The 72,089-nt window shown below is 38.4% G+C and overlaps 1 long non-coding RNA gene across 1 annotated transcript; it reads right to left on the reverse strand.

Moving 5' to 3' along the window:
- Positions 1 to 7,605: 7,605 nt before the first annotated feature.
- LOC119696021 lies at positions 7,606 to 46,018 on the reverse strand. The gene is made up of 4 exons (XR_005255482.1): positions 45,922 to 46,018; positions 45,087 to 45,158; positions 11,332 to 11,395; positions 7,606 to 7,738 (listed from the first exon to the last, which is right to left on the reverse strand). It is a non-coding gene; the product is annotated as an uncharacterized LOC119696021 (long non-coding RNA).
- Between the last annotated feature and the right edge of the window lie 26,071 nt (positions 46,019 to 72,089).

The following is a 72,089-nucleotide window of genomic DNA, read 5'->3' on the forward strand; positions in this document are numbered from 1 at the left end:
TTGTGGAGTAACTGATAGTGAAATATGCTCATGACTGGAAAGCTCAAAAATAGAAATTAACCACTCCCAAATTTTTTTGATTGCTTGCAGTGAACAGGACTCCTTTCTGTAATTGGATTGGGTTTACAGAAGCATATGAATAACTTTGAAGAATAACTTCAAAGACAATTGTGGAGCATTTTAGTGTGTCAAAAATGGTCAATGTGTATTTACAGATAAAACATCAATGCTCCAAAACCTTAAGAGAGAGATTTCAGGATTTGCATTGCTCTGAAAGTATGACGTTGATGGACCTTGACTTGAAGTCATGTAATTTAAGGGGATTTCTGAAGCATTGCTGCTGTATTCTGTAGTATTCCCTCTGCAGCCTTAGATGGATAGACATACTGAGACAAGTTTGCAAACATGAGTGAAGTGGATTGAAAACCAGACTGCCTCTTTGCTCTTTTTGCATAGTCTTTGGATTAGTTGATTTATGGTGTCTGGAGCTCTTCTCTCATGAACCTGCTTTATCAGCAGCAAGATGATTTCAGTAGGAAGTGTAGCAAATTTAGAGGTTAGGACAAGGCCTTTCATGCTCAGCTCTTAAAATGTTACTTTGTCAAGTGTAGGTCAGAATTCTGTTACTGTATAATTCTTTCAGGAAGCAATCACAAACAACAATCTCACAGAAAATTCCCTGTCGTTAACTGCTTTAGTGAATCAAGATCAGGTCAGGCACAGGGTCAAGTTGCATCTAACAGAGCTTCCTGAGCTTGACCCTGTTTGTCCTAAACACAGAAGTGGCTAGAAGCTGGAAATTAGTTGAAATCTTCCTACTTGGCTTTCCTGTGAAGACTGTGCTGTTTCTGAAAGATATTCTGACAGCACTTTATCCAAAATCTTTGTGTGTAAAACTTTACAGGAAAATTCTGTTAATATTTTAAAGCTGTGTGGTTTTGTCTAAATGGGTTGATAATTTGGCAAGCAGGTCAATACGAGTTAATGCCTGGGGGTTTTTTTATTCAGGTTTCATTTGTAAGTGAAAAGATATCTTGTATAATAATTGCTATGTTACATCCATTTCTTTTTGTGCTTCTGAAGAGCATTGGTAATTGTTCTCTTTCCACTGTTAGCACTAAAAACTCATTGAAGAAATGCTGTAGGTGTCAGATGTGATAACTGACTTCTTTGAGGCTGTCGTTGTAAAGTTTATCTATCACACTGCAGAAAATTAAGTTTGAAACTTTTGCCACTCCCTAACCTTTAGAAATTCAAAGGCATTGATCTACTCTTTAAATAGATAAGTCAAATAGAAGAGAAGCTTTTTGGATGAAGATTTTTTTTTTTGTTCTTTATTCTGTTGCTGTTCAGACCCTTTAAGCTGTTGGGAAACTTCTCTCTTTTGCCCTCCAGTGGGTCCTAGCCTACAGAGGAATCATCAGGGAACAGGAGAATCACTAATTTATTTTCAAACTTAAACAAAAGTGTTCTACACTAATAACAAGAGGAGAGAAGAAACAGCACTGAGAGGGCCATGCTTATAGTACATTGCATTTTGCAAGCAGTGTTTAGAGTGCAAGTTTGGCAGGGAGATCTACTATATATATAGACACTGTGACAGGGTAGCCAGCTTTGATTAATGGAGAGCTCTGAGCTTAAGCTTAAGATATACTTTAGTTGGGATTTTTCTTAATACAAATCTGTAGTCAGGTGATCATGAGAGAATTTAGGTTTGTTTGTGTAAGTGGTTCCAGCTATTGCTGTTACAAGACTTGAGAGCTCAAGCTATGTGCACTCCAAAAGTTCAGGATTAAAGTTCACTACATGACAGTGCTTAAATGTGCAATTGTTTTTTAAGTGAAATGGATTTCTGAATACTTGGAGTTGAATATATTGGGTGTTTCATAGAAATCTTGTTGATACATGTAGGCTCTATTCTTTAAAAGACTCTGTCTAATCCATATGATATAAACCACAACTGCCATTGAACACAAATGTCGCTGGGTATGTATTTAATTTCGCCTCCCAAAAGAAGGAAGTACAGCACAGAATAGCCAAGACTTTCAGCCTTTCTTCTCCACTGCTGTCCTGTGTACCACCTTAATTTGTCCCTGAGGCAATGAGGCTGGATGCAAGCCGTCTGTTATCTCCTGCATTGTGACTCTGCCAGTTCACCAGGAGCAAGTGCCACCCTTCCCTGAAGAGTGTGGAAAACCAGCTGCCTGCCATGCAGTCCCACTGGAGTGAGAGCACTGCTCAATATCAGTTGAAAGACAGCCTGTGAGAAGCACAACACTGGGTCACCAGGTCACTCCTTCCTTTGTATATGATTAGCACAGCACAAAGTCCAGATTAATATTTTCCCTTCTGTCTTCTCAAAGGCATATTGGCATTTCCAAGCAAGTGACTTTATTTTTAAATGCCAGCAGGACTGCTTATAAGGAACATACTTTTATTGAGTGCAGCTGGCACAGTGTGTCTTCCAGTGTTCTCTGGGAAGAGGTTGCAGTAGGAACAACAAGCAAGCACTGTCACCTGTAGTAAAACTTAAGTAAGGAGTCTTACCTGTCGTAAATACAAGAACTTATATAGAGAGTCTCTGGAGCAACATTAGAGATGTCCTTTGCACACCTTTGTTTTTTTAACCCTTGCATAACTTTGATTGAAGTTCAAGGTTATTTTATAGAGCAAACCACGCAGTCAAAAAAGATATTCTCTGAGTGCAAAAAGCCAGGGCACTGCTGTTTCTAGGTAATACACTTCCATCTAAAGAAAGATATGTTTCCTGGACACGGTGACATAGGGACCTAGCTGACTGTGGGCCTAGCCAGACCTAACTCAAGCTTGAGGCACACCATGGGAAGGCAAAATGTGCATATATACACTAAATCAAACCAAATTTTCTTAGAATCTCATTAGAGTGATGATCCTAATCACCACCCTGTTTGTCACATACAAATTCAATGAAGAGAATTATTTCCATGTAGTAATTAAGTGAGACATCCATGTTGAGAAAAGGGTCGAGGACACAGGGATACCCAACTGTGAGTGATGTATCCTGAGCCCTGGAGAAATAAAATGCTTCTCCTCTGTCCAGAACCTGGACAGAATATTCTTTATCTGAGCAAACTTGAAGTCCCCTCACCCTTACAATGTCCATCATGACATTCATTTTGAGATTCTGTCCAAGCTTTGCATGATTCACCATTACAGCAGGGAGTGGCTTTTCTGCAGGAGAATGAAGGGAGAAACCCACTAGGACATTGGCATTGAAAAGCACAACTTTCAGAAATGTTACATCGTGTTATATCAGAATCACACTACTTTATTTTGAAAGCATTTATATCTAAATGAAGGTACAGACATCAAATATTCATCCTTTTTACCAGGCTATCTGTGTAAATCTTTTGACAAAAGTCCCTGTGAGGCAGTGCAATGAAAAATACCTATACATCAATTATTTCAAATTAGATCACTGTTAAAGCACTATTTTAAAAAGAAATTTAATATGTCCATGAAGTCAACTCAATCTGGTAATTGTTTATCAGAAAACTTTGATTACAGTCCTTCTAAAACAAGTCTGTTATAGGATATTTTATGAGTCATAGTGGACTTTAGCCATTTCAGAATAGTGCACTAAAATGATCCCTGGTAGCAAAAGTAAAATGGTCTGGCTGGTGGTGGCAAGAGTTCTGTACACGGTGATTAACATTGCGAAATAAGGAGGAAACATAAGTCAAGTGAGTTCAAAAGAAGTAGGTAATTTTGGTGGCTGGGTGAAGTGTAAATATTATGCCATGTAGTCTGGGAGCAAGAGGAGATAAGATGACATGAAAGGGTGTTTAGAAAAAGGAGGAAGAGGTTATTTAAAAAAAAAAAAAATTCCATTTGAGCAGTCAAATAAGGATGTAGCTTAAATTAGCTGAGATTTTTGTGGTTCCAAAATGGCGTTTACTCTGATTTCATCTGTAATGCTGGGGTACATTCCTGATCACCATTGGGTATTCCTGAGTCCATATATGTTCAGGAGATCCTGTCACTCTTATTCAATGGGTGCAAAGATCAAATATGTGCTTAGCCTGCCTGTGCCTTAAAGTCTGCCAGAAGCACAGAGTCACCAGGAAGCAAGAGTCACTCTGAAAATAACTCAGGAGAGAAATGTGGGCATTTGAGTAATTTCACTCTTTTTTTGACCGGGTAGGTTTTTCTAAATGATCACAAAACCACGGGGTTTTCTTGCCAGCCCCTTACTCAAATACTTTTTCCTACTTAACACTGCATCCCTTGGTACAGTTAGTCCTTAATCTGTGCTGGGCAAGGGCTTCCTGCTTAAGATGTTATATGGGCTCAGCACAACTCATCCCATATTGTAACAGGGTGATTTCTTCTTCTTAAATAAAAAAAGAGATCCAAAGAGTGATTCATGGATGAAAAAAAGAGCATATAGGGTACAAGATATGATCCTCAATATGATAATTTCAACATAATGCTATTTGTCTGACAGTCAAATAGCCAGAGATACATCATATAGACCTTTTTCATTAGCCAGACATATATCTAGTTATCTCACAAGCAAAAAGTCCTGAGCAGCAGCAAGCCAGAAAACCAAGCAGAAGGCAGTCAGTCTGAAAGCAATGTGCTAATCATCAAAACACTGATTTATCAGCAGAGATTAAAATTTTCTTGCAAGAGCTGTTTGTGGGAAAAATCTCTGTTAGCCCTTGTGCCCCTGTGGTTGAAATCATGAAACAGAATGTTTCTGTGTTTTGCTATGAGACTGAAAAAAGGAGATTGATCATCATTAACATAAAAAACTTCTGTTGCTTTAGCACATGGTGTTCTTAAGTGAAACAAAAAAATTGTGTTTACTATGCCTAGGAAGAAAAAAATCTCTTGTGGTTGCAGTCCCAAGTGATTTTACTTCAATGGTTGGGAGATATCTCTTTCAAATGAAAACTCAGTTTGATTTTTATTTTGCCTTTTACTTTTTCTTTTGTAAAATCAGAAGAACGGACATTACCATTAGCTAATATGTTCTTAATAACAGTTACTGCCAAGAATTTCTTCCAGGGTACTTGAAACTGATGTTTCCAAAACAAAGAGAATTCAGATTGATAGTTGTAATGATAGAAAATAATGATTTCCTAGAACAAAACCTTCCATGACGCTTTTCTAGCAGAAACCTTTTTTGTTCATTTTGCATCTTGATAATTTTCATAACATCCTTGCTGTTAAGAAAGAAAATTAAAATAAGTATTAGCTTTCCTTCAAGTAGTTATCTGTTATCTCATTGCAGCTGATAGGCAGAATGTTTCTGCAACGCAGCCAGAAAGAACAATTGCCTTTCCCAGCTCTTAGAAACCTGATGTGGAGAGAAGCTCTTTCTTAGACCCAGGGGAGATGTGAAAATACAGGGGAATATTTTTTGTGTAATAGCCAAAGTATCAGATGACATATTGTTCATCTTTTCATATCACAGCAATATCCTTTCATCAGATATATTTCAAATTGCCACTCTTTACAAATAATTAAGTAACAGCACTAGATAATGTCTAGTTCTCATTGAGCTAGCTGAAGACATAGTACATAACTATCTTATTTTAATGTTTATGGTGTTTACATGGATTAAAATCCATAAACTGCATATTCCACATATAACATAATGATCAGATAAGTCAAACTTCTTCATTTTTTAGAATTGATCCTTAACATCTGCTAAGATACCTAATGAAAATGTTTTGCCTACGAACACCAGATAACTTCCAGATGAATTTGATTTGCTATGTTAAGCAAGATATAATAACTCATGCAGTGCAACACAGCTTAGTTATTCAGATCCACAGTTCAGGTTGACAGGTTTCTCATTATTGAGAAAAATACCACGCAAAGATAGCTGTGTACTGTCTTATCACAATTACACAGATGTGGGAAAACGTCAGCAGTAGGCTGAAGTTCAAAGTGCCCAATGATAATCTTTTCAATTAATAAATCATTACTCAAATAGAAAACTACACCTCCCCTTTTTGTTCTGAAATAGTTTTTTCTTTGATCTTTCATTTATTTATCCATGACATTAAAATTGATATGATAATGAAGAAATGGCCAGATCAGCTGGTCACAAAACCATTTTCCTCAAGGGCAGCTCAGTGACAAAGCATGAGGAGTCTAGCTTCTGACAGTAGAAAAGCTATACTTGAGCAGGGACTGACTTGTACTATAAAACGTTTTAGCAGGAATCTGTAAAACAAAGCAAAAAAAAAAATCTATGGTTTTTTGAGGATATCACTCAGGGAAAGAATGGAACTGTTACTGACAGAGCTATGGAAAATCAGGATAGGCTGAGATGAGAACTATACCACATTTGAAGAATACACATTTTCAGAACAAGGCAGCAAATTAAGTGGCTTACCAGCCTCTTAACAGTGTGTTTCCATCTCTAATGCATATACTTAGTCAGTGTTGGAACATTTCTTTCTTCTAGCTATGCACTTACCCAGCCTAATGTGAGTGCATAACCAGCACAGGAGATAAGTTGAAGTCATATTAATGCTTGTTTATAAAATGCTCTGAGATACTCAGAAGGGAAAAAAATTAGAAGAGCAAAGCATTTCTGTACATGAGGATGATTTATGAAGCATCATCTGCCTCCTTCTGCTTTGGTCTTGATACACTTCATGTTTGTAAATACCCACCTGCAAAATATTTGAACCTCAGAGATAAACATTTTTCAGAGCAGCTGATGCAGTGTTTATCAAGGTTGTACTTTGAAGATTAACAATGTCACATTATAAAATGTTAGCTTGTTAAGAGGAGCGCATGCCCTCTTCAAGGACTGGTCAGAGTCTTGGAAAGGAAGGGGATAAAAAATGAAGTGCTTTGCCTCCTGTGTTTGCAGCACCACACCACATCACTCTGTGTTGCAAATTAGCAGACCCTCCCTTGAAAGTAGGGACAATCAGCACCAGAGCAGTTTTGTTGTAGGAGACTGATGGCTGTTGCTTGCAACACATTGCTAGGAGGAAGAGTTTCCTGGCATCTTGACATTACAGTTGGAACTTGCCAGAATTTTCATATGAGACAAACACTACCTTAGTTAATGTGCTGCAGTAAAAGCCACATTGTCCTGATATGGTCCTACTAAGAAGATAACTGAATTTTTCTTTAATCTTATCCTACTCCCAGCAAATCTTCACCTGCCTGCTCATCTAAGAACAGGTCTTCAAAAAGGGTGATCATATGCACCAGTCAAAAATTATGTAGTTATTCTTTGTTTAATTTTCTTTTAAGGAAAAATAGAAAAAAAAGTTAATTTCTAAAATATTTAAGGCATTTTCCCCAGAGGTATGGTCTCATAATTGGTAGTTCCTTGAACCTACATGGTCTTTTCCACAACAATCCCATTCATCCAAAAGCTTCTATCAACAAACCAAACAAATATCAGACAAAACAACACACATATCAAAAAAACTGACAAACTAAGCAGAACCAAACCTCACCCCCTGCAAAACAACACACCCAACAAAAGCAACTGAACAACCAAAAAACATGAACATAAACCAACCAACCAAGCAAACAAACAAACAAACAAAAAAAAAACCAACCAAACAAATAAGGTAAGGTAATATCTTTTTATTTTTAAAGTTAAGCTTTCTTTCCTTGGTGTCCATGAGGATATCCATTTGGCTCCAATAGGATTTGGGGTTCCCCTAAGGTGAATCACCTGTCCTCTCAGCTTTTCCGAAGGTAATGCTCCAGGCTGCAGGAAGGAGGGGATACTTAGATTTGCTGTTTTCTTCGTTCATTCCCCCAACAGGAATGGGTTTTTCTCTCTCTGCAGATGCCTGCTGTTGCAGAGGAAGGCCAGGACAAAGATACAGTTCTGTCCCTAAGTCACTAACTAGCTCCCATTTAAACTAATTGTAATTCAGATTTTCTAACCAAAATTCTGGCTGGGGGATTGAAAGCATCAATTTAATATTGTCAACAATGACTCCACTGCAACAGAGTAAACTCACAAATCCTCACTGTTAAAACAACAGGCTTTATTTCTATGGCATTGATTTTTTTGGTCTAAAAACTCATCTGAGTTGCCTTGCACTTTAAGGAAGAAAATTGGGTGACCCTAATTTCTCCTGCCTGCTAAAAAAGGCCTTTGCAGACTTAAAAAAATTTCAGCAAAAAACATAGACCACTGTTTGTAGCAGTGAATTACTGAAAGTGTTTACAGGCCTAACAGTGGGTTTTGTACTAACAAATACTTAGTATCAATTACTTCTATCTAATCTATGATTATATCTATGCTACATCTAAAAATCATCTTTCTATGATGATATGGCCATGATAGCACAAGTTTTTCCAAGGTCTGCTTATGTGTATGCTCGCAAGTGGGCTCAGGAAAAGTCATGATACTGGGTTTAAAGAGAACCCAGCAAGCAGCTGGGTATTTGATTTTAAATTACAGTTTTAGCAGTTTGGTAGAGACATGAAGGATATTTTTATATGATGGAGAAGACTCCATTAACTGGACTCATTAAAGACACTGTTTGTTACCAATTGTACTTAGCTTTAAATTTAAGCTATTAATTTTTGACTTACCTTTTAGCATCATAACACTGTTTAAAGGATAACCTTCTACCACAGCAGGAAGGTGACTAGAGTGTTACTGTTCTCTCAAACCAAAGACTAGCTGACTACTAAGCACTGTCTTCTTTCTCCTCATCAGAGGAGAAACAGACAAACATCAGAGGACAAACTTTGGAGACATTGCATATTATTACCCCTGTTAATAGGTGGGGTAAACAGATATTTGGAGAAATGAAGCATCATGTACAAGGACAAATTGGCAAGATCTCTTTTCTGATACCTGACCTACAGTAAAGAGGGTGAACTGTGTCCTCTGTAAAAGCCCATACTCATGACTGTACAAAATCTGATACCTGTTCATAAATTTAGGGTATGCCTTGAGTTCTATGAGATGTCTCATGATTACAACGGTTTGAAGAATCACTTAAGGAGAGATCATTCCTTAAAAGATATTGCAATATTTTCAACAAATAGAACCTTTTGCACTTCGTATTTTTAGAGGCTCTGATTTAAAACAAATAATCATGGTGCCTTTTTTTTTCTTGCTCTTATTATTTGTTCTCCAAATCAAAGTGTCTGTTGGAGATATTTGTCATTTGTATCATCATATAATTCTCACAGAGTGAGAGAGAGCAAAGCTGTGAAAATAAGAGATATAGAGAGGTCACCTTTCTGTTCCAAGCCAGGATCAAATACTTCTAAACCATTCTTCACCTAGTCATAAAGCATCCTTGATTCTGTCCTATAGTTGTTGATAGAGATATTTGGCAAACTCCTGAGATAACACGTTCCCAGCTATCTTCACCATTACAAAATAAGTCTCAGGGTCTATATCAAATGTACCAGCTGGTGGTTTGTAACCATTATATTTTTTGCTCTATCCACGGTAGAAATTATTACCTCCCCTTTTGAAATATTCTTTTGCATTTTCAAAAGCTATTTCATGTCTCACCATAGTCTTTGTTCTTTTGTAAGAATAAACAAATACATTTCCTCACAGGTCATATTCTTTAGACTTCTGACCTGCTTGTAGCTCTTCTCTGCACTCTCCACTTGATCTATGTGTCTCCTGGGAAACAGCTGAGAACTTGCCTGCAGCCCATGAAGAGAAAGGATTATTCCCTCTGCCTCAAATATGAAACTTCATTTAGATATGGCAGTAAGTTTGGAAACTTTTTCTGCTTTGGGCAGAGTTTATGACCAGTGGTAAGAACAAATACCTTGTCTGAAAACCTGCAATCAATTTTTTATAGTGTACTACTACATAGTATTTTGTAACTTAAAAAATTCCATTTGTCAGGAACTGCTGTCAAATTTGAATCCTCAATACTCAAATAACAGAAACACTGGTTATTCCTAAATCCCGGACAGACCCTCTTGAAATACTACCTCATGCATAACTACACAGTGTGACAGTAAATCCATGATTAATACACTCCGGGCTTTCCAATTCAAACTAGCCTTTATCTAACAGATACTAAATCTAAATATTTTTACTAATGTAGGTGGTTCAGACAGATCCTCCCTGAGTTGGTGTATCTTTCCTTTTGTCAAAAACTGGGGTTTTTTGTTACAGATAAAAAACAAGATATTTTTGTTTGTTTGTTGTTGACAAATCTGCACTTTTTAAAATTTATTTCTGTTATCCTTGGGATGCTTATAATATATCAACTTTTTATTTTAGCATTTTCCAAAAAAATTATGCTAAGCTGGAAAGTCACCAGTGTCCTAGCTGCTCCCATTCCATTTTTCAAATTCATTTGCTCTTTTCAAATCATCTTGAACCTCACCCAGTCATAAATTGTGCCCTGGGATGATTTTACTCCCACCCAACCCAATTCAAACATGTAGTCCATATAAACAGCCTCTTGTTTTCCTGATCTAAGATGACTATTTCCCTCTTAGTCACTCATCTTAATGGCTTGAAAAAGTGTAGATTTAGATTGGATATCAGGAATGAATTCTTTACTGTGTGAGTGGTGAGGCACTGGAAAGGGGTCTCCAGAGAAATTGCAAATGACCCATCCCTGGACAAGCATTCAAGGCCAGATTACATGGAGCCCTGAGCAACATGATACAAGATTCCCTGCCCATGGCAGGGATGTTTGAATTAAATGATCTTTAAGGTCCCTTGCAGCCTAAACCATTCTGTGGTTCTGCAATTCTATATTCTTGTTTATGTCAGCTTTCTTAGTCTGACAGTCTTTGTGCTCAAAGCATGCGACACGCTCTCTTTCACTGTGTTCACTGCTGTTTTCTTTCTCGTCTGAATTTTTCCTTACCAAAAATGTGGTTGCAAAATTTCCTATGTGTTTAAATCTTTTGTGTTTGCTTTTTTCCCCTCATGTTTGAACTGTTTCTTGAAATACATCCTCTTTTTAAAAAACATACTCTGAAGTTAGGTATTTATCCTGAGCTTTAGTTAAAAAGATGTTGTCTTGTTATGCTTCCAATGTTTTCTCTGTGGTTGGTAGTTTGCATTTTCATTCTTAACTTTGTGAAAAAACACTGATCTCTCATTCATGTCTGGAGGTCTTGAGATGGAATCAGTTTAACTGTAATTAGTGTGCCTGCTGGTTCCTGCCTTGCTTCCCTCCTGCTGGATCTGACACCCCAATTCGGCAAAGTCATAGAAGGATTATTGGCTTTACCCTTCTCTCCCTTCACCTGCCCCCACCCCAATCTCTTGCCAGTCCAGAGTCTCTTCCATAATATTACCTCCCATCCTTCCTACAGTAGCAGATGTCAAGTCTTGAGCACACTTACCCTGTTCCTAGAGACTTGCTTGCACTCTTGCTTTATTTCTGCAATCCACCAGCACAGACTGATTCTGAAACCATAGGGATAAACAGTAATTCTTTTGGGAAAGGAGGATTGCTGTTCAACCTATTGTTCAAGAGCAAGGCCTACTTCAGTCATATCTGTCCATTTAGGGCTTTTACTATTTATTTTAACCTAAAGGAAGAGAGTTTCTGCAGCTTCTGTGGGCAGCTGGTACCAGCGCTGAACCACTCTTATTGTGAAATTCTTTTTTCCTTATGTCTGGTTGGAATTTCTTTTGTTGCCACTTGTGTCCATGGCCTCCTGTCCTTTGTACAAATGTGAGCAGAAAAGGTCTTATGAACTCTTGCTGTGTATTGAAGGTGTGCATGTGAAGCTGTAAGAATATGAGAAATCCAGGCCTGATCTGTGTGCACCTGGTAATGATCATCTCTTCCCACTCTGTACTTTTGACAATACTGCCCTAAATGGTGGGGTTTTCAACCCATCAATTGGGAAAAACGTAAAAAAGGGAGGAGGCATGATATGGTGATACTTCTGGCTAGTGCAAATACTGCCATGAAGGTGTGACATAGGAGAAAGGAAGTAGCCTTTCACTCTAACAGCAAACATACTCAATTTTTCAGCTAAAGGTTTCCACAAAATTTTAAGCACACATAGCAACAAAACATAGAGAAGTCTAGCAAAAACCAAATCAATCAACCGAACACAAACTACAACATAAAAAGTAAACAAACAAACATAGACAAACAAAAACCTAACCAAACTCATAAGCAGGTAACAAATTACACAGACTGTATAACTTCTCTGGATATCTTATTTCAAGTCTTTGACAAAGGACAAAGGTAGAACACGTGAGATTCAAACAGTAGAGCTAAAAAAAGAACTTGGCATGTGAGAAAGCAGTGAACTCACTCACCTTTTCCTACTATGAATTTTTCTCACTTTGAGAGTTTGTTCCTTTTTTTTTAATCTCCACATATGTTTGAACAGAAGTACGGATAATGAAGGCTGCTTTTGTTAGATGAGAGATGCTGAGCTTTAAAAAGGGGACTTCCTGACATTATGTCAGAACCAAGGTTAGGTTAAGTGGATAATCATGTTTTATACTGAGGGACTGTACTGAGAGATAGTAGGTAGCACCTGGAAGGACAATGAGGGTGAACCTAAGTGGCACTTCTCAGAAACATTTTCCTTCTTGTTCCTCCACTGAAGACTAAAAATGCCCTGCAGTAAAGTGATTCTGTGATTAATTTACTTGATGGTAGGTTAAAACACTTTATATAAATATTAATGACTATTGATGAGTAGATCCGAGAGACAGATTACACAGTATCATTTTCTTTCAGCAAAGCTGTCAGGTGCTGCAGGAAGATGCAAATAGGCTTCTGTAAGGAAGTCTTTTTGTGGAGAGTCTCTCGTTGGCTGAACACTGCCCCAGACATAAATTAGGATATTTCACAGATCCTTTGTTCTTCTGTTGTGACAACTCAAGGCTCTGCACCATTATACATGGCAGAACACACATGTGCTAGCAGATAAATACGTGTAACCACTGCCAAAGAGTGCTCACTGGGACACCCCTCATGGCTTATGAGCAGATTGAGTGTGACTTCTGTGCATTAGGAAGCCTTGAGCATCAGATTGCTCCCTCAGGGACTATCATGTAATCCAGAGCCCTTGCTGTGGGAAAAAAAAATAAGTGAGTAAGGGCTGTTAGAGTCCAGAGGTTTCCTTGGTTCCCATTTAGCCCCTGCTACAGTGGAACCTCCAGGAGGACTGTTATCCACATTCATCACTACCACTGCCTGGGTTTTTGGCTCCTCATGGTGTGTGCTGTATGTCCTGGAGCTCTTAGCTGTAAGGTGTTATGAAGCACATGCTGCCAGAAACTTATTTGGAGTAAATCCCTAGTAATATCTCTGTACCCTTGCATAGAATGCACTGGGTTTCAAGAAAATAAAGGGTAAAATAGCCACAGAACTTTGCTTAATTAAAGCCCATCATCCAAGCTGCTCTGTACTACAAGTTTTTGAAATGCAGGACTACTGAGTATCTATATGATGCTAATAGTCTGGTAAAAAATAGACAAAGCTTGGAATAGAAAATTCCCTACTGAGGCAAATGGGTATAAAACTAATATTTCCATGATTATATTACTTTCCTCTTTTTTTTTCTTTTAAATTGTGAAACTTACTGTTTGAGTAAGATCAAAGCACATGATTTTGATTTTACTACTATTACTGATTGTTCCAATTGCTCATTTGTACTGATTGTACTGATGGCTCATTTGGGTCACATTTATGGAAAATTCTACAAAAAACAAAAGCAATTTCATATTTTTAAATAAAATAGCATTTTATACACATATACACAACTTCAGTTAAATTAAAAATTGAAATAAGAAGAGCATATGGAGTTGTTTACTCATGCCATGGTCTTATTTTTAAAAGTCACCACAAAGGCTTGAGAGAATAATAAATTTGCTGAAGGATAGTTGTACCATCTATAATCCCTAACAAGTAAATAACAATCTAAAGAAATAAGTAATTAAAGGTTTTTACATCATATCAAAAACAGTCAACAAAGTAGATATTTCAGTACTCATCCTCTGCATAAAGGTATGTATAAGAAGTGTGTAAAATATAAAATGTTTCTGATCTTATCAAACTAAGTGTTATAGTTAAAGCATCTGTCTGATATAACAAAACCCAATCCTGGTCTGCCTGGTAATTTTTTGATGACCATATTAGAAATCAAGCTAAATAGTTAAAATGCTTTAACATTTCTGAGAATTGCTACCCTGACTACTGGTATGTCACTGAAGACAGGCATGTTTAAAAGTATGTGTGGACATGCACATCTGCAAACACGAAGAATTCTCATGGAAGTGTAGGACTTTGTTTAACATTATTCTCAAAACCAGGTTTTCTGCATCATTTCTACAAATCTGGTTACATAAGCTTTCAGCTCATTTTCTGTTTCAAATAACATTTTGCTTCTTTCCTGCTGGAAATGAAGAGAGCTAGTTAACTGCTTTGGAAAAGTGATTGTGTTCTTTCCTCATAAGTTGCATTTTCAACAGTGGCCATGACTCATGCTGTCCAAACATGCTGAAAAAGAGTTCTTAGTGTGTAGGTCTCTTCCTTATATTTTTTACACTCAGGTGTTACTTAATGGTTTCCATTGTCTGTGGCATGGATTCACCCCAAAATTTTTCTGCTTGTACTGAACAAGGTCAGGATAACTATGATATTCCTATTGCTGCTTCCATCTGCACTTTTCCCACAGAATTTCTGAGAAATTTAGATTGCTGTTCACTGATGTAATTCTCAAAGGATATCAGATAAGGAAATCAGCCTTTGCACTCTTAGAACTACCAATAATGCAAAAATCTACTGGAAATGGAAAAATTGGAAACTAGTTTTGTGGTTTTAGTTTGTAGGCTTTTGTCCATGCTTGCTTGTATTTTCATTAACACAGAAATTTACTCATAAATGTCTATCTAAGACAGACATTTGAGTGAGACATGAGACATGCTAAGAAGAAAAAATAATAGTATTAACAATTTCAAAATTGCTAAAGCCTTTTGGGGGATAGGGGAACCATGACATGTCTTGAGGAAAAAAAAAATAAAAGAGGAAAAACCTCAAAATGCAGAAGAAAATCATTGGGGAATAAAAAAAAAAGGAAAAGACATCATCTAGTACAGAAAATCAAAGAAAAAGGAAACTGCAAAGTTCAGGATGGATTAAAAGTAGGTGAAGACTCCTTCAGCAGAGTCGTATGTGCAGACAGGAGAGTCATGGAGAAGATCTACTTTGGACGAAGATGAATGCACGAAAGAAGGAAAGAAAATACCAAAATCTTTGCCAAAATGTTGCTCAACTTCTTGTAATTTGGGGACTTGTCTTGCAAAATATCATGTCAATTGAACAACTCTTTTTTTTCCTCCAAGAAATGTGTGAAGAAACCACAGCTGAAAGGAATGAACAGAGCTTAACTGTAGAGTCTGGATGCAAATCAGGATGTGGTGAGGTCTGTTTATCAGAGTGTCGGGTGTCTGATGTTCTCCTGTTACATTAAGGATATATTTGAAGTAGCTACCATGTAAGGATTGTGCAATGACTCAAACAAAGTGACCTTGGCCATCTCCGTTCCATTCCCCTAAGGCTTTGTCAAAAAATCCCTTCGTCCCATTTGGCACTTAGTGAAACCAGCCTGGGGTTGCATTTCACATGTCAATCAAGCCTCCTATGCTGTCAAATGTGAGCAAGTTGGTTTTGAGAAGGGCATTACCCAGAGCATAGATTGATACTTGCTCATTTTTCATGGACTTTTTGCAGGAGGTATAAGGAAGTAACTACTGTTGGGTGAAGAGATCAGAGGAAGTACTGGTGATGTAAAAATGATGATTCTTATTCTGAGCCTACTTATGCAGCAAAGAAGTTAGATGATTTTAAAAGCTTTTCTGTGGTTCGCTGTGTCTGTCCTTTTTGATCAAGATAATATCAGATTCAAGCACACTAAGTAAAAATAAAGGCTGTTTTCAGAGACCTGTGGGTGTTTTTTTTGAGAACACTACCTCCAGCTGAAAACCAAAGCTGTTATTTTTAACCTAATGAGCAGCACTGTTGACAGGGGGATATGTCTGGTTTGTGCAAGATACTACCTGCCTCTTTTGTTAGAAAATCTCAAAAAAAAAAAAAAAACAACAAACAGAATGCAAGTACAAAGAAAGATAGATAAAATATAGGTAAAATTGATGATATTTTATAAACTAGAGAGAATAAAGGAAGAGACACAATTTAGCAAAAATTTTCGACATTTTTGCTGCTTGGTTTATAAGACCATTTTTTTAGCAAACAAAAAGACATTTCTGCTCTTTACTTAAGACAAGAATCAGTTTACCTGGGGAGTTGTGTGGTTTCTATTGCAAAGTTTCTATCTAGATAATCTTACTGCTATGAGATCTGTAGTCTCAGAACTTCATCATGCTAATAAAATTATCCCCCAAAATAGACTTTGGCAGTAAATTATAGTATAGGCCTTGTTTTACACATGTCACAGATTACATGATATAGCCCAACTCATGCATCATGTCTGGAGGTTATCAAGAAGCAAATTCTGAGAGCCTTGCTGTCCCTCCTGAGCGTTTTGACATAAATCAGTCATTCTCCTCTTTCTCAGTGCAAAAGGTTTACTTAAAACGAACTGTAATAGCACACAGCACTCTTGAAAAAAATATACTAATATTTATGAAAGCCATAGAGTCAGCACTGAAACGTGAGGACCTGCAAATTTTTGCTGTATCTGATATGCAATGAGTTTCTTGCACTCGAGACTGATCCATGTGACATTTACATCTACCAGTTAATCTATGTAAGAGCAGACTGAAGTTTTATTATTTTACAAGTGAACAGTTTATTTTTTTTTTGGAAATTGGCAGCAGCCAGTCAGAATAGTAACAAATCAGCAACTGCAATATAGTTAATAAAAGTTGTTACTTGGAGGTCATCTATTTCTGGGTAGATTTTATATTATTGTCTCATAAGCAACAGAAAGGCCCTATGTAGGACTTGCAGAAAAAAATCCCAGAGCAAGGGGGACACTGGTGTCTTCCTGGGGAATAGCTGAAATTTGTGCAGCTCATTCTGGCTGTTCATGACTCCCCATTTCTCATGGGGGGAGAGGGGTGTTGCACAGACAGAAAGAGACAGAAATAGAACATATCTCTCCCTGCCTCTCAGGAATTCCCAGTCCTTCCTGTCTTTCTGAAACAAGAATTGAAACCTGATCTTCAAAGTGCCCAAGCAACACAGCATATTTATCTCTTTGGTGATTTTGCTGAGAATGTCATGGAAATCACGGGTTAAGAATTGTTCTCTACATTTGAATGAGAGAGAGACAGAGATGCTATTGCTTTTCTCACAGTTCATTATTCAGGATGTTCCTACCATTTTTGAGCCCTTTTTACCTGTCAAAAGGCAGAGGATTAATCCCTGGTGGATTAGGGCCACAATCTACATCAGCAACTTCCTAAGCACTGTAGAGGAAAAAGTCTTAAATTCCCATCAGGAAGAAAAAGTTCTGATTGCTGAAGGATTAAGAAAGAATCTACCCTGTGGGACTGACTGCACTGTCTCGGAAACCAAACCAATGTAACAATGTGGATACTATATACCAGAGATTTTATAATGTGTGTGTGACTTAAAGTACCACTTAAAATGCACTACCAGGAAAAGTTAACAATAAGGATCCAATTAGTTAGTCAACTGAGAGTCAAAAAAAAGTAAGAAATCACCACTGAGTGAGAGATGCTCCAAGTGTGTGTAAAGAGTCAGGTGTTAGTTCTAGCAGGATTTCAGACATACGCCAATGAGGTGGAAATATACATGGAAATCACAGAAAACAAACCATGATTTTTCAAGAGATCATCGCCCATCAGTGTGCTCATGCTGCTCCTTACATCTACTGCCCAGCCTGCTCTTAATATGGGCATCCTCCTCCCTTCAGCACATACTCAGATTCTGCTGAAAACAAGATTTGATGTTGCAGGAAGTTTGTGACACTTATCCTATCTAAAGCCGCTATGGAAAAAAAATTATTCCTCTCTTGCTGGCTTTTCTATATCTGAAGACTTGGTCCTCTGGTGTCTAGACTGAATACTCTTGACACTTTCAATTTCTCTGCAGAGGTAATATTTCTAGATATTTTTCTGTTCTAGTCTTTCTGTTTTTCTCTGAATTTTCTTCACTTGCTTCACAGTGATTTGAAAAGGGGAAGAATGAGAAGGAAGAAGGAAATTCCCTTGATTTCCCCAACACAAATAAAATATTTAACAATTTAATGTGGTTTTACTGAGGCCAAGTAAAATTGTTCCTGTTCATAGAGCCACTGTTTACCTTTTTCATAATCCATTATACCATTAATTCATATCTATTTTTGCACTTTTATTCCAGACCCTTTTTTTTCTAGACTGTTCCCTAGACTCTGACACTCCACCTTGAACTGGTACAGCTGGTTGTCCTTGACAAAGGAAATCTTATATTTGGGCTAAGCTCATTGTATCTGGCTTCTGTTTGGTCGGTATTTTGCCTCCCCCTGCCCCCAGGACATAGTGCTTTAATTTACCAAGATAATTTTGCATTCTTAGACTGTCCTCATATGCACTGGTAGTTCCTCGTGGCTGTATATATGGTCAGTGGGCTCTGGGCTTTACGAGATCTGGACAAGAACTGAATAATTTATAAGTAGACCACAGCATTAAATTCTTCGGGGTTTGTTTTTCTCAGCAATATGAATAAATAAAACACACTCAGGACTTTTGCCTATCATCAATGCCAACTACACAGACCCCACATCACTAAACTTCAGCACACAGAACCTACATCCAAATTATGTGTGTATTGCACCTAACTCTCTATTAGCTATAGATCATGGGCTCGTCTAAGATGGTAATCTTCATTCCACACAGATTTGTACCAGAATAGTTGAATTGTCTGGGTAGCAAGTCCCACTGCCTGGGGACTTGAAAAAGTCCCACTTTTCTGGTTCTCTGTTTAATTGGCTGAAGTTGATTTTGTTAGCTCTTAGGCAAATTAAGGTGTTACCCAGGCATGTGAAAACTGATGGCATGGTCCCTGCTATGGGCAGGTCCATAAGCACTGATACTCGTAGTTGAAGGGAGTTATCAAGACTCTCTTGGAGAGTTCCATTTTGACTCTGTAGAGGGGAAGTCTACCTGCCTGCTGATGTAAAGCAGTAAACTTCATTTCAGTTTTAATCTGAGCCTAAAGTTCTCCTGAGTTAGTGATTTAAAAATAGGCCAAAGTCTTGCTGAAAGATACAAGGAGAAAGACTACTCCTGCTGAATGCCTCACTGATCCCAAATACAGCACACATGCAGAGTAGCATCACACACAGAAAATGTTTCTGTTGTTCGAGAGTCTGTACCAAGAAAGGGCTGAACTCCCAAGCACAGTCAGAAAGAGTGGTTTCTGCTTTTGTGTAGCTGGCTGAATACATTGTTACTACTAGATGTACCACTTATTTCTGAAATATTATGTTAGCATTTGTCGGTTGAAGGGCAGCACAATGTTTCTTCTTTCCCTTGTGACCAATCATTCATCAAAACATTAAATGCAGTACAAGATTGGGCATGAACCTTCTACGCTGTGTTCGGCACCAGCTGATGTTTGCTAGCTCATTAGAGACAGAGAGCTGCTGTGTTTATCCAGGTTCTTGTCCTGGAGCCTACCCTAGGAAATAAATAAGGCAGCATTTATTTGTATTCTTTGTATGTAAACATGCATTTATAGGCAACACAGAAGGCTTTATCATCCACCTGCCACCATGATGACCAGGGCCAAAGTAGACTCTGAAAATAACAGGAATCAACCATGGTATTTTGAAAATGCCTTCAAGATTTCAGCTTTTAAGAGGCACCATGAGCTGTGTGCAGACTCAGAGGGCCCCAGATATTTCTCTCAGCCTCAGCTAGTTCCTTTCATGAGTTTCAATGAGTATCACAGACAATTTGACTAGGCTGATCTTGGAGCACAACCACCAGCCAGCTCCATCACACATCCACAGCCAGGAATCAATGTAGGATTTCATGGCTGTTAGTTGGCTAATCTTTTGGAGGATAGATTTCTGGAAAGCTCCGCCTCTAAAAAAAGTAGAGGTGATGGTGCATAATATCCAGTGGTCTCAGCCAAAACCACCTGCAAGCTCTCTGGGGCTGACAGGGAGGGCTGACACATTCCTGCTCTCCTACATGTTTTAGTTGGTGGGTATTTGTGAACACCTCACCTACAGTCTTTACAGCAGGACTGTTCAGGGTTTTCTGCATAAATGATATTTTATTCCAATTTCAAATACTCTTTATTTCCAGAGAGCTAGGCACTGAAGAACTCTGATGCTAAGGGACCATATTTTGCAGGAGGACTAGCCAGGCCTCCAGGCTATGGAATGCCTGACTGTAAGCCACTGTTAATATCTCCTCTCGCTATGAATTCAAGTCCAACTATTTTTCTCCTTAAATTATTGTCTTTACTATTGTGATATAGTGATTATTTTTGATTTTGGGTCAATTCAAGTTTCTTTTCTAGACAGAACAGGTAGCAACTTCAGCAGGATAAACTGAAGGAGCCTAATTCTGCCACAATAGGGGTGAAAATAAAGTTTTCATCAGGATGCTACTGCACATCCACCAGGACAGTGGGAAAATTTAGAGGTACCTCTTCATACCCTGTGTAAGATATCTAAATTCAGCCTTTTGGCGAGACTGGTACTATCACCTATATGCTTCCCTATCATGTGAGACAGAGTTTCCTCAGTTACCTAATTTTGAGATCTAGGTCAGGCTGTTGAAGTTTACAGAGTGGATAAAAAGAAGAAAATAGTGCAGTACAGCAAATTGACACACACACAACTGAAAGGATTGGCAATAGGGCAATCATGCCTTCAGAGTGCATGCAAGCCTGCCAGAATGTCTGTACTTTGCTCCACATGGGAGGATATTCAAGGGTCTGGTTGATTGCTTGGAGCCTGTCTGCAACCTGGCCTGCTCTGGGTGGTTGGATCATTCAGTTTCAAGTGTTTTCTATTGGTTTGCTTGGGTGATGAATTGTTTCAGTTTCACTGCATGTTTCTGTGAAATAACTATTTTACCTACATGGCATACAGAGAATTCTGCAATAATCACATGAAATGTAGCTTATGCTATCTACTCAAACACTTCACACATACACATACAGAATTAGAACATAGTCTAGAGTGGAAGAAACACTGACTAGGGTTAAGAGTTGAACATTTGGCTTCTACATTATTTGTTCTTTAGGAAGTCAAAAACTGCGGGAGCATGCCAATGAATTAATTTTTTACTCTCTCAGGATCCTGCTGCTGCCATTTTTGATTGTAGTTTCTATTTTTTTGTTTCTATCTGGAGAACCATGCTGTGGTTTCTTTCTCAAATAAAACTATGTGGTGTCTCCACCTCTACTACTCACTTGTAAAGTAATCAAGAGACAGCAACGTGCTGGACAAGACTCACATTGTTAAAAATGTGAGTCAGGCTCTAAAGCAAAAAACCAAATATTAAAATAAAATTCATAGTTGACTCTTTTTTTTTTTTTTTTTTTTTACTTCCATGCTGTTCATAACACATTAATAACTTTTAAAATATTTTATTTCTCTCAAAGAAGGATTAGTCCAGGAGGCTATATATAAAGCATTAAATATGCCATTAACACAATATAGTACAGGTTTTCCATGTTTTTTGGTCGTTCCAGTAAACAAGTGGACTGTTACTTCACTGAAACTAAGGAAGACAGTGGCAAACCTTGACTGGAATGCACAGTGCTTCTCATACTCTACTTCTTATCAGGGCCCTGCTTCTGTTAACGGTTTTTTGTGCCCGCACAAAAAAAGAAATGCACAGAACATTTTACATGTTAGATGCAAGCATTTTCTCCCACCGTCTTGTCTGAAAGGTGAGAAACATGTAGGAATCCATTTTGTCACTTCCTTCTTTTTTACCTTGCTTCTTCCACTGGTCACAGCTGCCTGCTCGTTATCCCACCTTCCTTAGAGAGAGAGAATTCATCACTAGGTAAAAAAAAGAAAATGTTCACAGTAGGAAAGGTGTCTCCTAATCTGGGCCAGACTAAACTTCAGGCAAGATTCCTAAACCATGCATTAAGTTCATTGTGTTTCTAAATCTGTATAAGCAGCCACTTTAATATGAAATCAACCATGTGCTCATTTGAACTCATTAGCAGTTTCATTTGTTTCCCAGGTGAAGTTTCATTTGTTCATTGTGATTTTCAGAGTGAAATGAAAAAGCATCCAAACAGACAAACATTTCCCTATGTCTCTCTTGGAGAGAATTGTAAATGATATCTAAGGCATGAAAAGTTTACTTTAGTCTGGAACATTAATTCTGATGCACTAATAATTAGATGCAGTTTGTTTTTTTTATATCCCCCAGAGCTACTTCAATGCACAATTAAGAGGAAAGGAACCTCAACACAATAGTTGTACCATAGATAGTATGACAAGCAAAATGCAAATGTGCAGACACTTATTATGGTGCCCTTTGTAACCAATCAATGAGTATAAAAACATGCAGAACAGGAAAAAGGTACTAAATAATTTTAAGTGAATGTGTAGTGAGATTTTTGCATCTGTATCTTAGTTAGATATTAATTAAATTAAAGAAAGCAGAACCATATAAATTATTCTCTTAACTTTGATTCTTATCATGTATACACAGGTAAGATGACTAGTTTATTTGCACACCTTTGTTGACACTTGTAATTTACCTCAAAATACAGAAGTACTTGCAAATTAAATCTGTTAAATCAATGACTCAAAACAAAGAGGTTTGCTGGTGTTTTGTTCATTTGTTTTCCAGCTTGTTGTACCTAAAACTCCCTGGTACAGTTGGTAGGGGAGTAAATTTTCATCTCTGATTTCAAGATAAGTGAATGTGATAGCACTGCAGACAAGAACTATAGGCAGAGATTATCCCTCTTGGTTTTGTGAGAAACTCCCTTCACATGTTTCTGCAGAGAGGAGGAGGAAGAGGGATTCCACCATTAAGAGATGTAAAATTATCACAGCGGCTTCTCTAGGCAGTGGAAGGGATATGTTGCTGTTTGTAATGATGCTGCTGAGAAACTTTACTATGTCCAGTGCTTTTATTTATTTAGCATGCTTAGAGTAGCTGTCAGATTTGTTTTAAATTCCTAAGAATTTGCCAGGTACAAAAGAGTAGGATTACTGAATCTGGGGTTTGTTTCCATTCTTTCCCCTTTGCCCATCACATAGAATAAGGCCAGTAGCACAGCTCTAATAGGGCACATTCCATCTGGCCATTTGTCTCTACTCTTGCAAAAGTCCAAGATTTTGTGGCCTTTGTGAACTGATACAAAATTCGAAGTCTGGGGGTAGGGTTGAAATATTCCTCATAGTCTCTACAAGCATATTGGGTATTTTTCTGCTGGCTGCCATAGTTGAGTGTCTTGTAAGTGACCTTTAGCTTAGCATGGTTACCTGCAATTTTGGGGTCTAAACTTTGTAACTCTGGTGGCATCTTCAATTGCACATGCTAGAGCACAGAATTGTAAGCATGGTCTCCCACCATATGCAAAGGCATGGGCTGAAGTGGAGCAGTGCTTTGGGTGCTCAGGCCTTCAGTCTCTCACCACTGAAATAAAGCATTTTGCATCTAATTTGCTGGACAAGGATGCTCTGTTGGCTGCACTGGGGCCAGGATGTCTGGGATGTATCCTGCCAGGCCTCATTGCCAGTGACAATTTCTGGAGCATCCCCTAACCTCCATTTCCCTTTCTCCTTCCATGTGGAAAAAAATAGGATTGAATTTAGCCCCTGAAAGAGTCAGTTAAAGAGAAATGGTTTGACATTTTAAAAACTTTTTTTTCATTGCAGGCAATTTGTAGTGGAAACTTTTTTTCAACCCTGTGCTAATAAACTCATGAAAATTTGGAGCCAGACAAATACGTATGTGTCTAGGCTTCCACTGCATTTTCCCTTTTGTACTCAATTCATTTCTAGACAGATGCTGCTCAAACGGGGTATGCATGTGCATGCACATATAATGCTGTGTCACAGTGCTATTTCCAGTGCAGTCAGTTGCCACTGCGTATGTTCTGACTCTAAGTCCCTCCATCTATTCTCAGCGCAGCAGCATGCAGTCCTACAACCTCAGAGGGTTTTGTCTGGACCCAGAAGGAAAAAGCAAAAGTATTCTGTCTGTTAGGAATGGCAGGCAGAGAGTAGGGCAATGGATGGGCCAGCTGGCCAACAGGTTTTTAGATAAATCAAATTTCTGCTTTATGCTTAGGAATAGTCATTAATCCTGGGACTTGAATTTGTTGCCTTTTGACAACTGGGAAAAGCATTACCCTTCTCATCAGACCAGAGTACGTTACAGATTTGTCAGAATACATTATTTAATTGTTCTCCGAAACAGACTGAGGGCCCTAAAGAAAGCAGATATGTAGACTAGGAGAATTATAGAATTCTATTCCAGCAGCCATCTCATGCCAGGTATCTGCTTCCAGGCTGTCTCTGTGAACAGGGGATGATGAAGGCATTCCTTTGAAAGGGTTGGCAATGGGAGTGGACAACCTTATCTCTCTTTACCAGAGAAACTGGTGGTTCTGCTAGCATATTTAACATAAATAGCCTCTGAAAACTGCTGCAGACAAGTCTGCAGAGAAAAAAAAATTAGTAGTATGTTTTGTACAAATTTGTACTTGTTTCTGCATCAGACCAGACAGAGCAAATGAAAATTGGCTTGCTAGCCTTTTTATGCTCTGACAGTTCTAAACTTTTGATCACTGGAAAATCTAAAATACTTTGGCTGCTTTCTCTTATTTTGTAGAGTCCCTTTTATTTACTTTAAAAACCCGTGCACTAACATTTGTCTTGGCCAACCTCAAGGGCTAGTGGCTCAGCACACCTGCAGGCGTGACCAGAAGCCCCCAGTCTGAAGGAGTGAGATGCTCAGAGTGTGGTTCAGCTCCATACTGTGTTTGTAGTCTGTGGTACCCCTGGTTTTGCTACATTATGTATTTTCTTTTTATTGTTATTTCTACAATAAGGGGTAGAGCTGAGTTTACAGGCTAACTTGGTGTGCCACCTCACTGCAGGGGTTCGATCAGGAGACACCACAAACCTTTTATTAATCTGTTCATGCCTGGCTAGGTTTGTTAAGCTTTTATAACAGTACTTGATGACTAATTGTTTCTGTCCTAGTTGATACTTTTGAATAAATTAGTGAATGAAAATCTATCCTGTGCCTTTTACTGTAATAATCTTTCCTCACCACCCTCCTTATCTTCAATTCTGATGAATGAATTTAATTTTGCCAGCCAAACCATCCCATTTATTTAAACTAGTCTATTAACATGCATAAAATTTCTTGAAAATAGATTTTGTCAGATAATTTGAATTTTGTGAGTTTGCCTCAATACTAAATGCATTAAACCAAGAACAGCTGCAGGGGTGTCCCCCAGACAGTGTGGTTGTGTGGGTGACATGTTGCCCTTTTTGTTCTGTCCAGCACACACTCCTTACCTCAAGCTGGCAGTCTAGCTGAAAGTCTCCAGTTCTGACTGACTGAAAGGAGAGACATACCATATAGAATAGGCTGATACCATATAGAATAGGCTGAATAACACAAACCTACTCGAACAAAATAATTTAAGAACATTCTTTACGTTACCAACGTACCTGAACTAAGCTCTCTGCTTTGAACATCTGAAACTGAGAATTAGAATCTGTTCTTGGTTTCAGATTTGAGTGTTTCATTGCTAGTGGAGAAGTATGAAGTTGACTCCTTCCTTTTGCCTGTGGTTTCTGTCCATGTCTGCTCCTGCAACTTGGAACCATTCGAATGGAATAGTTTCTGAAGAGATTACTGATCCATGTGCTGTTAGTCATCAGCTGAAAATGGCTCCAGGATGCCTCCTCTGAAACCACCTATTTATGGATCATTCTTAGGATTAGAGTAAACATGTTGTATTCAGAAAAAGTATCTATGCATATGGTGTTTTAATACTGGAAAGAAGCTTTTAATACTTTAAAGAAGCTTTTCCATGGAAGAAGGAACAGGAAGCTTGTCCCCTAGAACATCCCCAGAAAATAATATGCAAAATAATGGGCTCGTTTCCTCCCACCATTGAATCAAAAGGCCTTTATAAATATAATTTTTAGTCAAAGACATGAATCATAATTTTCAGCTTCAAAAATATTTAAAATCCAAATCTTTTATGGAACTACTGTCAGATTCATGTTTTAGTATATCTTTTCCTGTATCAACCTGCATCTGATTCTCAGCAACATGTTAGGACTAAATATTATGAGAAGTTTATATTTGAGCATTTCCAATTTAAAAAAAAGCAGAGCAATGAAAAATGTGGAATGGCTTTATTATGCATTACTCCCTAAAGATAAATATTACTTAAATTCTTTGCCAACTCCTTTGACAAGTTAAGTTATTCCAAACAATAATAAATGCATGCCAGTAGCTTTCTGCTTTATTTATGTTGAATACCCATTTATTAAATATTTTTCCCAACAGTTTCTTTCCAAGAATATTTAAAATAGCTTTAACTATATGGGACATAGTTAACTGGCAGCAGATTGACAGATCTATTTCTCTGAGAGATGTGTGACAATACTATTTCCAAGAAATTTGACACTTCAGTTAACAAAGTGCCCTACTGTGCTTTAGAAGGGATCAGTTCATTGAGAAAAGAAGGATCTGAGTGTTTGTTAGTGCCACACAATGACTCTCTATCATACCTGTAAATTGTTGCAGGAGCAGTACAGAGCAGATCTAAAAGCAGTTAATTTCCATATTTGTTAGAAAGAAATACTTTATTAAGGAATACTTTGCTAAGAACAAAGATACAGCAAATTTCAGTAGTGTAAAACCAATCCTGATAGCAAATACAAGATTATACTGAGACAAGATAAGGTGAAGATACAGATGGAAAATGTAGTGGGTGGAAGCATATGCAGTGTCTGAATGAAAAAATGCACAATATTAAGGAGGAGCATGTATTTTTAAGCTATATAATTATCTGGATGGAATATGTACATCTCTGGCATCTGGCATGTGTTACATGGCTACCTTTGCTTTAAGAAACTCTACCCGACCTGTGTTAAGACAAGTCCCTCCTTATTAATAAGATCTGTAGTTCATAAAAAGACAGCTTACATGCTGCCAGTTCAAGTGCTCTGAGAAATGTCCTCCAAAATGTCAACAGTTCAGACTGCTGTCCTTGTGCCAGTGCCACCCGCACAGGGGAAATCTTTCTCCATTTGTCTGGGCATGCCTGTGGCATGTTTTCAGCGGCCAGCATCACAGTAAAGTCATCAGGGACTTCATCCCAGAGCTTGGATCCTCATCTGCCTGATGGAAATTTCCTCCTTGATTTCTATGTAAATGTGAGAACAATCATTAAGAGCAACATTAATTCTAACTTGAGGCTTTGTCTCAGCTGTAAATGTAAAGTGTGCTGCATGTTGCAGTCTGATTTAAAATACTCCTACATCACAACTGAGATTCTCCTCCTTCCCTCTTTTCCCACCAAGCTCCTTTTATGAACTCTAAATAAAACCATGAGGTTGTAATAGGATTTATTCTTTCTTTGCACTTCATCACTGGTACTAACTTGCCATTCCATCTCATGGGTCAACATCCAAATTAAAAATTAAGCCACCTCTCCTACCTCTGAGTGTGATCATCTATAGAGAGGATTGCCTTCCATACTATGGATATGTTCCCCAAGTCCTGATATCAAAGTGGCATATACTCTCTTTCATACACAAAGAGCAGGCTCTGTAACAGGATTTCAAGCAGCAAATTAAGCTCTAAGGGGAGTGACTAATATTTATAGTAGTTCATGTTTTCTTGAGAACTTTAGCTGTTTGGGGAAGGAAGGGTCAAAAGGTTACATTTTTCTGCATTTCTCCCCCTTTAACTACTAGATAGAGTGTATAATTTATGATTCATCTAAAAATGGACCTAGACCTTTCCTACAATCATTCCCTCTTGGGGGAGGTTTGGGACAGCCCAAAAAGTTATTTTTAACAACTCCTCCACTCTTAAATATTCTGTTTTTAAAATGCTGGAGCTGAAATCTTTCAGCATTCTAATTCCAAAAGTGAAATTGCAAGCAGTGCACCTTCCAAGCTTGATATGAATATGAAATATCACAATTGAAGAGGAGCACCCAAGGAAATCAAATCTTGACATTTCTGGTCTCCCCTTAAATATTTTTGTAAAAATAAAGCATCTGTAAGAAGATTCAGTATTCTGCAATAGACTTTGAGCAACTCATATGAGTATTTCTCCTGTGTTCAGGAAAATTCACAAGCCATAACTACTATGTACAATCTGAAAATAATCCATGGCACAATAATGTATGTTCTCCACCACACTCCATAGTGCTGACACGAGAACGTCTCCTAATAATTTGGATAAGAAGAGGAATCATAGAGAATTTTTTTTTATCTGGATTAAGTCTGTAATCTTTTGACTGATTTACAAAAGAGTACTGAAATAAGATGCAGCCACATCTTTCCTTATTCGCCTGAAATTGAGTGATAGCTCTTCTCAAAAGATAATCCAAAATAAACTTTCCTTTTCCTTTAATCCATCAAAACAACATGGCCATTCATACTCTGTCAGCCATTTGTATACCACTTCTCATGTTCTGTTTCGCAAAACAATTTATATAATTAAACTAAAGAATACCTTCAGGCTTAAGTACACAGCATGAGAGCAGGTCTGAACTAGAAAATTTTTTCCAGTGTCTCTTCAAAAATTGTAGTGTCCTCATATGCTACTGAAGAAGCTGCTTGCTCTGCTGGCATGCCTGTCAGAGTTGAGGCACTGGAGGTTCTGCTGCTCTTTCCCTTGTCCTGAGGGGCTCCTCAAGTCCTTCCATTTTCACCCATTCCTGGTCACTAACCAGGACAGTGCTTACAGTCTCCTGTAAGTCTTTCTGTTTTCCTATGATCAGTAACTGCTTGAAATAAGCACACAACTTCATTAAACAAAATTTCCTTTTTTCCCCTGATGATTCCTGTCCAGTTAGGGAAGGGCAAAAAACAGTAAAAGGTGAATATCTCTCTCTTAGCTAAGTACTATAATTTACTTGCAAGTTTGGGGTAAATCCCCCTTCTCTTGAACTGCTACCTCTTATACAGAGATGAACAGCTCCCACACGGCTCCTTACAGCACCTCTCCGTCAGATATGCATTAGCTTCAGCTTGTCTGTTCTTCCATTCTCCTCATATATTTTCTTCTAATAGCACAGCATACCCTTCAACTATGGCTTTGGCCTCAAAAGAAATAAAAATACATGCTCTGACACACAAGTGAGAGGATGATCCTGATAACAGGACTGTCCTGCACATATGACTCCAATAAAGGCAATGCATAAAATATGCTTGGGATATGAATGCACAGCATAATTTCTGGTTTACAGTTACCCTTTACACCATTACCCCTTTTCAGCTACAGGGTAATTCATGTATCTTTCATAGACATAGTTAGCACTTTTATAATATACATGTGAAACTAACCTCTCTGCTGATGTTAGTTCATATAATGCTACTGACTTCTGTGATCCCTTTCAAGTGACCTCTGATGATCTGCTCTACACCTCTCTTAGGTCAGAGGTCATCATCAGCCATTTAGGTTTTGTATTTCTCTTCCACCCCAGCCCCACACCAGTCATTTCCTTTGTTATATTTCTGGTGAACTTTGGAGAAGTTTTGTGTGTATTCTGCATACCCGTAACATCTCTCTCCTCACTGGGACTGTGTTGTCTCCTTGCCTTGCCATATAGGTTTCAAGGCAGTCCAGGGTTTCTGTGGTGTTGTGTGCATTTGTCCTGCCTCTGTCATGCCTTGCCCCAGGATTCACTGCTCACACCCTGTGCCTGGATTGAGAGGTCTCCACTGGCAGGGTGGATCATGGCAGCACTAACATATCCTTCTCATAAGAGATGGGATTTTAGGGCACCTTCCATTTTTTTAATTCTTCTACCTTGTGTGGGGAGGTTGAGGTGGAGAAAAGACTCATTCTTTGTACTGCATTACTGATGCTATCAGTAAAGGCAATGTTTAGCTGGTGTGACCAGGGTTGTGTAAGGGGGCTGCAACTGCTCTGCATTACCTGCTAATGCCACTCAAAACTCAGAGTTCAGCTTATCAAAAGGAACAAAACCAGCCACAGGGGACTTCCAGGTGATGTAAGTATATGGGATTGTTTAGTGACCTTAGGACAGCAGTCTCTTTACCAGGTTCTGGTATCACAAAGTGCACTCTTATATATGGTCCCACCATATAAAAGCTAAAAAGACATTTCAAAAATATTGTGCACTTAACCAATGCTAATGACATTCTCTTAAATCTAGTTACAGCTGTCTGTCTCTGTGCTTCCAGGGATAAAAGTTTTCTCCTGAAGTTTAATGACTAGACAAAACAGCTTCTGGAGCTTGCTAAACTCTTTTGATATACTGATGTGTTTGTGTGCTGCCAAAAGCAGGAGAATGGATGGAAATGGCCTTTGTCTGGTCCCAATGGCTGGGACAAGATCACAAGGAAATTAGTTTTGAAAAATCACCTTCCTTTGACACAAAACTTTCCAAATTTTTTTCATGTTGTCGCCTGTCCATGAAGAATTTGGCAGCAGTGTACCAATCCAACTAGTACTGCTTTCTAAAGCCAAGCAAAACAACCAATAAATTTGGTAGTAGAGTCTTTGGCTAACCAAAAGCTAGGGAAAATGAGGATTAAATGTTCTTTTGCTTCTCCTTCCCTGCCACTCCCAGAAAGCTTTATGGCTCTGAAATGGGTTTTCAGCAAAATTTAAGCACCATAACTTTGGTGATTTTAAGAGCCAACCCACTCAGCATTTCTAGTGCCTCTGAGCATGTCCAGAACTGTCTTGCATCTTGACAGGGCTGAGGTGGCTGGCACAACTATCACACTTCATCCCAGCCATATCCCACCCAGACTTGGCCTCTTTCCTGCTGAACTCGCCACAGACCCAAACACAGGCAGCTTTGCAAGGTGGCCCCAAAGACGCACTGAGGCCATTGGGCTCTGCTACAAAATGTGATGAAGGCATTAATTTTCTTTCTTTCTTTTTCTTTTTTTCCTGTGCTTGCAAGGGGGAAGTATTCTTGAATCCCCTCCTCTATTTTTGGGGGTTTTTTTTCCCCTTTTTTCATTCCTCAGTAAGACAATAGTATAGCAATTAAAGAATTCATATAAGAAGGAGTGGACAGACATAGATTCAATTTCACAGGGTGATAGTGTTAAATTCACGTCTCCAAGTATGTAAGGACAAATGGTTTGAGAAGCCATTTGTAGAAAGCAAATGCAAGAACCAGCATTTCGAATTGTATCAGAGTATCAGCCACAGTTTCCAGGAAACATGAATCAAAAATTTTTATAGTAATTACCCATTTGTAGGGGTAATTTCATATTTTAAGGAGCCAGATTAAGTGCTTGAAAATAAATCTATTTCCTTGTTAATTACTTTCTCATAGAATGAAACCAAAAGAAAGTCATCAAAGAAAAATTTTTATTTAAGTACGTAGGAGCTGGTATCTCTGACATTATTATTCTTCCTCTGCTTTTACTGAATTCTCATATTGTTTGTCTTAGTCAGGGTCTTGTAGTTGTATGAGAAAAGGCTTCATCAGTGCTTTGCTATTTTGGAAACTGAAAATTTTGAGGCAAAAATATATTTCACTGTAAACCAAGAATTTCAGTTTGGGAAGGCTGCCCAGCTGTTGCTCAAGCAATGTGCTTGTCCCATGCTTCAGGACTTATGTGTCTCTTGGGAGGGAAGGAGATAAAACTCACACGTAAACACAAGACAGCAAGAAAACAGGTAATAAATGTGTCTTCTTGCATCCTCCTCTGTTGCCTTTCCAAACTCTATAGAGAGGTGGAGTGTTCCACCACAAAACTCTGGAAACAGCCTGCACCAGCTCTCAATTCCAGCTGCTGCTATTCCATGCTTGCTGCTCAGTCCACCAAAACTCACAGAGAGCTTGATAAAATACATGCAGGTTGTGTCTATCTCCCATTTCAGGTCAGAGCTGATTCTCACCTTTTGAGTATGGTCCAGGGAAGGCAATGGAGATATGGAAGAATATTTGTTCTGGTTTACAGTCAACACATCAATGAGGTCAGAGGAAACAAATTTATTCTTAGGCAGGAGGAAGTTTGAAAACAACCATGAAAAATGCCACAGTCACTTTAAGTAATTTTCATAATGTTGGGCACACCTTTATAATTTATAGAAGTTATGGCCTCTGCAGTATCTGCAAGTGAAGAGATAAAGGAAAGTAAGAGAAAATATCCTAGTGTAACAGCATTGCTAAAATTTTAGCCTAGATTTTCCCAACAACTTTCTCCTTTTAATCCTGGAACACAATTGAGGCTTTGTGATTTATCCTAACAGACCTGGCCTTCAGATATAGGGTACTTGTCTTACTTGTTCCAGAGAGATTGTATATCATTTTGATCAACTCTCAAAATTCCCTTCAGAGCCAAGAAAATGACATTTACTGAGTCATTGCCTATCAAATATTTATGAATCATATCACATTAAATAAAAATAGAAAAAAAAGAAACTGTGAGAGAAAATAATGTTAAGGTTCATTTCCCTCTGTTTAATTCCCATCTTAAATGAGATCTTTGAACATCTGCTTAAATACAATTAATGATTTTTCTTCCACACGAAACAAGCCCATTTCAAAACGTTTGCAAGATGTTGCATGTGCAGCATATGGGATGTTGAGATGTGCAAGGCAAAACTGATGACTAACACTGTAGGCATTATTTATTAACTTTAATTCATACTATCTCATATCCTCCTGTCAGCTCACTCCTCCTCCTCCTTTTTTATTATTACAGATGAATGAAAACTGATGCTTCTGCATTCTTTTTAAACCATTAAAATATGTTAATTATTTACAGTAAGGTATCAGAATGAACAACGACACTCTGTCCCTGAAGCTTTCAGCATCCTGTTGCAGCAGTTTCTTTGCTTCAGCATAGTTTAAAGAAAAATGCAAGAAATTATTCTGAAGAAGAAAACCCCACACTTCTCTTCAGAATTTTACAATTACAAGTTAATAATAGGGCATTCTTCTGAAACAATGTTACACTTGTACATTCTACTGTTAGGTGTCCAAATGTGTTTTCAAAAGCTGTTTTTTCTCAAGATAAAAAAAGACAGGAAATTAGAAAGGATGAGCTTATGCTTCCTGGTGGCAACTGAGGGCACTTGCATGCCCTAGGCCAAGTCAGGAGCTCTCATTACCTGGGATTCCATAACCTGATCCCAAGGCAATATCTTTACTCTAAAAGCACAAAGGATTAATATTTTTAAAATGGAAAAAAAAAAAAAGTAGTCACAGTGCTTTAATATTTTAAAAAAGAGCAAGGCATTGCTGGCTTCACTTGCAGTGAGGAAGATCCAGCTTCAGCTTTGTTCATTGTCGATGGGAATTTAAATCCATTGCCTGCATCTGCCCTGGGAGAGATGTCAGACAGTGGTCAGAAGTATTTATTACCTCTCACTCCTCTTGAAAATGTGTGATAGTGAGCAAAGGCTTGGTTGTTCAAAGTGCCAGAGAAAGAAAAGTGTATGGGGCTGGCAGTGGCCCTGCAGCCCCCCTGGGTGTCAGGGTGAGCAGGTGTGGCACTGCAGACTGTTCTAGAGGGGCTGCCGGCAGCACTTTAGCCCTCTCATGTGTGTGTCCAGCCTTTCGGTAACAGGACAGCACAGTGAAGTGGCCATGACTCCATCAACAAAGAGCAACAGTACCTCCTGCTCTCAGGGCAACTGAGGTTTATATGCAAACTGAATTAAGTGGAGTTTTTCAAGCCTGCATGATTCCCCAGGCCAGATTCAGCTATCACTGTGTAAATACAATCTGTGCACTCATTCCCCATAACAGACATATATTACATGTGTGAGAACCTCAAGACTAAGCCTTTAAGGCTTAGACTTTTTGTAGATCACAGCTACTAATTATCACTGTTTAATTTCAATGGATCAATATATCCTTTTATGAACGAAAAAGTAGGGAAAACAACCAGCTCTTCTGTTTTTAATGACTTCTAGTCATTCTAAAGGACTGCTTTTTTTCTCTTTCTCACAGCAAAATAAATGGATTTTTTTTAGAATTGAAAGTGATGTATCAACTTTTTGATGCAGTATGATTGGTTCTTGTCAGGGCTGGCTGCTGACATGATCTTCTTTAAAAGTGCATAGTACAAGTTGTTAGCATCATACAACAAAGGTAAATGAGGATGTACTATATCACCTTACAATTATATGGCAAGTGCTGAGGGATAGGATTTATGTCTGTAAGGCACTAGATGCAACAAAGAAATCAAAAACAGACCATCTGTGTCTCTAACAGAGGAATCATGGATTGAATCCTGCAGCTTTAAAAGCATAATTATATGCAGATGTAACAAAATCAGTTTAATAGCAATTTTTAAAAAATGTTGTGGAAAATTCTGATTTGAAGGGATAGAAATTAAAGCTAGGAGATGTTATTTTGGGGTAAAGCTATTTTGTGTTGCCTGTTGTAATTCTGGGAAGGAATTCCTATCCCAGCCACCTACTTTGTGAGCAACTTGAGGTACATCTCCAGCTGCAAAGGACATGGCCATATATCTTAGAGTGATAGATGCATGAAACCAGGAGAACTGGGGTCCTGATTTGGAAAGAAAGGCCCTCACATTTCCAAGCCAGTGAATTTCAGCAAGGTTGTGTTCTCCAGTGCCCCGAGCTGTGCTGCGAGTGGAGCAGCAGACACATCCAGACACATCCCTGCCCACACGTGCCACTGAGCAGGATGCACCACACATCTCCCAGCCTCAGCTACCTCTGCCCACTTGCAAAGGGACAAAGTACAGCTTGGCTTTGGAGAACAGCTTTCCAAAGCTTCAGTCTTGTGTTTTGCATGAGCCTGAACCAAATGAGAATTTTGAGGAATCAAAGTATCAGGGGGCATAATTTCCAAAAGGAGATAAATGCCACTTTGATATCCTAAGTATATATTGTACGTATTTGCAGCAAGAGCTGGACATAGATGTGGTTAAAAACTCTAGAGGAAGATGCCATGACAATATTTTCAGGCCAGTAAAATACAGGAAATATCAGAAATGTTTGGGGGACTCAGGATGATGAGATTAGCACATTAGTTTTATCTATTTGTAGAATTCGGAGAATTTAGAACGGACTTTGTAGAGCTTCTTGGGGAAAACCAAACCTCTAAACCTCAGGAAATCCCACTGTAGGTTCTCATGAGCTGGGCTGCCAGGGCTGTCTGGCAGGAGAGAGTTATTATACATCTGGGAAGAGCATGTGATTGTTTCCAACTTCCTTCATAAAAACAACTAAAAATCATTCACTTCACTAAATGATTAGGAAACAAAACAGCTTCAACTATGAAATTCTTCCTTCTCATTGCTTTCTTATACTAAATTTTGAGTAAATTTAACTATAATTTTTGAGAAATAATTTAGGGAAATTATAGCTATTCCTTACACAACCCTTCCTTAAACAGAGTGCCCTTGAGAAAACGTATTGTCCAGAAACTGGAGCAAATATGTATAGCATTATAATAAAAATTTAATTTTTAGCTGAATAAATCAATTTTAGAATAATACATATCTGTGAATAATAATTTCATCAGCAGATACTGATAAACTCCTTCAAACTTCTGTCAGTGTAGCATGCTTGTAGTCTGGTCAATCAATTTGTTTGTTTCTTTTTTTATGGACAGCTGTTACCAGCTAACAGAAAATCAAAAGGTGCCTTTTTGATGATTTCATTTGGTTTAGGCTTGTTTTTCACCAGGATAGCTTCCTCAAATTCAGTACCAAAATGACCACAATCGTCTGGTCTTGTGATCACTGCACATTTTTTATCACCTTTAGTCACTTTCGACTACATGGATGAGAAGAAATAAGGGATGTTCTTCTGCAGTTTTTGGATGAGTCTTGTCAGGACAATGGATCAAAATCTCTAAAGGTTTAAAAATATATTCTACTGATTGCTTAGTGTCTATCATCATATCAGTTATGTCAAGCTGAACTTTCCCTATGAAGTCACCTATGGAGATGTAGATCCCAAATAGCCATCAATGTCCTGTTCAGAAAAGCACTCTGAAATAAGTTAAATGTGGAAAATGAAGGCAAATGAAGTATTCATGCACTGAGAGCAAAGACACTCAATGGCCCCAAAGATTTTTTAGCTCCATTCATTTGCTTCTCCTGCTCCTTTTTTGTGTGAAGTTTCCTGGTATCTGTGAGATCTTATTGGGATTCTTTGTCAGTAAGAATTCACTACAGCAAGGAAGTATTGCAAAATCTGTTCTCCTTCTGGGGGAAAGTGAAAAGGAGGGTGTTTGAGCCTGTGTGTTGGGAGCAAAGGGCAGGGAGGGAAAGGGAAATCACCACTTGCAAAATATCCGGAATTCAGATTTCCTCTTTCGCAACTTCTCTCTTCAAGTTTATTATGTTATTCCATGTCTGTACAGTTTTTTGTCATTGTTATTTTCATTGGACTTCTTTTCAATGTAAATTTTTCTTTAAAGTTATGAAGATCACGTGCCAAATTTTGAATAAAGACAATAGATCCTGGAGCCACTGGATGCTTTACACTAGCTGAAGATCTTGGGTTCAGGTTGCCCTCACTGTTCCACTAAAGCAAGTTTATTTCATTTGGTGGGATTCCCATGTTTCCAGCCAGGCACTGAATTCTCATGTGCTGAAGCAGAACTTAGGGGTCTGAAGGGCAGTGGGGATATTTCACAAGCAGGGTTGCAATTTGCACAAGCCACTCTCACTTTTTGTTCTGGCAATGTTCTCAGGTAATGTCACTGGGCAGGCATTCCTCCCCAGAGAACTGGGAATTGCTATCCTGAAGCTTGTGGGGGCATAGTAAAATTCAGCAGTCATACCTCAACAACTTAGCTGCACAATTTTAAGAGGTTTAAAAATCTAATTGAAGAGATTGTTCAGTTCCTAAAGAAGAAATGGCTCAATAACTTCAGGGTTAATAGAGGGTTTGCCACTGGAAGAATGTATGAATGAACGTGACAAAGCCAGAGTGGCATAATTTAGACCAAGGGAAGGGCAAAAACAATAATGAAAGAGGGAACTTTTCCAAAAGATATACTGGGTTGATGACTATAAGGATTACAGTTGTATTTTCTAGAAAATTGGCATGAGCAGCAGCCTTTGTGCATGTTTCCCCACACTGCTCCTTGGCCTTTGTGAACCTCTGCTCCCTGCAGAAAAGGTGTGCCAGCTGATCTTCTGGGGAACCTGACTAACCTGTTCATGCATTGGCTCTCAACAGCTGCTTTTTGCAACTCAGGTACAGTTGAAGATCGCAATGTTGTTTAAAAACACTACTTTTGAAACTAATTAATTTGAAAAAAAACCAAAAGTGTATGAGCTTTGCTTTCTCTATTACCATCAGCACATTCAGTCTCAGGAAACCTATTACTTTGCATGCAGAATAAATTCTTTTTCTTCATCAGCTCTTCTAAAATGTCATCACTAGTCTTATCAGGAAAGTGGTCCTACAGGTCCATTTTAAACAAACAAAACATACTTGAGCTACATCACATCTTTTATGCATATGCTGCATTTGTGTACTCTTACACTGCCTATTACTTACTTACTCTGCCTATTACTCTTTGCTTAGAAGCCCGTGTAAAAAACTAATTTAAGACTAGTAACTACAAGGGGCAGATATTTACTCTTTTTTCTGTGTGAAGGAGGATCAATTGCTTTGAGCAGTCCATGAAACAGCTCCATATTACCGATTCCTCTGTTAGAATATCCACTTCCATTCCTCAGTTTCATAGTAAAGGCAATCAAATATTGTAGTGAGGATTTCAGTATTTGGCTGTACTTCAATGTTTTGATTTTTGTTTTTGTTTTTTACTGCTTCACAGGGATTTCTGAATAGCTGAACTTTGTATCTTTTAAAAGTCCATTTTTAAATTACATTTGTGTTCAGCTACAAAGACAAATTCATATCTACAAGAATTTCAAGTAGAGTAGTTTGGAAAATGACCACAACCATTTGAATAGAGCCATTTTGTATTCATCCACTTATTAAGCCTTTCTAGCACCTGGCCTAGTTTTTAGTATCACAATTAATTTACTATAAAATGTCAGAGAGACATGGAGCTGAGTCTTCCATTGTAATGTCTTTAATGAATAGAAGCTTCTTGACAAAACTCAGGCCTGGTTCCTTCAGAGATCCTTATTGTTTCAGCAGATACATTTTGAGTTTTAAATAAACCTTAAACAGAAGATTTAGGCAACAAATATAACCCCATTTTAAAGCCTCAAATGTGGCAAAAATTGTTTGCATTTTATTTGATCCTACAAAGTCAAGAGTTACAATTATCCTGAGTCAGGTTATAATAATCCTGATTTTATATATCAGCCTGTAATCCTGTGCCAGGTTTGTAGGTTCCTGGTGCTGCCATTCTCAGCATGCTCCCCTGCAGGCAGATGCTCTTTGCTCCAATGGCAGCTCTGATAAACTATTCAAGCTTTCCTCACAGTTCTGTTATTTCAGCTCTTAGAAAGAATGTAACATTGTGAACTAAAACACTTCATTGCACACAGGATGACCTTGTTAAATTCTTCTGAACCTTTGCTCTCTTGAGATTCTCGAAAAGATTTTTGTTTTTCAGATGTTGCAAGACACAAAGTCTAGTGTATTTTTTCTGCTTCTCATCTCTCTTTCTTTGCAGCTTTTCTGCTTACAGCTACTAATTTGTATAAATATCATGACACACTTTATAGTGGCTACACTGGTCCAATTTTCTATAGCCTATTACAACTGGAAAAAGCTCTCCAATTTCTGTTGTGCATCTTTTTTAACAAAAAGCACCCAAACCAAACAGTGTGTTAAACAGACATATCACAACCTTGACCCTTGATAATATTTCATCTCCATATCTATCAGATGTCAACTGATTGAAAGGATCTTTACTACCTTCCTCACATTTGATCTCATCTCATCTCTTATCTAGATGGTAAGTTGCAGTGGGTGTTTTGTTCTACTTTAGGCTGTAATCTTCATACTTCAGAACAGTCTTATTCATTTCCTCAAGTTTTCCAGGGATAACTAAATCAGTGGAACACTCAAAAGAAAATTTTATTTATGAAAATGTGCATTTTAGGGTAGAGAAGGAATATTAGTGAAATTTTGTCAAATTTGGCAGCATCATCCAAAAATAAAAAGATATTTTAATTTTGTTTTCACAATCATAAAATGATTACCCCTTCTCTCTAAGTAATAGTACACTAAATTTTTGGGACCAAGATAAGTTGGCAAACACAGTTCAGTCTCTGAGAATGGAGTTCTAAATATATTTAATATGAGCTAATGATAATAGGTCATATAAACAAAGGCAAAAGAAATGTAATTCAGGTCCCTGAGGCACTCTTCTGAGCAGCCAGAGCCCTAAGTATTGCTTTTTACATGCAAATTTTATGTGCTGAAATCAGTAGCTGCAGTAGCCATAATCTAAAAGGGGCAGCTGAAAAAACATCACCAGTACTTATTTCCAGCTCTCTGTTTAAAACCAGATTTGCTAAGTTGGAGGACGAGTGGGATTCATCACCTCCCTGCAGAGGCCCCCTTGGTTCCTTCCAAATACTCCCTTCTGCCCCCCATGAGCCGTTTGCCCAGCAGCACAGCAGGCACCTGCAGGTGCACAGAAAACACCCTGGCCAAGGCAGCCCCACAGGCTGTGAGATGTAGGATATTCCTCTCAGGCGCAGAAAAACAGGTTGAGCCCTGTGGGTCTATTGACAGGCTGGATATCCTTAGGCAGCCTCCAGTTCCAGGAAAGATTGGAGCAGGTGTTTCTGGCCTGCTGTCGTGTTTTCAAAGAATGCCTGTAGGCATATCCCCAGCAGGTACTGCTGTGGTCTGCATCCCACAGTGAGGAAGGTCTTGGACTGTACAGCCACTTTGGACACCAGGGGTTGATGTATAGCATGGTGGGATGACCTGGCACCTTCCTGCTCTGGGCCAGCTCTGGGCAGCTCTCTCTTCAAAACACACAGAGATTTTTGTGTCGACATCCTGATGCAGCTCATTCTTGCTGTAAACACCAGGTGTTGAACCTGGGAGATTAGACTGTACGCCAAGAACACTGTATCTAAGCTAGGGATGCTTGTGTTCTGTTTTGAATTTCACCTTTACCTTTTATATTGATCTTAGCTCAGGATACCCAAGACATAGATTGAGATTGTCATGACTAATTTAAACATAATCATTCAATTGGTTGTGTTTTCACACCACACAGAGACACGAACAAAATGAATATACCGCCTATTGATGAAGTTCCCTATAATTTTGTAATTCATGAAGCAATTTACTATATATTGTTTATACCTAGATACCAGCTACACCTAGATGACAAGCAATTTTGAGGTTATCAGAGAAACACTGAAAAAAGTGGAGTGAGTGAATTCAAAGATATTCATTGACTTCCTGATTAATTAAAGCTTACTGATACATCTTCTTGCAAATGAATCAAATCCCTTGTTAAGGATTAGCTTTTACCTGACACTTTAACAACAACAAATCCATTGTGCACTTTGACATTATAACTAGATATGTAAGATATTAACATTCTGACTGTGTACATAATTTCTAGTAAAAAAAAAGCAAACTTTAAATCAAAGAATAAAATTGCTTTTAAAAAAATGTGATAAGCAGTGTTTTTTTCCAGCACCAGAGTATTCTCAGTGACAGCATCATTCTCTTTTTTTCATAACTTCATAAAGAAGTTTTTAAAAACTTCTTTAGGAATTGAAGACAGTAGTGAAACTGGAATAGACTCAGACTGTGACTTTAGCACAAATTTCAGTCCCTGGTGAAACTTGATTTTGCTTTATTTATTTGCATACACAAGAAAAAAGAGACAGTATTTGCTGAGGCATGCCACTCCAGAAATTCCAGCAAGGGACATCATAAAAACAGGATCTAAACCAGCTGTTTGATAGCCACACACAGAAACCTAAAGTCACCCTACTTTCTCCAAGCATATTCTTATCGTCCAAAGGCAGAGATATTTGTGACAACTTTGTAGTTATAGTCCAGCAAGATTCCTGTGGGCATGCAAATTTGGAAATGGGACACTGAGAGAATGGTAGAAGTAGGATGTGTGCCCACCTAGCAAGACATTTTGAGAGCTGGTTTTCCCCTAAGCCTCATAGCATATGTCTAGAGAACACATCACAGACAAGAGCTTTCTTTGGCCAAGAGTAAGAAAAATATTTGGGCCCCATGTTTCTCTGCTTCAACAGTGTAACCTGTAGTCCCTTCCCTCACCTCTTCACCTCCTTAGTCATGGTCCCCTTTGTCCCTTCTATTTGCCCAATGTGGGCGGCACAGGCAGAAGCTACAAATGTTACGGAGCACTGGAGGAAGCTCAAGGGACACTGGCAAATCTGCAAGGAGAGGACAGGACAGAGCAGAGACCAAGACAACCACCCCTGCATCTTTCAGGGGGAAACTGCAGGAGGTCTCTTTGGGGGTCAGGGAGGAATTTCCTCCTCCAATCTGCTTTGTGCCCATCACTGCCTCCAAGCTTTTCTTGCAGGTGGCACTGAGCTGTGGTCTTCCCGAACAGAAAGGCAGAATGATAAAACCACAGAATATCTTGAGCTGGAAGAGAGCCATTAGGGTCAGCAAGTCCAACTCCCTGTTTCTCACAGGACTAGATGAAACTAGGAGTTTCACTGAAAGCATTTTCCAGACGCTCCTTGGATTCTAACAGGCTTGATATCGTGACTGCTTCCCTGGGGAGGCTGTTCCAGGTACTAGTCCTCCAGTGAAGAACCTTTTTCTAATAGCTATCCTGAACTTTCCAGTGCAGCTTCATTCCACTTGGTTGTGTTCTGCAGCTCACCCTCAGGGAGAGGAGATCAGCACCTCCAATACCCCCTCAAGAGGAAGGTGTATCCTGCTGTGAAGTGCCCCCTCAGCCTTCTCCAAGTTGAACAAGCCAACTGATCTTGGCCTCTCCTCATTAAGTCTTGCCCTTGAGACCTCTCTCCATGTGGGTGACCCTCCTCTGGTTATACTTCAATAGTTTGATGTCTGTCCTCTAATATGGCACCCAAAAATACATTTGCTCCTGCTGAAATTTATATGGTTGGCAACTCCCCAGCTCTTTAGGCTATATAGATCTCTCTATAAGGCCTCTTTATCCTAAAAGGAGTCCTCAGCTCCTCCTCATTTAGAAATGTCAGCAAAGTTACTTAACTTTTTTCTACCTAAGTAGAAAGTTACTTAATGTACATTTGACTTCTCTGTCCTGATCATTTGCAAAAACACTAAAGAGCACCAGCCCTAACACTGAGCCCTGGGCCACCCACTGGTGCCTGTCCACCAGCCTGATATAACCCCGCTTACCATAACACCATCACTCTGTTCTCCCAACATTTTATGGACATGTCTAGCCATATGCAGGACAGTTTGTCCAGAAGGCTACTATGAGAGATAGGAGAGAAAATTTTGCTAAGTTCAAGACCTCAGAACTACAGGTTTAACTTTAAATTAAATGGCTGATCCTTGTCATAAAAGGAAATTAAGTTGGTTAAGCAGGAATTCCTACTCATGAACCTGTGCTGGCTATGACCAAAGGCTGTCTTGTCTCTCAAGTGTTTTTCACTAACTCCCAGAATAATATTCTGTATAGTTTCACCAGGCACAGAAGTGAGACTGTCAGGCTTGTAATTAACAGGATCTTCCCTCTTAACCTTCTTGAAAGTAAGGAAAACATTTGATAGTTTTCAGTCAACTATGTGCTATCTAGGCTCTAAAGGCCATTGCAAAATAATGTAGGGAGGTCCTCTAACGAAGGAAGTCTGACCTTTTATAGTGATCTGTAATGAAGTCCTGACCTTTTAGTACCCTGAGATGAGCACCATCAGAGCCCACAGACCAATGTGCTCCAGCTGGAGCGGGGTGAAGGTATCTGCTTCACATAGGACCAACAAAAAATTGTCTGAAGATACTGAAAGTCCTAGTAATAGGATTGCAATTGTTCACACAGGTTGTGTTGCTGTTGACAGGGATGGGAACATTAGACATGTCTCTTCAATGTTGTAAAAAGAATTTCCGCACCTGAGTAACAGCTGTGGCTATTCTGATTGTGGTACTATTGCAGACTTGGGACAATGTGTGTCACAGGAGCAGCTGAAGACCTCATATAGGCAAATATTGAGGCTGCAGATGGGAACAGAGGAGAGTCTGGGATGAGTAGGATGTGTCCCTTCTGGCTCTCCATCAGCTGATGGAGATCACAGATTGTGCACAGGGTGGGCCTCTAAATGTGCAAGAAAAATAAAAAGGTTAAGCTTTAGTAAACTCCTTTAACAATAAATGAACTCCCTTATTCCCAGTTCTGGCAATTTAACAAGAACTTGAAAGCCTCTATTTCCATTTGAGAAGGATTAGGGAGAGGCAGAGTTTGTTCATTCTTAGTTCTCCTAATTTTTTGGGATAACAGAATTTTCTTGCATTTTCATTGACACATACCAAGTTTAGAATGTGTCTTTATACCTCCCTTAACCTGTTTCATACTAATTGATGGAAAAGGTTGCTTAAGAATACCTTGAATGTTTATGAACAAAGATTCTAAGGTCCATACTGGTAACTGGAAGTATATTTAACTGTAGCTTCAGGGCATATTGTGTTTTGCTACACTTTGTTTTCTGAGTGTTTTAGTTTTACTGGATGTGTGTAATAAAAATGCCTCTATGACACCTCTTCCACTTCACTTACACAGAACAGATTTTTCTCTGTTATTGGGACATTTGGGGTAAAATAGATAATTATTTTTCATTCATATACAATATTCATTCTTAATATAGTGCCATCCTTAATAGTCCGTGTGCCAAAATCAGGCATCAGTGATTTTATGATTGTTTCATCAAAGGTAAGTTTACTTTGAATTAAAGTGAATTAAAGTACAGTGTGTGCCCTTCCTCACAGTTATCTGTTCAGCTAGTCATTTTCTATTGGCTTGCTTTGATTATGAGACACATTTAAAGTGCATTATTTGAATTGCTTTTGTGTTATTGATATGAGGTCAGATGCACATGTAGCCAAAATAGGAGTCATATAACTGAAAATATTCATTATTATTTCTGCATCATCAGAGCCAAGAACAGGTCCCACCTCATTTCAGCTGATCCCAGTTAATTTTATTTTTTCTGAAAGTATATCTACATGAGGAAAACCTGTAATGAACAAACAGCCTTCAAACACAGAAAATATTAAGCAAATAACTGGATTTATCAAAAGGCAGAGACAATCATAATGTTTTGTTTAGTTCTCATATTGATTTTTTTTCCACTTGAATTAGCATAGTTGATATTGTCTCATAATCCATAATATGGTTTATTTAATGCAAGTGCTCTCTAAGAGATAGAGTGTCAGGAAGAGACTGCAAATGTAATCTCATAGATTGGGGCTAAGAATGATCTTAATCTAATTGGGTCCTAAGTCTCTTCTCCTGTAGCTAAAGAAAAGGCACCATAATATTGCTTTATTTGATTGCAAGGTCTTTGGAATCTTCCTCTATGTTTGTATCCTGTCTAGTGCCATGGAGACTTCTCCTCAGTTGAGGCCTGTGGGCACTGCTGCAATATAGAAAAATGAGAAGAAGGGGAGTGAAATGACATAGGAAGTTTCTATAGACATTCTGTGTGCAAAGGTAATGTTCTCTGTTTCTAGCAAAAAAAAATAAAAATCCAGGTGGGAATATAGACATTTCCTCAGAAAAATTTAGTGCAGCGGAGTAACCATCCTTATGGCTGGTCTTGCTTTAGGACTGAACTAAAACAAAATTAGTCTGATAAGCTTGCTTGTAGCTGAGGACAATCCAGGAACATATTTATGGTGTGAGCTTGCCCTTTAGTCTAAAAATCAATAAACAACCATCATGAGAAACAGCAGAGTCAAGATGGGTTTAAAGGCTGGAATTTATTGAAACAATGTTTCCTCATACTTAGCACTAAATTTTCTCCTCTGAACATTCATGTAATTTCCTTGTTGGACACAATGAGAATTGGTCTCAAAAAAACCCCACCTGTCTCATCCTCTTGTACTGTTTGGCAGTCCCCTGCAGAGCCAAACCTCGTGGACACAGGGAAACATTCATCTGCAAGGGATAAAGCAAACGGGACTACAGTGAATTTGTTCAATAACTTTGAATGGGGGAACTAGAGCCCTGTGAAGAAGGTTCAAGATGCCAAAATAGAATGCTTGGAAATATACTTGTCAGCGCCATACTTTTGCTCCTGGATTTCCTGTGCAGCTCTGCCTGAGCCCTAAGAGCACCATCGGTCAGAGACCTGAGCCAAGCATGGTGAGATGGCACAGCCAAGCAGCAAGGCTTCCGCTTCCAGAGTGCCCTTGACACCAAACTGAGTACCTCTCCGAATGAAGATCCCATGGGAAAAGAAACATTTGACTGCTCTAAGCAGTCTCCGATAATCTTTGCAGGCAAACCCCACCACCAACTTTATTGAAACATCCCTTGCATTTCACAGTCTGCTCCCTCCAGGAGGCCTGATGGAGCTCTCCCAAATCCACAGTGGGTGTGGGGCTGACTGCTTTAAAATTGGATTTTTTTTCACCCATCGACTTGCACTTCGATCCACACAGCAGGATGCCCTCCACTTTATTTTGTGTCATCTGTGGGTGGATTTGCAACCTTCTCAGGTTGCAAATCACCTTTTGCCCAAACAAATAAATAGTTCAATCATATTTATCACAGGACCTTGTGCAGAGCAAAAAAGAGACAAATTATTTTCCTTACACAGAGGCCCTCCAAATGCAAAGGCAATGTTACAGAGTCGTCCTCTGACACCTAGTTTACATTTTCATACCATGGGGTAAACATTCTCCTCCTTTCCACGCACCTGTTGGGTAGGGAGTCGATGTTCGATTTCCTCTTCACAGCCAAGAAAGTTGGCGCAGCTGGTATGAGACAGTGCAGCACAGTTCTCAGCGGTTTTGGGAGAGTAAAAAATTGCAGTTGTAGAAATGTTTCTTGGCAGGGAGCTCTGCAGAACATTTAGTCCAACCTCCTGCTCTAAGTAGGACTGTTTCCAGCCCAGGATCAACTATAAAGACTGAATAACCACTGAGATTAGGAAAAATTCTTCAAAATGTTATAAGACATCAACAGTCTATCATTTTGGACTACTGGGGTTTTCCCCCTAAATAACAGATATTTGTTTTAAAAATGCAGTGGAAAAAAAAAAATCACTCTTTATTTTGCTACCATGCCTCAGAGAATTTATTAAATGTTATTATATAGTAGATTAAACTCTGTTTATTTTCTACGTGAATAAACTTAAGAAGCATGTAGAAGCAACTTTAGCAACCTCCTACAACCTGAACACATACTCTCTTCTTACCCCAAACTTCATGCCAGGTTTAGAGGTGTGAACAGTGAGAATCACTGTAAACAAAAGTCTTCTCAGTCTAATGGAATATGACAGCTAATAATTTTCACTATTCACTTTTTTCTTCCAATACTGCATTGGTCAGTTATAAGCAACATGTGTACTTTCAGACCAAAAGACTCACAGCAGGTTCCACGCTGACTGTGAAATATTTATTTTCTTGAGGAATTCCCTGAGCATTTAATGAAAATAAATCATTGAACATGGAGTTACTGTAAAGCAATCATAACCTAGACCCGAAGTGAGCAATGCTGGGAATAGGTATCAGGAAAAGGGTTGATACATTATCTGACACAGACTTATTGCCCATTAACATATTTTTTGCTGTCAGTGAGATATCTGGAATTGTTTGTCAGTCCTCGGCAGCCCTGCTGAATGTGCCCCTTCACCTTTTCTCACCCCAAATAGCTTGAAGCCAACAGACTGTTTTACAAGTTGCTTATTGCTCCTTTGAGAAATCTGGAATGATAGCAGTGGAGGGGCTGCCAGGGTCATACCAGAGGTGGCAGGGTCAAGGAGACTGCTCTCTCTCACTGGACAGCTGACCTTCTGAAACCCTGACAGAGAAGGTATTTCCATTAACCACAAGGAAGATAAAGTAGATTTGATGTTTTGGCAGCCATGCAGCTGTGACAACAGGAGTGAAGGAGGCCAGAAACTGCCTGGACGGATGGATGCAGCACAGACTTCAGTGCAGTCTTCAGATATATAAAATGTGTCAGGAGGATTTTTGCTGTTCTAGACCTTAATTTGCTCAGGCACTCCTGTCTAGCTGCATCTAACTTCATCACACTGCCTTCTCCTGCACTTTATCATTTCCTGTGAGACAAAATCTCTCTATTCACCTGAGAGGCTTTTTGTCATCCCAGGTACCTTTGGAAAGCCAAACATATTCGAGTGACTACACGGGCAGATTTAGCTCCATTCAGAATCCAAGGCAACCTTCATAATTTCTGTTTTTTTGAAAGACAATATGTTGCTCCACATGTGGCAGCACCTTTATTCTTGACAAATCCTTATTCAAACCTGTTTTAGATTGGGTTTGCACTGTTAACACTCTGCAAGTCAATGAAGGTTCCTGTGCCTCCATTTGGTGAATTCAGTTTAGGAGGTCCCAATTTATACGGCAATTACAATGTGTCTCAATCATGATTGTAAAATAGTACATTTTTGGTTGCTTGGCTAATTTACATATGGTCATTTTCAACTTCTAGAAAGAGAAAGAAACACAAAATAATTTATGGAAGTACATAAGGGAGAAAACCGTGACAAATTATAATTTCTGAGTCTGCAGTTTTCTTACCTGCAGCTTTCTGTGCAGTCCACCTGATCAAGTGATGATTCTGCACTTAGAAAGAGATAGAACTTCTTTCATAAACAAGCATGAGAAAGTGTACAGGAAATAGAACCCAATTAAACTTTATCGCTGTTACATAATGCTGAAGCCTACAGTAAGCTCACTAATAAATTACCAAGCCAAATAGTACAAAGCATCGTACAAATAAATGATGTCTCTTGCTGGATTCAGAAATGGTAGAACATTAACCATCAATAGTCCCAATATAAAGTCATGCCCAAAGGAACCCTCAAATATCAATAAGAACAAGGAAATGCACATTCTAGTGTCTGGTTTTTGAGAGATGCTAAAAAACAAAAGCTTGCATAAGTTTGACTACTCTCTGTTCTTTTGAAAATTGAAATTTGTCCCATGAAAAATAGAGATGTATAAAAAGAGGAACAGACATTGTAAGGGGAAACTCTGTCACACTTATAATGACATAATTTTCCAAAGCTGAACACACAAGGACTGCGCATCTTATGGGCAGGAAGGTGCGGGACTTTACGAAGTTGAATTTCTCACTACATAATTAACCATAACTGCAGTGATCCACTGAAAATATTCACTCAACAGGTCCAGTTTGTTTCGGTAGACATCTTTAATTTTTTTGCCAATTCTTCTTGGCCTCCCTTCTCCAACCCTTCTATTTTTTCATGACATGAGAGGACAAAGAAAAAAGAAAGGGAAAGAAGAGATACAGCAAATGAGAAGGAATGAAAAGTTTAAAACTGAATGCCAAAACAAAATATGGCATTTTCATTAAAATGTTTCCTGAAAAAGTGCATCCACTCTGTTACTCTACCCTACTTTCAAAATTAATTTCCTTTCAAAACCTTTAGAAAGTACTTTGACACATTCATTGTAGGTTTTTTGCATGTGTTTGGAACAACCTTAGCTTCCATGTGTGCCACACTGAATAATGGAATAATAAAAATAAAATTAAAATGTTAAATCCCATGGGTATTAACCATGAGATATCCTGGGCCACAGGAGATGATGGGCCTTTGTCTCTTCAATGTTGGATTGAATTATAATGTATCTTCAATAGGAAATACAGAGCTGAAGAAAAAGGCAAGAACAGACTTTCAGCATTTATACAGTGTCAAAATTAATTCTCACTTTCTTCTTTTTCCAGGCAAGAAGAAAATCAAAGCACACAGGTGCTATAACCTTCACGATTTTACACAGATCTTGTGACAAGTATCTTTGCATTTTTCCCCTCTCAGCCATTTTTACAAGAACGTTCTACAGAGGAGAAGTTTTTTATAATGTTAAGGGAGAAGTGCTACAAACAAGCAAATTATCTTGAAATTACATTTCATTGATGCTGGAAATAAGACACTCTCTGTTCCGAGAATTTGTGGAAAGCAAATTGATTGTTGGAGTTTGAACTTCTTTAAAATTTGAATAGCATTCAAATCCAGTTTCAGTCTGATGGATTTTTCTTTGCTTTTTAGCTGAAATTCTGATTCACTAATTTCTGATTTTGCCTCTAACTTTAATAATGTTTCAACTAAGAAATCATAAAACTGTTGTGGCATATCCTTCACTATTGTGAAATACTCTGGCATGGCTCCGTATCATCCACAGGACATACTAAGATATTTATAATCAGAATTTAATGAGGTCCAGAAAGTGACCTGAACACTGGCCTATGTTTCTTTTGCTATTTAATCACTTCCAAGACTTTTGAGGTAGTCTTGTCCTGGACCACTTTGTCTCCAAGGAGTCCTAGGTAAAATCCAAGGAGACAGACAAGATGGACAGTACTATGGAAATGCGCTTTGGACATGGTGCTTTTGTACAGGGAGTGAAGTCCAGAAAATGATTCTTGGTAGTGGCTTCAGTAGGAGAAGATAAAGAAACCTGAGAGGAGAAAGGGCTCTATGGCAGGATTGTCTGGAGACCTTTCTGCAGTTTGCTTTATGATCACCCATGTCTTCTCTCAGGGTAGTGTGATTTCTTTTATGCCTAAAACAAGTGCCATCCTTTTCTTCTTAGTCAGCCACAAATCTTGGAAGGCTGACTCTGCTCTTTGATGATGGGCGCTGTGACAGGTCAAATTCGAGGTACACTTCTGGCTGTGAGTATGTATGTCACTCTTTTAATCCTCAAAGTTCTTTCTAATTAAACACAGTGGCAAAAACATGTACGCTGTTTCAGACTAATGCATTCAATTCAAGAACCCCATTACCAGAGTTCTCTTTGAAGTGTCTTATTCAAATGGCTCCCAAAACTACCAGAAATCTTTCAGACTAACATTAGATGAGCACTATTGGTTGACTGATTTGTTGTTCTTGTGGTTTTTTTCCCAATTTACACCTTAGGTAATTATCTGAAGAGCAGAAAGACTTGTAAAAGACACTGCTCTCAGGGCATCTGGAGAGGTGAATCACTGTCTTGAATGATTACCAGAAAAAAAACCACAAAACTCATGAAGTATGTCCTTTTGTCCTTAGAGAGAAAACCAGCTTTCAATTCAATTTTAATGGATAATGTTACAAGGTAAAACAAAAAAAAGTAATTTCACTGTGTGACAGTAGGATTTTTATGCTCCTAAAACATCTGCACATTTAAACTTGTCACATTCTGTTGACCTCTTCACTCTTTTCATCAATACAAGGGATGCTGTTTCTTTGTCAGAACCAGAAATGTGCTGGGTGGAATTTTTAGCATATTTAGCATTGGCTCATGTGCTTGTCCCTGGATGGGCTTTTGCAGACTGCAGTGGAAGAGCTAGGGAAGAACTTTCTATACTTCAGAAAATCTCACCTGTTTTTCTCTCTCTCTCTCTCTCTCTCTCTCTCTCTCTCTCTATCTATCTCTCTCTATCTGAGGGACGGACAAGTTTTGGTGTGTAAGTCAAAAAATATATATTCTGAAGCATAAAATTATTTGCAACAGGAACCAAGTGGTGAATGTAACCTGAAAATGTTTACGTACAATCTCAAGAAACAATTTGGTCTCCTTACTGGTAGTTTTCGAAGAAACCTGTATCAAATTTACATTGTCATTTCATGCAGCACTACATTATCCACTAGTACACACAGTGCTTTTTCCATAGCAGCCCAGCTGTTTTTCTGATTGATGCAAATGTGAAACTGATTTAAAAAATGTCCAAGTTTCGGTTCAAAAGTCAGACAAAAATTCCAAATCTTTTGTGGTTTCAGATTAACCTGTATAAACCCAGTAAGTTTAATATGCTGATTGTCAAAAAAAATGTGAATAAGTTTATGCATCCTATAAACACTGTTCTCTTTGAAGCTTTCCAAGAAGTGCTTATTCATTGTAAACAAATAAGAACTGCGCATCTGAGACAGTCTTAAGTGAACTTCAGTTTTTTATCAAAATTGAGACAAGGCAAGACAAATCTTTAAAGTGGAAAAAATCATGATCCATTTTAATGTGTGATGTCTTGAATTTTTTGAAACTGCAGCATTTCAGTTCATATTAATATTGCATATGCTAATGTCCATATAAATTGGGAAGTTTATTGAATAAGAGAAAATTCACAAAGAGAAAATATTAGCTGTTACTGTCTTTAGCATTTGGTACTTGAAGTTTACAGAGTGCTAAATGGAGACAGCAGACAATGAAAAATAGCAAATCTTAGTATTAGAAAAGAAGAAAAGTGATCTTGGATATTCACCGAAGCCAACCATTTACATATGCAGAGTGAGTCACCAGAACTGTCCAGACTCCTGATAGTCTCTTGGGCATGGTAGTCAGCTGTGTTCAGTATTTCATTGACTCAAACATATCAGTTCACTGCTTTACATGCTTTCCTATTTTGTCAAATTTCCCTTTTCTGATATCCATTTTTCCCTGATGGTCAGTTTGGGAATTACTGCTATGTGGTGTTCACACACTGAGATAGCACTTAGTCACCTCTGTCGTGGCATTCTTATAACAATGTGAACCTAGTTTCTGGGAATACAGTCATCTTAGCTGTTCAGCACAGTAACTTGTTGAAGTTTGAGTTTGATTTATTTTTTAGTTTATTTTTTGACTTAATCTCTATTTTCACAAGGTAATGTTTGCTCCTACTTGTACAACACAGACAAGATTAGATATCTGTGGAATTGTGCCTTGGATTGGGAAGTATTTGTATTTAAATCAGTTAAGTGCAGAAAACTAGGAGTTTACTTATTTCTAATATTTAATATGATATTCACTTAAAAAAGAACTAACACCACCACCAAAAACATGATTTGAGCTAATCATATATTTTAGGATGGAGGACTGGAGGACACCTGGTCATGTCCACAACTCTCTGAACAGTCTCACACCAGACAGAAACACATGCCAGGAGCCATATCCACCACTGCTAATGACATTTAAGTTGCTAAAGCTCTAAAATGTAGGTATAGAGTTGGACAGACTGAGAATTTTGTTTCTTTCCTAAGTTCCAGTTACATAAAGGAATTCATTACGTGGAAATTCTGTGGTTGGCACAAGCAAATAAACGTTGGCTTTAAAGAATAAGATAGCAACACATCACTATCCCAGCAATTATGGAAATAGTCCCACTGTGAGCTCTGTCATGAATACATAAATTTAGGTTTCGGCTGGGATCAGTGCTGTCTTGGACATCCAGACAGATTCAGAGGCCCAAATGTGATATGTGTAAGAAGAATAATCCTCATAAGGGAAAGAGTAATTGAGAAAGAGAAAAATATAATTGTGGTTTATCATCAGAAGGTAGAAAAGTCAGCCAAAAATAAACTGAAAGAAAATTGTTCTCTGTGTTCAAGGGGAACTAACTAATTAGAGCAGAACAGCTGGCTGATCTGAGACTACACAGTGGAGTTTAATAACCTCTTAACATCCCAGAAGGGGAGCATGTGGTCTGAAGGACAGAGGTATTGAGTTCCTGAGGCACTTCAGAGCAGGAAACTGATGCTCAGTATACTCAAAAACAGTATCAGTGATCTTAACCAGGATTAAGAGTCCTGTAGCTTGTTCTGATAGTGACATTTATTTGCACAATTCCCTCTTACTCCCTTCTGGACTTGGAATTTCTAGCTTAAAATTCGTAATAGAAGGAGATATTTTGGCATCTCTTCAAACAAACCAGACATTTACAGATATGTCTGAAGCATTCTGTGACATATGAAGCCAACATCTGTAAGCATAACTGCATTGAGCATGGTGGGAATTCAATCTGCTTACTCAGAGGTTGGACACAAACTCAGAGAAAAGCTGGGACTCACCCAGAATCGTGGTGAAGAGTCAAAGTCAGAGTTCCCAGCACCTGAGTCATGTACTTAGCTGAGTCATCAGCACCTCTGTCAGTGCATGACCTCATCCATGATGCATCGTGCCCTCTTCCTTTCACTCACTCTTGGTTTGCTTCTAATTTAAACTGAGCAATTCTAACATTTATCCTGGTTTCAGATTTATATGTGCACCTCTCTCGGCCAAGCTGGTTGTCTCCTTTTTTATTCTCCTTTCCCACCATTCTGTCCCATCCAAGATTTGTGTCAGTGACTAAGGTCTTTCCTCCAGCTTCTGTAAGAAGGGTGGACTTGGAGCACATCTCCTTTATTATCCATTACCCACCCTTCACTCACTCTGCCTAGGAGGTTGAGGACAGCAGGACAACTCCAAACTCCTGTCCATGGAGGAAGACCACCATGATTTTCACTGATCAAAACAAATAAAAACTTTCCCAAATCATAAGCATTGCACTGTTTTTTGTGGTCAGGACAACAATCACTGTGTTTTCAGACTGTGGTTGTTTTCATCAGCAAATTATCACAAGGTATAGATAGCCTAACCATTGTTGTTTCATCTGACCCGTCTCCACACAAAGCTCTGCCACTGTCACAGGGTTTACCTATAAAAAGAAAAATGTGTCTCTGCAGCTAGAGTCCATCTTGTGATGCCATGGGTGAGAAAGAAAAGAATAATGATAGAAAAAATACTGTCCTTCAAAAGTAATCTTGTGATCTGTAAGCCATCTCATGACTTGGGAGATGTGCTGCCATGGCTATGTTATGGCTGACAGAATGTCAATGCCAATTCAGCTGCATTAGCTAGGGACTGGGTCATATGGTCATATTCATGGTTCATAGGCAGCCACTTACTCTGTATTTTAGCATCAAATACAGCAAGGAAGGTAATGGTGATAGCAAGGAGTTCATTGATACCTGCCATCCTCTCTTCTTCTCTCTCTTTTTTTACATTATTTGAAATTTTTTGAGTGTCATAGCTCTGTCCTGGGGTAACACCTGTTCAAAATTGTCATGACCAACTCATTTTTTTAATAACACACCACCATCTTCTGTTTGGAAAAATTATAATAAACATGTTTCAAAAACAGTCTTCTGCTTTTTTTTTCTTTTTTTTTTTTGTTCCAAAGAATTACAAGGGATAATTTAGCAGAGGTATAAAGTACTTAGTATTCCCTGATTTCAATTTCATGCAACAATGACTGCATTCACCTGCAGTAACTGTTACTCATTGCTTATGCCCGTGGTCACAATATTAAAAAACTATAATCAGGTCAGACAATACTGCAGTGTAGCTAAAATTCCTGGTCCTTCATGAGAAAAGTCTCAAGTTCTTACCTAGTTTTTACTGACTAACACTTAAATCAAGGATGTTTGTATCTCTGTGTGGACATGCCCCAAACAAATGGACATGCCTGTAATAGGCAAATAGCAAACACAGCTTTACAGAAGGAGAAGAAAAAAACAAAACAAAACAAAACAAAACAAAAAAAAAAAAAAAAAAAACCAAAAAAACCAAACAAGCAATCTCTCATGTTGCTCAGATAATCTTTGGGAAAATTACAAGAAAGGATATTTAATATATTGAAGTTCATGTAAATGAGTCTTTGACACCACTACCTGCTGAATCAGAATTATTCCTATTTATGAAGCAAGAACAAGAATCATCAAAGCTTCCTCATCCCTGTCTGTGGTGCCATTAACCTGTGGCAGAGTTGTTTTATAATTAAAAGTCCTAATATTCTCACATGAACAGCAATTTACTGGATGAAGCAATTTAGATTCCCAGAGGTCATAAAGGCTTTGTCCAGTTAAGCAAAATAAATAGGTGGGGTAGCTTTTAAGTACCATGACCAGCAGGTCTGTGAGGTGCCCAGCTGCGGCCAGGCACAGGCAAAGATGGAAGATTTGGAAACATAATCCCTGCACTCTAGGCCGGGCTCTGCCAGGACTGGCACCAGGAACCACTGAGCGCAGGGGTCCATCCAGTGCCTCCCCTGCCTGAGACCTTTGGCAGAGGCTGCATGTTCAGGGGCTGCAGCCCCAAATCTTCTTGTGAAGGCTTGTGCTATTTTTCTTTCACAGAACTTAATGGGATCTGCTCTTATGTTCATGGACAGTCAGAAATAGCCTTTGCTTCATGCGATAGTAGTTCCTGGGGAACTGGGAAGCCTGATCCAATTGCCTTCCCAGCCTGGGGAGATTTAAGAGCAGCTCTCTCACCTCTACCTGGTCAGGGCAGTCACTCCTGTAATCTCTGCTGAATTCAATAGCCATGGGATGTTACAGAAAACAGCTTGGGAAGCACCAAAACTCATTTTCTCACATCCTGCTGCATGTTGAAACTGATAGCATAAAGGCTCATGGATTTTGAGCCCACTCACTCTTCACAAGGGCACAGGTTGGACAGCTGCCTTCCCACTGTATTTTGAATCCCCCTTTGGCTTAGGCACCTGCTTGTCCAGTGTGGGAGAGCCATGCACAGACTCAGAAACAGCACTGGAGATACTTTGGCAAGGGTGAAGTTGTAAAACGAAGCATTGTGTGAACTTGGGTCCTGGGACTGTTAGGTGGCCAGTGAACAGAGGGGGACTGGGTGGTATTTCATGAGATGATTCAGGTCTACCTAAGTCCGGTCTTGGATTTTTAAATATTTAATTTGATCCAGTACTGAATTCTCAGATTTTCTGGCAATAAAAAACATGGTTAAACCATAGCTTTGGTCCATCTAAAGATAATATATATGCCCAAATAATCTGGCAATATAAATAACTCTAATAAATCCAGGCCCTCCTAAACTGACCTAGTAAGCCTGTACCATCAAATCAAGTTTCATAATGATATTTAAAGACAATCACTTGAATTAAAACATCCCATTCACCTATAACACAGAGCATTCACATCTCCTGTCACACCAGCCTCTTCCCTAATATTATAAAACAATAAAAGGAATTGTATTCACACCTTCCTCAGCAGTAAAATAACAGTATTTGCCAGCTCTGTGTGCAGCTTTGTCAGACTGCAGCTTTTTTTTTTTTTCCCAACAAGCCTAGTACTCTTCTCTTTTGCCAAAGGGCAAATTACAATCAAATAGCAAAAGGGTAAAACATTTTCTAACTCTTTTCATCTTTAGAAGGAACATCAAATTAAAGGAAGGATGAAAGGTGTGAAGTTGAAGAAAGTCAACAGTTAGATCTTTGCTATTTCATCAGCTGTTAACTTGAGCAAACCTTGTAACATTTCCACATGTAATGCATTTATATTTTATCATGAATTCCACTGTAGAGCATGGCATATTGGAGATAAGAGCTTCAAATAGATTAAAACCATGAAAATGCATAAAATATAGGATGTACTACTCTTAATGTAAGGCTTAATTTGTAAGGGAGAGAACAAAATTATCACTGACTACAAATTACCAATGGCAATTACAAATTATTAATGACTGCATGAAGAAATAAAAATCATTAGAAAAAAATTCTGTTTTCTTCATAACAAAAGACAAGAAAGATGCCTAAAGTTGTGTGTCAGACGGGTCTGGGCATGGTTTCAATGCTGATTAGGGAAGAACTTGCAGAGCTTCTCCTCCACTTTGCGATGACAGATTATACCATGCAGTTGTACTAAGAGGGATTTAGTCCTATTAGCCTTCTTCCCTCTGCCTCATAAATCATTTACTGCTAGCAACAGATTTACTTAGCACATATCTCAGTGATTTAGTAAAGGTAATGAGCGACAAAATGGTTTGATTTGCAGCCAATCTACACTACTGATATCTCTAAAGTGTTTCCAGCCTGGCCACTGTTGGAAGAGCACTTTTCAGGGCAGTTATCAGGACAAAGGTGAACTTCCTCAGCCTGCTCTGGTCCTATTGCTCATGAGTTTCCTTCAGAAAAGTCTTCAAGCTTTGCTTTGCAGCTTGCAAATTTGCATATAAATGGATCTGAATAGGTAATTTTATTGGTCCTGGCAAGCTTCTTCATCCATTTTTTGTTTTTTGAACATTAAATCAAGTGGGGCATGGTTTTATGGGTCATATTTTCACATGTTCCTTACCTTACATATTTATTTACATCTCAAGCAAAATAAATCCATTCTGGTCAGATAACATCTAGTAGTCTCATGTATTCATACCTTCCTCTGCTAAAGCAGCCTGTGCAGCTGTGTCCTGTGAGTTTTCTCACACAGAAGTCCTAAATCCCACTTAGATTTGGCTGAGACAGAGAAATTAGCTAATTGGAGGGGAATCTTTGACTGAAGTTTTCAAGTGACAAACCAAATTCTAGACATTCAGTTAATACAAAGCTATCTGTCACTAAATTGAGAGCAAGAGTAGGAGGGTGGTGAACAAGAACAGGCAGGATGAACTTGCCAAGGACAAGTAATGCCCGGCTAACCTGGCAAGGTTAACTGACAAGGACAAATTATGCCTGGCTAACCTGAGCCTTCATACAGGAGGTGCTTTGAACAAGGGAAGAGCAGTGGACTTCAGTTAGCTGAAGTTTAGGAAAGCTTTTAACTTGTTTTTCAGTAATATCCTTGTAGCCAAACTGGGGACATATGAACCAGATGGGTGGACTACCCAGGTGGTTTGAAAATTATCTGAACAATGAGACTCAAAGGGTCATGATCAGCAATTTGATGTCCAGGTGCTGATTCACCACTCGTGACTGATCTTGCTTAGATGCTCGTAGGGAGCACAATATTTTTGAGACTTTAAGAACCAGTTGGGCCTAAGGACAGAACACAACCTAGGCAAGGTGGAGAGGGCACCAAAAGGAATACTATGGTCAACACAATGGAGGGCAGAACTCACTTTCAGAGGGGTCTTGACAGGCTGGAAAAATGGACAAGCCAAAAGCTCATGATGTTCATCAAAAACAAAAACCAAGTCCTATCCTTGGCATGAATCAACCCTATGCAGCTGTGCAGTCTGGAGGCTACCTGGCTAGAAAGGAGCTTTGAAGAAAAGAATCTGGGAAACCCTAATGGACAACAGGTTTAGTATGGGACAGCAGTGTGCAATTGAGGGATGGAAGAGCTGCACACAGAGCTTCATGAGCAAGGAACCAGCAGGCAGATCAAGGGAGGTGGTTATTCATCTTCATGTAACACTCTTCAAGCCATACCTAGAATACCTGTCCAGCTTTGGTTTTCCCAATAGATACTGATAGACCAGGACAAAACAGGGAAAGTTCAGCAAAGGGCTACTAAGTTCTTCAGGGGCTGAAACCCTTTGAGAGGCAGAAGGTGGGATAGTCTGGTCTGACTTCGATGACTTTGGAAAGGATATTGCACCAGACAACCTCCAGAGGTCCTTTCCAACCTAAACTATTTTATGACTCTAAGACTGCAAGAATAAAGATGCTCGGGTTTTTTCTCACTACAAGTGATGTAAAAATTAAATGTAGTGAAAGAAAAAAAAAAAAAAAACAAAAAACACACCAACCAACAAAGCAAAAAAAAATCAGCTTTTCTAAAAAGAAATTCTTCATGAAACACAGAACTGTTTGCATTGTTGCATGACATCTGAGAAAAATTGATTCCTAAAACTTTCATTCAGAGCAGGCAATGTACTGAATTTTATTCTCAGAGAGCAGTCATCCTGATTGAGCATGTGATGAAAACTGCTGTGGGGAAAGATGCTCCTCAGCAGATTTGCTTAGGAGTGTCCCAATCCATGCATATTCACAGCCCACATGCCCTCCCAGTGTTGGTATCATTAGCATTTTTTTCCAGAAGTCAATCAGTATTTACTCTATTTTGCTATTTACCAGTGCAACATTAAGAAAAATTCCTCTATGCTTTCATTCACACTGCAATAAATTGTTGGTATTGTCACATGGGGTACGTAAGGGGTAGCATAAATAAAGCAGACAGTGAAACCAGACACACTGAATATTATTGACCAATCAATCTAACAGCATTGCAACTGCTGTAGGTTTTGTTCATTGTTTCTCCTACCTCACCACTTTTACTGAACATTCTAGAAATAGATCACACATGGATCTGAAACGTCATGGTGTTATCCGGCATTCCTCAGCTCTACATATTCACCTGCCTGGGAATATGCCCTAACCAGAGGCTATCAATTTCTTCTGGCACACAGAAGGACACTTTCTGGTGATGTTGTCCAAACCTGAAAAAAATTATATCCCAGTGTAACTTTAAAACAGCATGTGTGTGAGTGTGTGAGAGCAAGAGGGACTGTCTTGCTAAACAGAACACTCAGTAAAGAGCAGAAATCCTAATCTGAAACACAGTGAGGTCTTAGAGTGGCAGTCTCAGAAGTCTTTGTAAGGTGACCAGTTCTGCTGCTGGCCCAATGTCTGCTAGATAAAGGCTTCAAAGAAGAGCAATATTTCACTTTGGGATGCCTGTTAAGCTTGGACATTAAGTTCCAAGTACTTAGTGCTGTGGACACAACTGTAGTGTTAGAAATTAATAGAGCTGTAATTCTAAGCAACTAAACAATATTAAGGTCAAAACCAAAGTAACTGCAGAGTTAAAAAAATATTAATTTAGATGACAATTGAATATAGAATTTCCAGACCATGATGCCATATATTGGCATATAATTATATTGGCATATAATTATGTTTTAGTTCTACTTTGGGAATGTATGTATTTTTTGGAACTATATAATTTAATGTTCAAGTTAATTTTGTCATGGAAAGTTAACAGGAAAAGTGCTTTAAATATGCCATTTACATTTCTTGGAAAAGGGGTTTAACATTCATAAAAGATGTACTTTAAATAATTTCTTTGGGGATTGAAAGAAGGGGTCGAGGACAGAGGGTCGAGGTGAACATTAGCAGCATGCATAGGCAGGAAACCAAGAGCCTTGCTCAGTCAAATGCCTTCAAGAGAGCAACATGCTGGCTTTGCTTCCAGATGAGAAGCTGAATCCATAACCTTATTAGGAGCTAACCACATTTCAAGTTCCATTTGCAGTGATCACGGATTAAGTTGGTTACCTAAAAGATTGCAACAGCTATGGGTTTAAACAGACATTTATGCTTCTATTAACATCATTATAATTAGCTCTTTGTTCACACATTACAAAATAATTCTAAACTAAGCTATGAAAATCATTTACACAGCTACTATTCTTGCCTAGTGTTGTGTGACATTCCTGAACAGTGAGTGGGTACAAGAGCTTATATAATTTATTCTTTCATTCTTTTGGTATATGCACATTTCCTATATGGTTTATATTCATGGATAGAAACATACGAGTAATTTCTATACTCTAGACATTGTAATGTTGATCATGTAGTACATCTTTTACAATTTATATAGATCATAGCCTACAACATCACATAGTCATGTACTGTAATAAGGAGGACTTAAAACTATCACAAATTTTGAATGGTTACATTAAAAAAGGGTCTTGATTTTAAAAACCTACATAATATTTAGGCAGCTCCTGCCCTTGTTCTATCATGTGTTTAAATGTCTCATATACCCAAAAGGAAGCTATAACTCTACTAAGTCATTCCTTAATGGCCGTAAATCCATGACAAAATTTTGTCCTCCATGTATGTAGGGGGAGGTCGCTGTTGGTGTTGCTGACAACACCTCTCAGCAAGCCCTGCTCTCTGGAGGGGGGATGATGAGGGGGACGAGACAGCTCATACCCGAGTAACCCAGCCGTGTTGCCTCAGCAGATCTGGTGGGATCATCTTCTGTCACTGCCAAGAGTTCTGATTCCTCAGCAGCTTCTATGCCAGACCCACCATTTGTCTTGTGATGTAACCCTGGCTTGAGCAGCACAGTCACACTGCCCACCAGCTCCTTGTGACTCAGAAGCCATGACCCCTCTGAGCCAGGGCGCATGGCTGGCACAGCAGCACAGCCACCACCCAGAGAGCTGCTGACCTGTGCCACCTCCTGCCTATCTGTGTCATCCTCAACCACTACTTACCCTTCAGAACAGTCCTCCCTCCTCAAAAGTATTAAGCAGTTATAAGACAAATGCACAGGGGAATGGTTTTCATTATGCAGTCCAAATCTTTGATTTGGAACTTTCTCTTTCCCACCCTGAACTAGAGCCACCATAAATGAAGTCAAACCAAATATCACCTGGAAAAGAAGAATAAACTGAACTCTCACTGAGCTGATAATATGGCATGGGTTGGGGTTTTTTACATAGATTAAAATTTCTGAGTATGTGAACAGTGACTTCATCACATGATATTTGGAAAAAAAAAATTGTTTAAAGACCAGTTGGTGAAAGCTGCAATAGCATGTTTAAATTCAAAATGTTTAATTTTAATCCACTCATTCTGTATGTTAATATTGCATTCTTTGTATTCCTGGGGATTCTTTTCCTCCTTTTGCAGGAAAGTCCACCAATCCTCTCTTTTATATGCTTGAGCATAAGGCGGTGAGAGGAACAACTGCATCTCTTTCTGGGATGAACCACAGCTTTTGTGATGCTCACCTATCTTTTCTTCAAGATCAGGCAGACTTCTCTCCTTCACAGATATTTTTCAAGGAGCATCTTGGCACCATCTCACTTTAAAGCCTGGCCTGGGTTAGAACAGCCATTTTACTTGTAATTTATTTGTATTTATGGCAGTTCATACTTCTTGTCTGTAACAGCTGTTTCTCCTGAAAACAGCAAGAAGAGACTTCCTTCAGAAATGAGATTCTGGGCTTCATGGTAAAACCCTGAATCTCTTACCTGGGCCTTGGTATTTTCATTGTAATGGAGCTGGTTCTTTGTAACATGTAATTCCTGAACATGGGGTATTTGCTGTTTTTGAAATGCACTATAAAATACCAGTGATAACCGCCCTATCATAATTTTATGAACATTAATATGCAGCAAAATGACATACATCACTGTCAACAATGTCATTGGCTGAAAAAAAATGGCTAACTGGTGTCAGCCACAACTAAATGCAGAAATTAGTCCAAATCCAGTCTACTGATGGAATTCCCTAGAACCTGACCTTCTCACTAGATACCAGCATCTTTCCAAAAGCATACTTTAGTTAGATAACAACATATTATCCTTCGTACAGTCCTGCTCAATGTCTTACTCTTGCCAGAAAGAATCTTGTAGCAGCAGCTCCCAAATACATTTCCACTGGCCAGATGTGCCCCAGGTACATTTTTTGTCTTGCACCAGTTAGCTCACAATAGCCAATGGCTCATCTCAGCTCTTCATAGATGGATATTATGTCTTCCTGTTCTGTAGGATGGACAAAATCAAATACTTTTGGGGGTTTATACAAGCACGACACCTACAACACATACGTTGAAAGAGAAACGCTAAGTACCCACCTTACAGTTCCCTGGCTGAGCCCTGGAAAGGACTGTGAAATTCACTAAATTTATTAAAATATGTTGCATACCTGATGCAGATCCATTTCAAAGTAACACTGTCTTTAAAAAAGTGAAGTCTAACCATTACTACTAATTACGTAAGTGCATACAGAGATGGCTACAATTTACAGAGGGAAACATTAACACTCAAAGTAGCCCCTAAGAGTATGCGGTTAGAAAGAACCTCTGAGGTTTGATTGTCTTAATGACTTTGAACTAGAGGATAAAAAGGAAATTATTCTGAAGTTCTGCTTCTTGTAAAATGCTCTGTGGGTTAGCTGATGAGGCTGTGAGCCATAGCTGTGATCACACTGAATTTTGTATTCCCCTTCATGTATCTTTGTTTGCTCTTGTGACTAAGGCAAACAGATTCAATGGGATTCAAAGAAAGAGCAGGGATTTGTACCCGAGATCTGAAAGTCAACATCAGTTGAGGAGATTCATTAAAGAAAAAATAGTTTCAAAAGCCATCACCTACTATGTGTAAGGTCACTTTTCCTTAGAAAAGCAAGGATAAAAATTTTGTGGTAGCAGGGAGCCTTGCAGTTCTGAAACTTGGTAGCTGAAAACATAACAAATTACTCAGATATCTGTGCAGATTGAATATTGACACCCTCTGCCCCTGCTTTGAAGACAGGTACATCCATCAGCAAAGAGCATGAAGGTAGAGTTGCATGGAGTCTGCCAAGGTCTTATTTACCTTTCTTCTGTTTCAGTCAGAGGCCAGCAATGTTGCCCCTGGAAAAGTACAAGAAAGGAAATATGCAGTCTTTCTGTTGTGGGGTTTGGGGTTTTTGAGGGGAGTAAGGGGAACCAAGTTCTAGGAATTATAGACATGTAGTATCTGACTAGGTTTAGGCACCTAATTTAGACTCCCAAGCTAGGAGGAAGTCTCACCAGATTCCTGGATGCCCTGTTGAACCAGGTCTCATGGAATGCCATGGTGTACTTGAGGACAGCAACAACCCCACTATGAAATGTTCAGCTGGAGTTTCACTACAATGCCATGGAATCACCCTTTTACATGATGACACCTGGACCCTGGCCTCTGGCATGAGTTCCAGAGCCATCATGAGCATCAAACACTACAGGACAGCACCAGATATGTCTCTTACAGCTGAATCCACCAGCAGAGACACCGTGCTTCTCAGGTTATGCTTCAAAAATTATCAGAAATACAAAAAATTACATATGTTTCCTGACTAAAATTGTATGACTCCGTGAAGAGCATTCCATCTGTTGGAACATATTAGCAGAAAGCTTTCTTCTCTACAGGAGGATGTGCAGCAAATGTACCTAATGGTGAGCAGGCTTAAGTGACCAACTTCATGGGGCTAACAGCTTCTGGTCTATTAAAAAGTATGGCAGTACTAAAGAAAGTCATAAAATAAACATCTTCTCATCACACTATCATTATATTTGAGTAGTATCATCCCCATGTAAAAAAAAAGTTGATGACAAAAGCATTCATATTTTGGCTAAATAATTGAATGGAAGTTATGGACTATGTTTGTGCTACCTGGATGGTGTCTGCTCTTTTCTTAAAGTAAAAAAGGTTTCAAAGTTTATAATTTTTTGTCATTAGTTTAATATCATAAGCCAAGATGCTGTAATATGTCATGATTGCTATGATAAGCATAGTGACTGATCTTCTGCTGATTACTTTGTCTTAGAAATCACTAGAAAATTTGATAACATATACTTTTGCATTTACTTTTTTTGATGAAGTATAATATTTTGCCAAAGTCCACACTTTGCAGAGATGCCAGTGGATCACTACAGTTGTCAACTCAAGGCTCATTTTCTTTGAAAAAGAAATTAAGAAAGCAGTCCTTTTCAATTTAAAAAGGAGTGTTTCAACAGAATTACTTTTCAAAATGCTTGCATGATTTCTTTTCTATTCTAACCCAGAATAAAAACAAATTTTGAAACATCAACATATTATGTACTGGAAGTGCTACCCACTGGCCAGCTCCACTTTTTTATTGAATCCTTGTGTTCCACATAATGAGAAAGCACTTTGTACTGTTTGTTCCCAAGTGAGACGTGACAGAAAATCTGACTACTCTTTCAATTATTTATTTCTTTGGAGGCCTTTTCTGTGGAGTTCATATATGGGAGAAATTCCTCTGGATTACCAAAATACAGTTTTGGGATTTTCAAAAAATCTAACAATTACAAAAACTGCTCTACCCCCCCACCCCACCCCCCCCAAAAAGAAAAAAAGGAACCAAATAAAAACTGGATAAGAAAGTAGTTTTAAAAAGATAGTGTTAATTACAATTTTGTGAAAATATGGTTATAAAATCTACTTTAAGATTTTGTATAGGTGATACAATTAAACATACATAAAATCATAATTTGTGGAGGTTTCAAAATGTTTTAGTTCTTCTAGAATGTCTAAAAAGTCCCTCTTAAAATCAAAATTTGAACATAACTTTTTATAATATGCGCATAAAACTGCATGTACACATTACCAAACTGCATGTTACCACTTGGGGTTTTGTTTTAAGATCTCTAGTTTGTGGACAGTTTAATAAACAAGGATTGGGAAATCCTAATTACGTCTGTATGTCATTTATGAAGTCAGTAGATCTACTTGTATAATGTTCAGCCTAATCATGTGAATTTCATTCTGTCCAAAGTATTACGCTCATTTATATAACCACCCCATTCGTTTCCTGTTTCTGTATTCAGAGTAGAAATAATGAAGCTCTTGAGACTGCTCAGCTTGGACTCTTTCTTGTGATTGCCAATGAATGGATTTGGTTATGTAGTTTTATCTCATGCATATTTGCAGACAATTATAGCTCAACATTGTACTCATTTTATGGGGATAATTTCTTATAGAAAAATGACACGTTTGGTTATCTGTAATATAATTTTTATCATCTGATTTGAGTAAGAACAATAGCAGGAAGAAAATTTTAAATTCCTTTTGTTTTTTAATTTTATTTAGGAATTAGGATAACCATGACTTTTGTAGAATCAAGGATTATAAACAATGGGGACTTGAGATCAACAATAACTAAACAAAAATAAAATACATCTTGTGAACATTAGGTACCAAGATCAGATAGAAAAATAATTTTACAGTGTAATTATTAACAGTGTCATAAACTAAAACAATGAAGATATCATTTAACTGAAAAGATCTGGGTTAAAAAAGTTTTTAAAACTCACTAGAATATATTCCATTGAGATATTAACCAAAAGCTCTCTGAAGTGAAACTACATTGTTCTAATGCATTGTTTAGTTTACAAGAAAATATATCATCTTAGCTAGCTGTTCAAAAAACTGAATTCAATGAAATGTTCACTTTCATTTTACATTCCATTTGTTTCATTGTCTGTGTGCTGTTTAACATGTTAACAGGTAAAAAAGAAAGCGTGTACTCTAGTGAATCATGGTCAAAATTGAAATTGCAGAATGCAGAATTTCTGTAAGTGGAATGATGTAGCCCCACTAAATTGCCAATCTTTTTTTCATGTTTGTTTGGACAATTCTTTCCTATATTTCAAAAAAATTAGCATACTTTATGAAATCATATTTCCATAATATTTGTCATCCAGGAAACAGAAGGGCTGGGCTTATTTGAATAAATACAGGTCTCTCATTTCCCTAATTACTATCTAATGTTGTCCTACCTCCATCATTAAAAATTCATTTCTGAAATCATAATTAAATGACTAACAAATACAGTAGTTTCTACTTAGTAAAGGAAATAACTAGATTATTTCCTACATTTTATGCCATTGTGCTCTATAAATATCATATGATCTTATGCTTCCCCATGCTGGAATCAAAGCCTTCTTCACAGCTATACATGTGAACAAAGGGCAGAACTCTGCAGAACTTTTTTGTGTGTAATGTTTCATTGGCTAAACTTACAGCCATAAAAATGTTCAAAATGCTCTTCATAATGATTTTTTTTCTGAAAAAGAAGGAACACAAAGGAGTCAGGAAAGGCCATAAGGGCCTTTTACGCTTGAACACCAAATATTTGACTCAAAACTACTAACAAGATGAATTGTTACTGAAAAAAGGAATATTTTCTGATAAGTTGGTTACCAGCAGGGAGGGTGATTATACATTTTCTTCTTTATATAAACTGTCATAGAAATTCATACATGCCAGGAAGGTCTTGGTGTGTAAGCACAACTCGGGTATGGGTCAACAGCTGCTGCAGAAAGCTTCTGTTCTATGACAGAAGGGAAATGCAATGATATGCATAATCTGAAATGCTGCTTCTCTCTAGTGTTAGAAGGTGAAGAGATGAGTGCTAATAGTAGGCACTTTTATTTCCTTTCTGTGGTTTGCAGAACAAGAAATGCTGAGATCAGTACTGGGAATCAGGTTCTGAACTCTTGCTCAAGTCATATTAAGAAATTAAAGATTGAGAATGGATGAAAGTTTTTAAGTATTAAACATTCTTCCTTAAAATAAGGAATAATAGGGGTTGTTTTAGGGGACTGTCTTTAATGTTTGCATTAAACAATTTGAACCTTCAGGAACTGACTATGTACATTCACTTTCTGTGGAACGTAATCCCAGTGCCTGAACTGATAACTCAGGTCTTAATCCTCTTCTTCAGAAAATAACTGATCTATACATTAATTAACTATTTTAAGGTATGTACACATGCACATGAGTACATTAGAAGTTTTCTTACTGCGAACTGACAGTGAGGTAATAAAAGAGTATAAAAATATATTTAGTATAGAAAGAGAAAAAAATGAGCAATAATATCATCCAAGAAGGAAAATAATTTATATCTCATATCCTGTGGACCACTTTACAGAAGGGAAACACCTGAAAGTGGTAGCACATATCTCACTCCCTTAACCCCATGCAGACAGCATGGAAGGTCTGGTGGGGCAAGGTCTAGACTGTCATGACACAGCCATGCTTATTAAGCTCTCTTTCTCCAGAAAAGCAGCAAAAGCTGGAGAGATGCAGCAGCCCCTCTCAGGTTAAAGCCACTCCCTGGGATGTGCCTGGAAAGAAGAACCAATTCACTGGGACCTGGCACATCATCAGACTGGGGTGTTGAGCAGTATGGAGAGTGTGTAGCCGAAGATATTGGGATAGTTGAAGTCTTTTCCCTACATGACCATCCTGGTGAGTGGGCCCAGAAAGAGACTAAAAGGATTCCTAATGCAACTGAATATACCAAGTTCTGAGATTTCATTTTCCCACACTGCTAGCATAGGTGAAACATGAAGTGGATGAGCTGACCAATATTAAAAAATTACAAATCTGTGGAAGTATGCATATGATAAGGCACAATGGTTTGTTCACCAGAGCCTTCTGGAATGACTGACAACAGATCCTTCACACATTATTTATAAAGAAATTAACTACTGCAACAATACAAGAGACCAAAAGGAAGTAATCTGCTTAAAAATAAAGAGCAAAATAATGTCACTGATGTCAAGAAGTGCTCAGAATGGTCCTCTTCTTCTTGCAAAAAGAGCTGTGAAAAGCCTGAAATCTACCACCAACAAACTCCTGAGCTCAGTTTGAAAAAAAGACCTGATCAGAAAAGGTGGTTTGGGAGAATCAAACCAATCAATCAAATCTGTTCCTCTAACTTACGAACAGAGAATGAACAGTTAATGATGGGAGCAAGATCTTATTTAAGTCTTTCATATGAAATGCTTGGAAAAGATTTCTCAAGCTACTTCCAACCTGTGCTGGTAAATCTTCCCTGAGTGGTACAGAATCCCAGTTTATGTACATGTGCAACAAAGTCAATCTGTGCAATTTTGTGCCCAACCAAATAAATTCAGGGACAGTGGAATATTCAGAGGCGATTATCCACCCTTTAAACAAGAGGCACAGAAACACAAGATAGTATCTATACTATTTCAAGTCAAATGTGGCTTCCATGGAGACAGGCTAGGTTTCCCTACACTTCTAATACAGATGCATCCAGAGGGAGTGAGAGTAAGTGTGTTTCGTTTGCAAACATCTCTTGGATTGGAGAGGCACTGAATAAAACAGATGCTTCTACCTCACAATTTCCTTTTCCTATTTCAGATTACTTATTTTAGGATGAATAGTTTTTTCCCAAATTAAAGAGCCCGGTTTCCTGTCGAGCACAGTCTAAACAGATTTAGAGATACACAACTTTGCGGAAAATTGCCAACATATGGGAAATAACCCTTCCTTCTCCATCTTTTCAGAATTTGCTGACATCTAACTAGGGTTTTTGAAGAAGGCAGTAGACATAGGTCACAAAGAGACGTGCTATGACAAGGAAAAGTTTCAAGGATTGTTCTGACCATGGAAGAGAAAGGTCGTACTTTATTTCAGTTATCAGTGTCTCAGCAAAGGTAGAGCCTTTTGGTTCTCGGCAGAAAGAAATCTCATTAATAGAAAGGGAAAGAGAGTGTGCCAAAAAGCTGTGCCAGAAATCAGATGCAGGTTACTGGAAGATGCTGTTGTAGGACCTCATGAAAATAATAAAAAAATTTGAGGTTGTCATATTGCCTCACACCCGGACTTGTGCAAGCCTTTCATCGCTCTGTATTTTTGCCTAGTTGCTGGCTCCCTTTTCATTACTTGTTTGGACAGCAGCACACAGCAGTGTGGTCTATCAGCAGGGCCTCCTGGCTCAGGCCATGCAGACACAGCTGTGTGGTGGCCAGCCCACGGCAAGCAGTGCCACACCGTGCTGCCATGGAGCCATTGGACACACAGCTGTGGTCTCTGCTGGCCAAAGAGTCATGGCACCACACAGCTTTCCTGCAGGCTTTTTGTGGCCTGCTTTGAGAAATCTGCTGTGATTTTCAGAGTTGCAGTGCAGTATAAAACCAAGTCAGTTTCATACAGTTTCAAGTTTCACTGCTAACCTTCTGGGCAACTCCCTGAGTAAGATGCAGGCAAACATTTAATGACCTAAATTTTTCATATGGTTGACTCATTATTCTACCTCCTGAAGTCAGCTCTTGATTTCTTAATATATTTTCCTTTCATCTTCTGCTCATGGCTGTCATATTGGTTAGAAGATATTCCTGCTATTAACATTGGGAGTAGTAGCCTTCCCTTTCTCAAGACAAGTGGAAAATTTTGGGCAATGATCAGAATTATCATAGGAATGTACCATGTTTATTATGCTCCTGAATATGTATAAAAATAAGTCAATCTCTTTCAACCCTCTTATTTATAGGCCTCACTATAAAAAAAAATGCCCAAAATCTACTTATGTGCGGAGACATGTGCTTCCTAGCATATATATTCAGCACAGCTACAACCACACCAGATTTCCTCTGGCCCTGTGCCTTCCATTTTGCTCCTTCCACCTGAGGCATGTGGAACCACAGACTGAGCTGCAGCATGGCACCAGCTTCTTTCCAGTGCCCTAGTCACAGAGGACTGGTCAGAAGATAGGGGTAGCCTTCTTGTTTATGTCCTATCCCCATTGTGGGACCACTCATATCACCTAATGCCCCACCTTTCCTACCAAAAAGCCTTACCTTTTTGGTGACTCAGTGTAATGACAGCACTTAAGAGCCATAGCCTCCCACACACCAGACACTGCATTGAGCAGAAGAAAAAAATCACCCCCCATCCAGAATGATTTACAGTGACAGTAGGTCTGGCTTGATGGTTTCTCTCAGAAAGAAATTAAAATTACAATGGCCAGCTGTCTCTTCAGTTAACAGGTCATGAGCCTGAAAAAGTGACTTGTGTACAGTTATTTTGTAGGCTTTAATTGTCCTCTTTGATAAGAAGAATACCATCAGAAACATTGAAGTAACAGATGGTGGATTACCGGATCAGTTACCGGTATTCTCAGTTCAGTAGTTCTAACTGAAGAGGAAAAGGGTCTTGAAATTCTTCCCCCACTTATCTCCAAGTGACTGGTCATACAAGATCTTTAGTCACCTGAAAGCAGACTGGTATTTCAGTACTTCTTCATAATGGTAGTCGTGGCATTGCAGGAAAGTAGCTAAGAAATCTTATTGTGAAGTTGAGCAATGATGTTATCATACAGAAGTAAATGTGCCATTTGGCAAGAGGGAGCACACGTGTTTATACAAATTGTCCACAGCCATTACTGCAGTGATTTTTCTACTTTGAAAAGCCTTTGAAAAGTGGTTTCTGTTTTGATTAAGTTCAACTCTACAACCAGTTGTGATTAAGGTATCTAAAGAAGGACTTTGGCGCCAAATATCTCAATTTGCACTTCAAACTCTTTTTTACTTCTTTAAAATGAGAGAAAATTTTATTTCATGCATTACAGGGGTTATTAGCAATTAAACTAAACAGGTAGCAAAGTGATTTCAACAATGAAGGGTTTGAAAAATCTATGTACCTCAAATACATCAAACAGATTATATGAGTGGAATGGGAAATGGTCATTCTCTGGAAATAGGTGGGAAGAATTTTCTCAAGAAAAAAACAACCAGAAAGCCTTGAGAAAGGCCTGAGAGATAACAGTAAGTATACACCACGGAGATTTTTCAGGCACAGTATTTATTCTAAAAAGGGATGAGAAGATTCAGAGATGGTATACCAATGATGAAGTAGAAGCTGAACTGAGCAGCTCATAAACTTTCCTGCAAAGTACTGAAACATGAAATGTTTTCGGGGATAAAAGACTTCTACTACTGAAAAAAGTGACATGCACTTTGAAGAATAAGGATTACCAGTGTTTTACTCATCTATAAAACTTCCTGAGTCAGAATAAAATTGTTTAGTATAATATATATATTTTTAATGCTAAGTAAGTGTAGGTGAGATTTTGAAGTATGATGCACTATAAAGTCCATGATCCAAAACATTAGATAAGAAGGAGGAGGTTTTTTTTCTTGTGGGGCAGTCCCTGAATTCCTCTATCATTTATTCACTTGCTAACTGCCCTATAAACATCAAGCTGATGGCTTAGTGATGAATCATTATTTTTTTATTATGTCTTTGTAGTTATACTGAATGACATAAGCTCATTGTGATGCAGACTTGGAAATTATTCAGTGATGTTTTATCTTTTTTACTTATTCTTTTTATAGATACATGGATCCATTTTATCACTATATTAAAGCACTCTGAGGCTTGCATTGTAACACTTCTCAAGTGCCTGACAATACTTTGTTTCTCACGTTTTATCTTACAAAACCAAAATATTTTGTAAAGATCACAGAGTGTGTTCGTGGATTTCTCCATTTGTGGAAGTGCCATGGATTCTGCAGCAGGCTTTTCAATGTGAGAATTCTGCAAAGTTACAAATTTCATTCAATTTAAACATGGACTTTTTTTCCCCCAGAGTTTGGTCTAGGAAGCAACTTAAAGAGATCTACTTCTTAGCAAACAGAGTTTAATGAAAAATCCAAGCACACTCAAGTTCTGAATATGAGGTAATTTTTACATAACTCGGATGTGTAATATATGTTTTAGGGTGCTTTGTATACCAATGACAGATGAAAATCTGCATTCATTTTTCTGACTTGGCTGAACTGAGGGAAACCAGAGTCTTAAAGAGGTTCTGAAATGACACTTGAAAAAGGGAGAGAAAAAATAATCTAATGAAAATCTACACCTAACAGCATGTATTTTATTGAGATTAGCCAACATGCCTGAGATAGTAATGCAATATGTGGAACAAATTTCTTGTTACCATAAAAACTCAGGATTCCTAAAAAAGTAGGAATACTAAAAATATTCCTACTTTTAGTTTTATCTCATGCTGGAAAATACCTGGATT

The sequence above is a fragment of the Motacilla alba genome, chromosome Z, assembly GCF_015832195.1.
Source record: "Motacilla alba alba isolate MOTALB_02 chromosome Z, Motacilla_alba_V1.0_pri, whole genome shotgun sequence".
NCBI lineage: Eukaryota > Metazoa > Chordata > Aves > Passeriformes > Motacillidae > Motacilla > Motacilla alba.